This window comes from Coenobita brevimanus, chromosome 40 (genome assembly GCF_032717465.1).
Source record: "Coenobita brevimanus isolate Jiangsu-jjx chromosome 40, ASM3271746v2, whole genome shotgun sequence".
Taxonomy (NCBI): Eukaryota; Metazoa; Arthropoda; class Malacostraca; order Decapoda; family Coenobitidae; genus Coenobita; species Coenobita brevimanus.
In genome coordinates, this window is record NC_136993.1 from 6,754,849 (window position 1) to 6,826,937 (window position 72,089).

General features: G+C 40.4%; 2 protein-coding genes across 2 annotated transcripts in view; both read left to right on the plus strand.

The window, feature by feature from the left end:
- Positions 1 to 5,561: 5,561 nt before the first annotated feature.
- On the plus strand, positions 5,562 to 54,165 carry LOC145397226 (glutamate receptor ionotropic, delta-2-like). Its single transcript, XM_080270423.1, has 11 exons — positions 5,562 to 5,657; positions 6,665 to 6,765; positions 19,655 to 19,798; positions 22,592 to 22,750; positions 26,125 to 26,215; positions 26,856 to 27,150; positions 27,601 to 27,821; positions 31,492 to 31,672; positions 37,763 to 37,862; positions 50,013 to 50,142; positions 54,070 to 54,165. The coding sequence occupies exons 1-11, from the start codon at positions 5,562 to 5,564 to the stop codon at positions 54,163 to 54,165; spliced, it is 1,614 nt and encodes a 537-aa protein (XP_080126549.1).
- Positions 54,166 to 62,407: 8,242 nt separating this feature from the next.
- The window catches only part of LOC145397227 (chondroitinase-AC-like), a 129,151-nt gene continuing 119,469 nt past the window's right edge, over positions 62,408 to 72,089 (plus strand). The window contains exons 1-2 of the mRNA XM_080270424.1: positions 62,408 to 62,501; positions 65,472 to 65,671. Coding sequence (XP_080126550.1) covers positions 62,408 to 62,501; positions 65,472 to 65,671 — 294 coding nt within the window. The remainder of the gene's footprint in view (positions 62,502 to 65,471; positions 65,672 to 72,089) is intronic.

Below are 72,089 nucleotides of genomic sequence, written 5' to 3' on the forward strand. Positions count from 1 at the left end.
ACCTAATAGACAAGGGGACCAAACCCAGGAGTAGCACCCCAAGAGGCTGCCCTATCAGTGGATGCATAACGGTGGGGCAGTTACAGTGCCAAGGCGTGCTTGGAGGGTGTCCCTGTTACAGTCTTGACTGGGTGCCCCGAAGCCATTGCCATGTACAGTACATGGCTAGTGAGCTATGGGTCCTAGGTCCCATGCCTGGACTTGGGACTGTGCAAGTGGGCTGGGTCTGTGGTCTCTCCCTATATTTTATTTTTACCAACATGACAAAAAATGAGAAAAAGAACAGCAAGACTGAAGAAGCTAAGTCACCCACGGGGATAAAAGTGGCACCTTCGAATGTGGACAGTTTGAAGGGTAGAGCAGGAAAAGTAGTTTAGGCTATGAATAGCAGGTTGATGGATGTTGCTTGTGTACAGGAAGTTAGGTATCAGCCTAGATGATTACCAGGAGGGATTGTAGGTATATACTATTTTGGCAAGTGCAGATGGTCATGGTGGTGTGGGTGTACTTGTTGAGAAAAAAATGGGTGGAATATGTCAAGAATATAATGAAGGTGAATAAACGGATCATAGTAGTGAAAGCTTTGTTAGGTAGGCTCACGATTTCATTTGTATCTGCGTATACTCCACAGGCTGGCCTCAATGATGTAGGAAAGATAGATTCTGGGATGACTTCATACGTGTGGTAAGTGGGATGGAGGATAATGAAATTGTAGTTTTGGTAGAAGACTTGAATGTCCATGTAGGTGAAGCAGCTCAGAGATATGAAGGAGTACATGAGGGATGCACATATGGTACAAGGAATGTGGAATGGGAATGGATACTCGGATTTAGGGAGGCAGTGAACATGATTGTGTGCAACACGCATTTCAGAAAGAGAAAGTAGGTTGATTACATATGAGTCTGGGGGAGTTAGTAGCCAGAGTCTGGGGGAGTTAGTAGCCAGATTAATTATTCGTGGTCAGGAGGGCTGATAGGTGGTTCGTAAAGGATGTTAAAGTTACAGGGAGTGAAGAGTGTGTGCAGCAAAACAAATTGCTGATGTGTGACATGGCGCTTAGGGAGCGGGTGGTGAAGAAGGACCCATGTACCTGCGAGGAATATGTGAAAGTTGAAAAAACAAACAATAAGAGATGCCTTCTATTGCGAGATGAGTAGAGTTGTGGCTGAACAGGGACCTAATTTAGTGGGTGGATGGACATGGGGTCCCCCAAGACATAAGATAACCTGATGGTTGGATGAGGGTGACTGAAAGCTGCAGTTCAGGAGAAAGAAGACTTCCAGGAACGAAAAGGGATGGTGACAAGGAGGAGATAGACAAGAGATATACGGGGTAAAATCTGAGTTTCAGAGACTTTTACTGGATAACCTAAAGAATGTTGAAAGGAAGAATATGATGCTTAAGGTGGGAAAATAGATGAAGAAGGAAAACAGGGATATCATTAGTGAGCAGTGTGTGATGAATGATGAAGGAAAGATAGTGGTGAACAGTGAGGATATTAAAGACGCCTGGGGAAAGCATTGTAACTGGTTGCAAAATGAGGAGTTTGACTGGAACAGGGAATGTTTAGAGCCAGTAAAGCCAGTATGTGGCCCATGGCCTTTGACTAACGCTGCTACTGTGAACAAGACAATTGGCAAGATGCAGCTGGGGAAGGCAGCAGGTGTCTGGGTTGACTGCTGAAATGCTCAAGGCCTCAGGAGACACACAAGTGGGGTTAGTTTATACATATGATTATATATGAGTGTGTTGCCCAAGATGACTGAATGAAGAGCGCGATTGTACGGATGTTCAAGGGGAAGGGTGGTACCCTGGAGAGAGGAATTGTGGAGGCATAAAACTTTTAGACCAGATAATGAGGGGAATGAAGAGAGTTCTGTATAAGCAGAGAAAGAGTGAATACTGATGAGATGCTGTTTGGGTTTTTGCAAGACAAAGGGACCACTGATGCCACATTGAATGACACAAAACTTCGGGAATAATATATAGGAAACAAATGGTATCTGTACTTTGCTTTTGTTGATTTGGAGAAGACCTTTGAAAGAATCCCTGGGGAGGTGGTGAAGTGAGCAATAAGGAAGCTTGGGATCGAAGTGTGGCTGGTTAGAGTGGTTATGGCTATTTATGTGGGTGCCCACATCCAGGTGAGAGTGAATAGAGATTTGATTGATGATTTCCCGTGAATGTTGGCTTGCATCAGGGGTCAGTCTTGAGCTTCTTATTGATTATCATTGTGCTTGAAGCCCGCTCACATGATTTCACAAATGGACTCCTGTGGGAGATGCTGTATGCTGATGATTTGGTGCTGAGTGCAGAGAATGAAAGGAAGGTAGAGGAAATATTCAGGAAATGGAGAGATGGTATAGGGCACAAAAGCATGACTGTAAATGCAGAAAAAAACAAAAGTGATAGAATGTAGGGCTGATGACGGTACTTTCAGAGAAGAGGAAGAGTGGCCTAAGTGCGGTTTGTCACAAGGGTGTGGGAAGTAATTCCATTTTGTGCAGTATTTGTCATAAGTGGGTGCATAAGGGATGTTGTGGTATTAGAGGTAGAGTGAAAGATAATGCTGATTTTATGTGTGCAGTTCTCGGAGAGAGCATGCAGAGATTGTCAGACGTGAAAGAATTGATGTTGCTGGTGATTTCTTGAGTATGTGAAAGAGTTTTGTTACTTTGGAGACATGTTATGTGCTGGTGGCGGGGCTGGAGCTAACTCTGTGGTTAGAATAAGTGGTTGGAAGAAGTTCAGGGATCTGTTGTCTCTCTGACATCGAGAAGGCTCTACCTCCGTGCTAAGGGAACTTTGTAAGAGGCATATGTTAGGACTGTAATGCTGTTTGGTAATCAGACCAGGGTAGTAAAGGATGAGGATATTTGTAGGCTGAAAGGCACAGGAATGACAATGAATCAGTGGATGTGTAGTGTGTCCTTCAATGCGAGGCCTGGGGGGGTGGGGGCTAGGTTTATGATGGAAGAGATGAAAGGAAGGATGGGACTGGAGTGTATTGGTGTTGCGATGAGAAAGTGTAGACTGAGATAGTTTGGGCATGTGAGTAGGATGTGGGATAGCAGTTGGGTGCAGAAATTGCGAACTGTGAACTTTGGGGGTAGGGCTGCGAGAGACAGACCGAAAAAGCCTTGGAACGAGGTCGTAGATTGTGACCTCCGGGTTAAGGGACTGAATAGGGAGGCTGCCAGAGATCGAACATCATGGAAAGCCGCCATTAGGTGACCAAGGCCTACTCATACAAGCATGCCGGAGCCTTTATAAACGAAACGAAACAAACTCTTGCTGAACTTCGGTCTGGTTGTATTAAGAATGAAGTAAATGTCTCACTCTCGAAGAACTTAAGTATGCCAGGAACGAAAAAATAAGAATATGAAAGAGAAGAAGAAAATTGCTGATTCCACTCCCTAGAATATACTCAGAAACAAAAATTTAAGCAGACTAACCCAGGGACGGTGAGTTAAAGGCTTAGAAGGGTTACAACTTTACGTCCCACAATAGATATTACAAGTGTTACTGTTATCAGGACAGCTATGCTCATTACCACAAGCATATTATCACTACGATTACTACAACCACCACTAACGACATTACTACCATCATTACCACTATCATACCATGGCCACTATCACCACGACCATCATCACCATACGACTTCCACAATCATCAGCACTACTACAACCACCATACTTACCACTGTCACAACCTCCATTAAATCCAATACCACAGTCATCACAGCAATCACAGTCTCCATCATCACAACTACCACAATCTCAGTCATCATAACTGCCACATCAACCATCATTGGCTCTACCACAACCACCACAATCATCATCCCTGCCTATGCCTCCCCCATCGCTCCTACCACCACCATAATCAAACTACCACTACTACCATTATGACTGTCACCATCACCACAACCAAATTCCCTATCACTTTCACTAATGTCAATTTTATAACTACTTTTGCCAATATCATCATGAGTATTGTAATGACCATCACCACCACTAAAACCTTCATCACAAACACCTATGCATATGCTTTGCAGTTAACGAGTGAACACTGGGTTGTATTATTTGTGCTCTTGAGATTTCGTTAGAGCTGTTCCTTCACGATTTAATTTCCATGGTACCTCTCATTATCCTCATAGGTGTTACTGGTACAAAAAGATTCGATAATAAAGTCATTAACACCTACATGAAATTGGTAAAGTTCATTATGCAAAGGATGACGGTGAGAAAGAGGTGCGAATTGGTGCATCGTACTGTTAAATAGTCACTTAAGGCCGTCACATTGCACTCGTAGGACAGACACATAGACAAACGAATCCACAGGTGGAAACAGACAGGACAAACAGGTATGCAGAAAGACCGTATTACTCCCTTTATGTCTCTGTGGAAGGGAGGAAGTTGCCTAGCCATCGTACATTTAGTATTACTGGGAAAGAATGGGTAGATATGTGGCTTGGTGAGTAGTCAATGAGTGGGTGGGGAAAGAATGTCCATGGGTTAAAGAGGTCCGTTAGGGAATAGGTCCATCTAGTAAATAAGTTCTTGGCTAGAAAAGGTCCACGTGGAATATTTGATCCATGGGGATATAAGTCCATTGTGTAAATGGGCCTAAGTGAAAACATTGGTTCAACTGGGTATAGATCCTTAGGAGAACATAGGTCCAAGGGAAGATTCGGTGTTTGCCCTGGGAAAAGATTGATCCACAGGGGAAATAAGTCTATGGAGAAAATGGATCCAAGGGGAATGATAGATAGATCCTTGGAGGGAGATTCGGTCCAGGGAGAAAACAGGTCCATGGAGGAAAATGTTCATGGCAGAGAATGAGTCCATGTTTGTTCATGGTGGGAAACAGACCATGGTGAAAGTAGGTCCAGAGGGAACTAGGCCACAGCAGACAATAGGTTCATGTTGGAAAGTAGGTCCACGGCAAAAAAAATAGGTCGTTGGTGGAAAATATGGCTACAGTGGAAAATAAGTCCTTGATGAAATTAAGTCCATAGGGAAGATACTGTAGGTCTACGAAAGAAAACAGATCCATGGAGAGACTAGAAGCATGGGGAAAATACTGTAGACCCAAGAGAAAACTAGATCATTGGAAAAAGTAAATCCACAGGGAATAACAGGTTCACGGGAAAAACAGATCCACAGGAAAAATTACGTCCATAAGTAGAAGTTGGTGACAGGGGAAAATAGGTCCAATGGTGACAATTGATTTATGAGGAAAATAATCAGAAGGATGATTGGTCGGTTGGGAAAAATATTTGAAACATGTTTCCATGTTGGAACATTGTTCAGTGCAGGAACAGGTCCCTAGGGATAAATAGATGGGCGAGGGCTTGATCTCTAGGGGGTGTAGCTGGAGGCAGGCTTATTTGTTAGAAATTAGATAAAGAAACAGCTGCTCATCCATGTTGTGAATCTTGCATACAGCGTCATTAAACATTTGTCAGCTATCTTAATACAGTAAGCAGTACAATGACATTATGATTAATGTCAAGTGTAACTCTAGTTACGAAAAGTTTTTCGCAGGTTCTGACCAATATGAACATCTCCCGCCCAGTGGCAGCGCTTGAGGTGGCGACAAACGCTAACATGACTCAGGCTGAGTTTTCACGACTTGTGGGTCAAGTTAAGCAGGTGAGTCTTTAGTTGTTAATATAGAAATTCATTACCACATCTTACGATAATTCCCTGGTTTGGCCATTTGGAAAGAATGGAGAGAGAGCGATTAACTATGGGAGAAGGAAGAGGGGAGGGAGAAGTGGGGATGAGGTGGGGAGATTGAAGCATGTATATGAGACTGGTGTGGGCTGGACAGACAATATTCTGATGGCGAAGGACAGAGTGATATGGATGCTGTTTTTGTTTGCAGGCACCACCTTCGGGGTTAAAGTGTCTTGCTATAGACAGATAGGTAGACAGACTGATAGATGAGTTACCAGACTGTAATTCTTAAGGGGGGGTATAAAATAATCTGTTCACATTCGGAAAATCATAATATGTTAGTACCTGATCAACCTTTGAATAGTGATGACTTACAAGGTCATCTGATGTAAAGATTACTCACGAGTACTTTACTTTTAGCATTGGGAAAGTTCTTTGGACATGTAAGAGTATTGAAAGTATGAATAAAAGTTGCACTTTCTGTGGACATATTAAGTTGTTTTACTCAAGCTAAAACATGACGATTCCTTTAGATGAGGGAAGATCTGAAACTCAAAGGTTTGCTAACAATCTGGAGAAAACTCTGAGTTGCGCCCCCCCCCAAAAAAAAAAAAATAAAATAAAAAATCAGCAAAGTAAAATAAGGATATAGCTTGAATTTAGTAACCCATAGGTGGTTTGGCTATATGAAGATGATGAAGAATGAGACATTGACAGGAAATGTATGTAAGTTTACGTGGTTGAGAGGGCACAGAAGACTGAAAATGAGGTGTAGAGATGGAATGGAGAGTACATGAATGATGGTGGTGACCTAGAGAGATGGCAACCTCTTGGTGGAGGATAGGTCGTGATGGAGACATTATGTCTGTTGTGACCACATCTAGGTTGAGTCTGACTGACTGTGGATAGACAGACAGAAAATTCAAGTGAAATGGGACGGTGACGGTGAAAGCTAATCATTCTATTGGTATTATCTACAGCTGCAGCAAGTATCTCGATGTATGGCGGTGATTGTGTCGAGTGATGACCCAAGTTTCTTGGCTGTCCTCGCCCAGCACTCTCTTAAGGCCCACATGCTACGGTGGCCCACGAGGCTGTTAATCATCACACACGTCCAATTGACCAGGCTGGTTTATCTTCACAAGCTTCTTTCTGTCAGCAATTCTATGATTCTGCAACTTCACAACAACAGTGATGGAGAAAAGTAATTATCTTTACATCATTTTACTGCAGGTTATATAGTTGTACACAATAAGAATTTTTTTTTTAAATCGGTGCAATACTGTTGTGGCATAGGATTATAAGGTATCCACAAAAATGCATTACTTATAAATCGTTTTTTTTTTTTTTTTTTGGATGAGCGTGATTGGCAGTAAGAAGTTCCACAAGCCTTACAGGAGGAAAGTGCATTTATGGCAATAGAAGAATATAATCAGCGATGCCTAATAGAGGGAAAAGGTTTGAAGTGTTGGAGACAGATTTTGTGTTAAGAAACGTTACTAATACAGGAACTTTCTCCATGATATTCTGGTTACAGTGGCTGGAGTCACAGGTTGTTGAGGACAATAATATAAACATTTGAGAAAGATGGAGTATAGAAAATGTGTTTCCTTCTACAGATGAGACGGTAACTTAAAATAGCCATGCTGTTTACTGCTAGACCCTCTGAGAAGTTACTAATTACGAGCCTAAACTAAGTGAACTGTTGTTGTATACATGCCAGTACAACCGAAAGGATGGGGAAGACCAGTATAGGTAGACACGATATTTCCTCACCACTACTGGAAACCAACTGAATTTGTCTCTCATTGTGCCACACCCCACATCTCTCATAATAGCTGGAGGGTGTGGAATAGCACTAGACTTATTTGTTTTTCTTTTTTATTGACAAGAATATATGCTTAAGGCCATAGGAAACTGCAAACAACTATTTAAAAGGCACAAGTATCAGAGATTGAGTTCCCCAGTACGACAAGCAGGCTGCATTGCTGATGCCGGGGATGGCCTGGTTAGCATATGCTGGGCTTGCTTATGCAAGACTATCAATGCTTTAGTAACTCAATAACTATAGCAAAGGCGATTCTCGCCTAATCTCTCGGGAAGTTACGGACAAGTAGAACAGTCAGGAGAGTTACTGGAGAAATTGCTGTCGTTGATGGTGGTGTTTTACCCAGACTACCTGAGCAAGCAGGCCAATCGACTGCAGACAAGCAACTGACCCACTGGATTGTTCCATTGTTTGCCGACACCATTAATGTTGTGTCCGTGCCATAGTCTTGCATGTCCTGTACAATGCTCCATTATGTTTGTTATATTGTATGAGCCAATTCTGCAAGCGGGTCAAGTGTCCCCCGTGATTCCACCCAACCCAAATCCAAACTGGGAACTTAGAAGGGTAGGGTGATATCCTGACCTAAGCCTAGCTACGTGAGCTCGGTCACCTCTAACTCAAGGAAACCTTTGAAAGGTGTACTTCAAGAGCGGGGGCTTGTAGTATATATATATATATATATATATATATATATATATATATATATATATATATATATATATATATATATATATATATATATCATCATCAGCTGTTTTAGTGTCTACTGCAAGACTTGCCTATCCCGACTGAAGTGGGGACGATACAGCCAATGTATCTCTACCAAGTGGCTTAGGCTGTCTGGTGGAGATTGTATGTAGGGTGAGAAGTGCTTGTAAGCGTGATTGTTGTGTTGGAGTGGCTTTGGATGTGTGTGTGGTCTGTGAACCTAGTGTAATTGGCCCATGCAAGCCGAGTGGATGCAAGCATGCTTTATAGTACGCAACACTGATTCAACCACAGCACCCTTTATGTTCGCCAGAGCAGTATGTGGCCGGAAGAACGCTAACAAAATTTATTACCCTGGCAGGGCACGAACCCTCGTTCTCCCATGTACGAAAACGCACACTCTACCATTGTACCACAGATACTCCATATATATATATATATATATATATATATATATATATATATATATATATATATATATATATATATATATATATATATATATATATATATATATATATATATATATATATATATATATATATATATATAGTGTGGAGTATCTGTGGTACAATGGTAGAGTGTGCGTTTTCGTACATGGGAGAACGAGGGTTCGTGCCCTGCCAGGGTAATAAATTTTGTTAGCGTTCTTTCGGCCACATACTGCTCTGGCGAACATATATATATATATATATATATATATATATATAAAATCATCATCCTGAACTCCTTCCTCACTCTAGGGCAGGGTGAGGAGTAGCAACGTCCTAACAGCCCAAATTTGCCCGATCCAATGGGCCACGCTTCTGTTAACTCTCCATTCAAGACCCCAGAATCCTGGTTTTATCTGCTTCGCCAAACACATTCACCACGTTCTGTAGCTTCACATAAACGTATCTGATAGAGTCAGTCCAGTCTCTGTCATGTTCAAAAGATGTACCAAAACCCTGATCATGTGCTTCTTCTCACAATATTCATCCAGCCACCTCTATCTCTTGTCAGTCCCCTAGCCTCACTAATTTCCAAAACTCTCTTCCTCACACACCCATCCATCATATCCCTCCACCTTTTCCTTGGCCTACCTCTCATCCTCCTTCCTTCAAATTCACTCAGATATACCCTTTTCACCACTCTGCTGTTATCCACTCTCTCCACATGACCATACCATCTCAGTACAATCTATTCGATTCTGATGTCCACAGACTTCCTCACTCGACTTCTTTTACTAGTCATGTTACAGTATTTTGTATCCTTTCCGCTCTCTGTACTCTACATACATTCCTCAGCAGTCCCATCTCCACTGCTCTGACTCTTGACTTTTCATTTTCATGCCACACCATAGTCACACAATCATATGTTAAAGTTGGGACTAGCACTTCTTCAGGTAAGCCTCGTGCAGCTGCAACAACCAAGCCTCTATTTCATATCAAGGCCTTTATTGCACCAGCTACGTCGCTTCTTTGTGTCACTCAATTCTCCATTTCATTTGCACGGTTTCCTCTCTTTTCGATTAGTGAACCCAGGTATTTGAGCACTCTCACCAATTCCAGTCTCTCTCTATTCGCTGTAACAACTTCTTCCTCAATAACCATCGCTTTCCTCTTTTCTACATTTACTCTCAAGGCACGACGCTTACAGACATCAGCAAAACTCTGCACTAGTCTACCAAGATCTTTTCTGGTATTTGCAAGTAGTACTGCATCATCAACATACAACAAATTTGAGATATTCCGTCCATCACTATTCATTACCAACGCCATCCCTCTCTCCATCACTCTTGTTTTTACTTCTCTCAAAACCCGATCCATATATAGTTTGTACAGCCATGGGGACATCACAACAACCCTGTCGCACGTCCTCAGTGATCGTGAACCATTCACTTAGACGCCCATTTACCCTTACAAATGCTTCACTACCATCATAAAAACTCTTGACGGCACCTACCAGCTTATCATCTACACCGTACATGCACAAGAAGCCTCCACAATCCTCCTCTGTCTACTTTGCCGCATGCTTTATTCTAAATCCATTAATGCCATTAACACCTTATATTCCTTTTCAGAAGCCTTCTCCAGTATCAGTCTTACTGCAGATATTTGGTTCACACATCCTCTGCCACTCCTAAAGCTACCCTGTTCGTCACTCACTAGGACTGATGATATCTCTCTTACTTTCACTATAATAATTCTTCTATATACCTTCCCTATCACACTCAATAAACTTTTGCCACGATAATTCTTGCACTCACTTCGCTCACCCTTATTTTTGTACAGGGGTACAGTCACAGCTTTTTTCCACGCTACTGGGACAGTTTCAGTCATCCATGCCTTCTTACATATCTCCAAGAAGCACTTCATTCCGCTCTCTCCACTACACTTATTCATCTCTGCATACACTTCATCAGTCCCAGCTGCTTTCCCATTTTGAAACGCTTCACAGCGTTCTTCACCTGTGCGATTGTCACGTTTCCTGGCACTGTATTCCATCTCTGTACTCCCCCCAGACCAATCATGTTTACAGTGGCTCTGCTCTCTCAATTCCCATTCATCACTCTCTCAATTCCCATTCATCAGGCTTTCAAAAAATTCTTTCCATCTGGTTCTTACTTCATCCCCATGGGTTAATAATCTATCATCTACATCCTTCACATCTTCACATTTTTTTCTTCTGTCACTTTACATTTCCGCACCTCTTTCCAGAATAACTTCCTATTTTCAGAGTAGTTTGTATTCATTTACCTTACAAGATCATCATTTGCCTCCTTCATTTTCCTCTTGACTAGTCTCTTTACATGCTTCTACCTCTCAATCTATTCACTTCTTATCTCAATTGAACCCATGTCTTGTAACCACTCTAGCCACTTCTTCCTCTTTTCCTTCACTGCTCTCTTAAACTCTTCATCCCACCATCCCATACCTTTCTTCTTTGTTGTTACTCCTGCCACACCACACACCGCTTTGGCATTCCTAGCTAAGCCAACCCTATATATATTGCACAGGCTGTCCAGATTCATTTTATTCCAATTCACTGATTCTGACTCCTCCTCTATTTTGGTCCTGTATTCATTTGCCATGTCTTTGATGCTCAGATTCTCAACTTTCAGTCTTTCTCCCTGACTGCTCCTCTCTCTCCTGGTCCACCTCACTCCTCTCAGCTTGATCTCGCAAATATGTAAATATACGAGTATATATATATATATATATATATATATATATATATATATATATATATATATATATATATATATATATATATATATATATATTAGCCCCTGTGTACGGTACAACTTTCACGTATGGGAAGGTTCCCCATATACAGCTCTTCTCAGCAAGGTGGAGTCAGAGGCTTTTCGTCTCAATAAATATCCTCCTCTTACAGGCTCCCTTCAACCTCTGTCATTTCGCCGCACTGTTGCACCTTTATCCCTTTTCTATTGCTACTTCTGTGGTCAAAGCCCCTCTGAACTGTCTGCCTGCACCCTCCAGCACCACGGCGGGGCACCCGTCAGCAACAAACTCTCATCCTGTTTGTGTCCAACTCTCTGGTGCAAGAATTAACTGTTACTCCCTGTCCTTCATTTATGCAAGAGATCGACTCTGGAACCGTCTCGCTCGTCCTGTATTTCATTCTGCTTATGTTATCCAGTCTTTCAAACGCAGTGTGTCCAGGCACCTTCAAATGAATGGATCGTGAATTTGGCTGCCTATTATATTTTGTTTGGTTGTTTGTTTCTTTGAGGGAAAAATTTGTGGGCTCCCGGCCTTTGGTTCCTTCTTCCTTGCCTAATATAAAGAGATAAATAACTATAACTATATATATATATATATATATATATATATATATATATATATATATATATATATATATATATATATATATATATATATATATATACCCATCCATCCATCCATCATCCAATCCTACATTGCCCCATGAGGAGCGTAGGAGCCCTGGGCCAGGTAGTTGGTCTCGACATTTAAGATGAGAGTGACCAGCCTCACTCATCCATGAGTGGCATTACGTGAGCAATAAACCCCAACCACCCCTTGGATATAAGCCTTCACCGGCTCAATCCGATTGGAGCACAATAATTACCCACTAAACAACCAGGAGCCAAAATTTGTTTATATGGTTACCACCCAGCGTAGTAAATGGATTCCTGGTGTACAGGAAACCATTTGGCTTGTGACTCAGTGTAGAGTCACCCACAGGCAGAAGGAAGAGGAAAGAATGAAAGAATGAAAGACAGAAGAGGGAGTGTAAAGTCACCCTTAGGCAGAAGGACGAGGAAAGAATGAAGGAAAGAAAGATAGAAGAAGATGGAAGGAAAGAAGGATGGAGGAAAGGACAGGGCAGACACCGGAAAGCAGCACTACATTGAGTGAGTGGATGGTAATGTATATATATATATATATATATATATATATATATATATATATATATATATACATATATATATATATATATATATATATATATATATATATATATATATATATATATATATATATATATATATATATATATATATATATATATATATATATATCATTATCATCATCATCAACAGGAGTCCTTGCAAATTCACTGTTGAACAAAGGCCTCCCCCAGTCTATTTCACAAATTCCTTGACTGAGCCAATCGCTGCCATGATTTGCTTGCAAACTTCTTTGTATCATCTCTCCACCTCCTCTCTGGCTTTGTTCTGTTAAGCTTACAGTCTCTTGAAGTACAGTCAGTCAGCCTCTTGCTTCATCAGTTATTCCATATTCTTGCTATATAACCTGTCCACCTCCATTTCTGTTCATTTATAACTGTCTTATACAAAGTCTTGGACTGTAGTGTGCTCTCTCACCCAAGTTGACCTCTTCCTGTCTCTTATAAATACTCCCAACACAGACCTTTCCATTGCTCTTTGAGAGCACATTAGTTGATTTTCCATCCAATTTGTCAGTTTCCAGGTCTCACAACCGTATGTCATAGCTGGGATTATACATTCCTTATATACTTTCCATATCATGCAAATTGACAAGCTACTTTTCATAATGTCACTATGCTTACCGAAAGCTTTCCATCCAATTGTAATGCGTCTTGTCTTTTTCCTATCATGGTCCTTTGTTAGCATTTCCTCCAAGCAACTGTACTCCTTGACATCAAGAATATCTTCACATACTCTGATGTCGCTCTTTGATGCATCTGGTTTAAATAACTTTAGTTTTACTCTGGTTTACTCTTTAGCTTTACTTTGAAACTTTCTCTGTTTAGGTCATTTAGCATTAAATTTTCATGCAATGTCTGCTGTTTCTGAGATTAGGAGAATGCCATTGCCAAATCTTAAATGGTTTAAATTTTCTCAATCTATGTTTACTCCTTTGTTCTCCTGGTGTAACTTTCTGAAGAAAAAAAAAAGATAAAAAAAGAATCTGGGCATGCTGTAAATAATTTTTGTCAATCTGGACGTACCTGAGGCACTTTTTTCTCAATCATAATTTTTTTTCCGTGTCTTTAGGTAATTATACCGTAGCATTTCCCTCTTTATACATGTTTTTGAACTGTTTTACAATGTCCTCATTCATTCCTTGTTCTTGTAATGAATTTATCATTGCTATGTGCATCATTGAGTGGAAAACCTTTTTATATTTAATAAAATCTAAGCACAATGGTCTATTATATTCTTGTAGTTTTTTCAGTTAGCTGATTCATTGTGTGTTGATGATCAGTAATCTAATACCCACTTCGGCATCATGCTGTTCACAAGGCTGGTTTTCTTCCAAATTAGTTGTAATTTTGTTCGTAAGGACTTAAGTGAAAAGCTTGTAAATAACTGGTATACTAATATGTTCGTGGGTTGATAATTACTAAGATCTTTTGAGTTGCCTTTTTTGTAATACAAAATACCAATTGCATTACACCATGTTTTTTGTAATTTTCTTCTTTATTCTCTGAGTAAGAAAGTGGGCGAACCTGTTTTAGACTTCTGCTCCTGCATCCGACAGTAAATGTGCTACTAAGAAATGTATACTCGTCTGGTGTTACCTCAGGTATATATCCCACTGGATCCCAGGGGTGCTGGGCGAGGTATTGCACTGGGTGGGTACTGAGCGTACCGCCCTCCGCCTATCGGCTCATAGTCGCGAGGCTCATTGGTCCCTACCCGGGGGTTCCCTACTTTATAAAGACTTGAGAAATCCCAGTTCTGTCTAATGTTACGGACACTGGGCTCCAATGGGTTAAAGAAACTGATAGGTTTGCCTGTCATTAACTCATTGGATCCCAGGGGTGCTGGGCGAGGCATGGCACTGGGTGGGTACTGAGCGTACCGCCCTCCGCCTATTAGCTCACAGTCGCGAAGCTCATAGGTCCCTAACCGGGGGTTCCCTACTTTATAAATACCTGAGAGATCCCAGTTCCGTCCAATATTCCGGACGCTGGGCTCCAGTGGGTTAAATCACATGTCAGATGAAAAGTTAGCTATTGGTACTATTGTCTCTGATGCATACGTTTCTTTGTAAACTTCAACACTCTTCATCATCCTATCTGCATTTATTGACTTCACAGTTTTTGTCTATCAGTGAAATAATTTGTTGCTTTCCCAGTCCTACTTTACTTCGGAATTGTTTCAGACTTTTTTTTTTTTTTTTTTTTTTTTTTTTTGGTTTCCTTGATCTGATCCATCTTTCTTTTTTCTTCTCTCCGTCTCTTGTTGATAGGCTTTTAAAATTTCGTTTTTTCTCTTTCATCTTTCTTTATTTTTACTTCCATCTCTTTTCTTCTTTTCATGAGCTAGAGGGTCATTCCTGAATATATGTTTGCATTGGTTGTATTAGCTTTCCCTACTAACTCCATTGATTCTCTTAACTGTTTTGTTAGTCTATCATTTAACTCATCAATGTCACACTCACCATAACTTAAGGCCTGAAACCTGCTAGATCTTTCTAACTGAAGGGCTGCTTTGTTTTCTCTTACTTTTATTGGGCATATCTTGTTTCTTTTTTTTAATCAGCTTCTTTCTCACATTTTTAAACTGACTATGACTCTGCAAACCACCATTCTATGGTCACTTTCTATATTTACTTTGCTGATAACTGTCACGTTTTTTATTGTGTTATTCTTATCGGCTATAATGAAGTCGATTTCATTATTGTTTTTCCATTAGGACTTCTCCAGGTCCATTTTCTCCCTATTCTTTCGTGAAGGAATGTGTTCATTACTCTCTTGTTATATATTTCAGCAAAATTTACTACCGTTTCACCTCTGCCATTCCTTTCTCCCACTTCGAATTTTCCCACACATGCTTTGCATTCTTCGATTTGCCAACTCTTGCCTTGAAGTCTCCCATGTACGTGGGACCTATCTTCGTCCATAATCTAGGAGATGTCGTCATGTTTCTGTTTCTTCATCTGAGGTGTATTTTTTGCATAGTCTAATTACAATTCATGTTACTCTGTCAGATACACAGTTGAATTTAACAGTGTTCTCTGCAAGATTTCTGTTAATTCGAAATCCTACACCATTAACTCTTTCATTTAGCCTTCCTCTATCGTAAAATAGGTGGTTGCTGTATTGGAGCTGAATTGATTTTTCTTGTTTTCTTTTTCTTTTTTTCTTTCTAATTCAGTCATTGAGTTTTCAAGCTTGTGATCTCTGCAAGGCTACATACATTGTATAGTAAATGTAGATCTTGATGGATTTCAGTTTGATATGTAAATGACTCTCTGCTGGCAACTAACTTGACGGTCTCATGTGTTGCGAAGAAGGAACTGTTCTCTGGTGTAGGACTGGAAAGTGAATAAATTAATGCTGCAGGAAGGACTAACCCATCTCTACAACACACGAAATCACGCGCAGAGATGGAGAGAAGCGTTATATATGGACTACCCTGAATGAATAATATGCTGAATGTGACTGTATAATTCTTTGGATAACTATATTGTCTCAGTTTAGTGGTGATCGCGTGTCTATGTGAATTCAGTGAATAGTTCATGCTATCAAGAAATCACTTACATTTGTACTCTAATCATAATCATTTTACTAAATGCAAGGGCACAACAATGCCCAACCAAATTATCACAGGGGTAAACCAGCTTTGCTGACCGGCCCTTCTAAAGATGTTGCTGGAATGCACTGTGCGGTTGATCCTCGTGCGGTTTGGTGCGGTGAGGAGCGTTCCCTTCTCCCCTAAGAGGCTATGATATGGATATATGTGTGTGTGTGGATGAGCAGTTTGGTGAGTGTGTGGTCCTGTCTAGGCTACCTCCCTAGGGCGAAAAAGCCTAGGTATATGTACGCGAATGTATGTAGTTTTTCGACTACAGGCACCAACCAGAAGGAGGCAGGGAGGGAGAGAGAATGAGTTGAAGGTTCTTTCCTGTACACAGCATCTATACTATAAAATAAGAAGCGGTGCCAGGGCACAGCAAACCCGTCCCCGGCAGCCATTTTAGTGCTGGCGTATATACACAACAGGATATCTAGTCAAGGACGTCACATCAAATTTGGAGTAAATCCTGTGAAAATTGACGATTTTATGCCCATTTGAAAATTTAGGCCCGACCCGCCTGATATTGACCCCCCTACTGCTAACTGGGGGGTGATCCCCCGGATGTAATAAGGCATATTATAGGATGCAGATTTGAAATATGAACCTTTATGTTTTGGTTTCATGTCGATATGACAAATTTGAAAAGAGTTATGCCGAAGAAAACGATTTTTTACCCTTTTATTCTTTTTAAATTTGGGGGGCCTACAGCCTGGGCCTTGACCCAGTTTAGCACCAAATTTAATCAGGTGATTAGAAAGTCATGGCCGATTATCCTGTACTTTTAATCAAAATCACTCAAGTATTTTTCGCTTGAAGTTTTTAACACCCCTCCGGGGTGGGGGCGGGTAACCAGATTTGTTACCCCCCCTCCTCCTCTCTGGGTGGAAATGTGCAAGTTCTTTTATGGAAGTTGTGGCTGAGTGGGTAGGATGTTGGGCAGATTAGTCGGATCGTCAGGGTGAATGAGATTGGTTAGCAAGGTCGGGTAGGCAGGGTAAATGGGACAGAGGGCAGTAAGTTTGGCTTGGTGGATGGGTAGGAGGGCAGGGTGAATGAGCTGCATTTGGTGTGGGTGAGGTGGTGTGGAAGGGCACCATGTTTGGGAATGTGTGGGATGGGGCGGAGTGGTGTGGGTGTGAGTGGGTGGGTGTGGAACGGGGTGGGGTGGATAGGTGAGCAGGCAGGGTTGGTGGATGGGTGAGATGAGCAGTAGGAAAAATGTATTCATGGGGCTGAGGTCCTTGAGCTGAAATGCCGATGGTAGGAACAGGTCTATGTTAGAGAGAAATTAATGTGGGAATATAGATTCATAGGAATTTAAGTCCTTTGGAAGCTGAATCATGTAGAAGCGTGGTTCCAAAAGGTGAAAATGGGTCCATGGGGAAATGGGTTCATTGTTGTGAATACGACCATGTGCAAAGTCGGTGTTTCGTCAGTGAGTGAATATACAGTAATTCCACAGGCAAAATAAGGTCAAAGGGGGATCATAGATGATGGGAACGTGGTCTTAATGGTACTGATTCATGAAGCGAAATTAGTCAGTGAGAAAAATCAGCTTGTGTTGGAAAGCGGGTCCAAAATAGGTCCATGAGAAAATGGTTTGATAAAATTGGTTCTTGAGCGAAAATATGGGCATGTTAAGAAAGTTCATGGGGGAAAACAGTGCGATGTGGAAAAAATCTCCGCGAGCAAAAACTGGGTCATGGTGAAAGTAGGTCGAAAGATAAAACTGGTCAATTGGAAGAATGTATCCATTAAAAAAATATGTGTATTCATTTGGAAAAATATTTCCAGAAAAAGAAAATAGATCCATGGTGAAAATAAGATAACTGCTAGACATAGATGCAAGGGCAAAAGTAATTCCATGGAGGCAGTTTGTCAATGTATGAATAGGTGAGCTGACACGTGTGGGGTGTAGCAAAAGACTGATAAATATGCGATTACTAATTAACCATCCCGTATGCAGCCATCAGATCTCCTGGCGTCGTCAAATACACTCGTGCTACTATCAGAACCACTACTTGTACTGGTGCTGCTGCCGACAGAACCAAACAAAAAACCACGGCTACCACCACCATCGCCATCACCCCCACAACACTTCCACTATCACTCCCATCACTAACACTACCGCAGCTACCACTATCACCATCACCAGAACCACTACTACCACCGCCACTACCACAACTAACAATACCACCATTACCACAACCAACACTACCAACACTACCTACTAACACTACCACCATTACCATAACACTACCACCACAGCCAACATCGGTATCAGAACCACTACCATCTCCACTAACACCAGTATCACCGCCACCACATCTACCACCACAACAACTGCCACCACTACTACTACCACCACCACTACTAGCCATTCCCTCTGCACAGGCAAACATCTACACCATGGGTCGGTAACTTTTGGTGGACTGCGGGCCGGAACTGCTCTGTCATTCAGCTGGTAGGCCAGATGTTTTTATCGCGCCAACTTATCGCATCAGCTTTAATAAACGCATATCTTTAAAATAATCATTAGTTATTGAATATATCGCATACATGTTATCGTTTATCGCACAAGCCAAAATCGCACTGGATCATAATTTTTGCACATCTGGCCCTGCTGGATCGCTGAGCGCTGGGTGCAGCACGTCATAGCCTCCTAATCTGAGCTCAAGTCTGGTCGAATACACACTTTTTCGACCAAACTAATTCTGTATAGTGTTTTCCATACCGATTAACAGCCAGTAAGACTTACTGGTTTTTCATTTACTAAATTAAACACGGGAATATTTTTGTGAATTTTTGGATCTTAATGGCGCGCCGGTCAGATTAGGTTCATCGGCCGGGTTAGGCCTGCGGGCAGTAGGTTGTCGATCCCTGTTCTACACTGACACACCCCTCCTCTCTCCCTGTCGCTTAAAAATGCTCCGAAACCCGCACAGTGGAGTTCGTGTTCACACCTCAAATAGAGAGGACTGGCAATGCTAAATCAGGCTTTACTGATCTACCAGAAGACCCGCCGACATGTCGTAAAAATACCCCCGCTAATACCAATACACCAGTCCTGTATGAGACAGCCCTAGCATGTATTCAGTATGGACGGTGGGTGTTAGCACCGAAGTGGTGACATGTAGAGGTGTATGGTATGTAGGAGGACTGCTGGGCCTTGATAGCAGGCTGTGAAGCCTATGCCCAGAGTCGGACACACACACACACAAAAAAAAAAAAAAGTGAAAAACATGGAGGTGAATCCACCTGTACATTCCACAGATCTTTGTGAAAATGAGCTACACTGTAACAATATCAGATTAAAATGAAATTTGGGAAGTAACAACCCTCTTTGTCCTATTTAACAGCTTGTCTTATAATACCGATACTTCTTTACAGGAAAAGGAATAAAATAAGCAACTTGTACCTACACCTGCCTTACTCCAGCTCAGACAGTCAACCATTACGTCTTGGTTACTGGTCACCATCAGAGGGCATGACACTCACCTCAGACCTCCCTCTGTTTCCTGACAAATTCTCTGTGTAAGTAGAGGTGGTGCACTGAAGAACATGTGCAGCTCAAGTTAGAAAAATCCAAGTTATGCTGGATAATCAGACTATACTCGCGTTACTCTAATTGGCCTAAAATTACTATTTCTTAATTCTGAAAAATGAATTGTGGCAAAAAATTAACACAATATTACGTCTCTAGTCACGAAGAAGCTCAGTGTCAAATATGTAGGATCGTATTGTGTTTTTCTACTACTGTGTTACGTGAAATAGGCGGCAAAAGGATGAAAATTAGAGACAAACTGGAGTAAAAAGTGTACTGTATAGTGCCTAAATTGATTTCCCCAGTCTTTCCATTTGGGGCTATAACTGGAGACTTGGATAAACCATCGACTGTTGCAGGTTGTGTTGAAGAGAAATTTTGAAACTTAATATATTTTTGTATGCCTTAATGAACTCCATGTATACGGAATCCTTTCCTTCTGTGTAAAATGTGGTTCACTCTTGGATTGGTAAAGCCTGTGCTATTTCATTTTGACGTGCACACATTTATCAGTATACGTACAAGCAGTATCTCTGAATGAGGTATGTACTGTATATGCAACTATACGTGCATAATTTTAAAACCAGTAGGTTCAGATAACCCAGTCCACTGCCAAGTATCAAAATGCGTATAACTCTTGATACACACATTTCCAAGCACATTGATCTACGCACTTGTGTCTTTCATTTGTTCTTTTGCTTTTTCATTCTCGAGACATCGCATTGTCATTCACATATACTTATCATTGTAGTACGGTACATCTTCTTTTAGGCCTAATGCACAGTTCCTAGCTACATACCCAAATATAGTTTCCACCTACTCGTCGTTTCCGATGTAACTTACTACATATTTATCTTGGATATCAGTATTCCATATCGTACCCAGTGTCTGCACCATACGTATATTCCTTGGCAAGTACTGTACATTCCCACTATGCTATCCGCCCACTCCGCGAATCCAGAGTCGGTGTTGTTTATCAGATATGTGCACGCGCACGTGCATTTACACAAAATAAACAGTTACTATTCTATTGTGTTTATGAACAAGAGGTTAGAGGTTAACACCACAAGGAGCAGTAAGAATCAGGTCTAGTAAGGTTAAATTAATTAGTTTTAGTCCGACTCAGACTTGACTTGGTTGAAAGATTAAAGGTATGGCCAAAAAAAAAAAAAAAAAAAGGATTTTACTTCGGGAACAATGAGCCAAAGGCGAAACTTCGTTCAGTGTGTTTGAATGTGGACAAAATAACAAAAACATTTTCGGAGTAATATGGAAGAAAATAAATAGACGAACCGAATATCTTTTTGATAACGATAGGTATAAGGTCACGATCACAAATTTGTTGCCAGGATTTAGAGATTGGAAAGGGCCATAAATTAAGTTTCGATTCAAAATTACACGGCATGGCAAAAGGTTCAGTCTTTTAACTAGGATATGTTTAATTCGAACTGGATCACGCTTTACGAAAGAGTTTAATGTTATGCGAGGTTATGTGAAGATGGTGTACGTTCCCGCCTATCACTGGTGTTAATGTGTGAAAGTCTTTCCACACTATCGATGGCTCGTTATTCGTCAGTTTCGAAGCCTTGTAAAGAAACACGCAATAAACAGTGGATCAGAGGGAGAAATGGTGCCTTATTTCAACACATCTAATGATCTACACGATAACTTACCCACCATTTTCCATTACCACACTATAACAACACAGGTGTCCATTGATAGTATGGAAAGGCCTTGATGTTATTTTAATTCCACACTTAAGTATCGATACCATACATTAATGTGGGTTCAGAACAGTGATTCCGTCAGTTCCCTTGCAGCCACTCCTAGTTTTCCTGTTTCATATCTGGAGAGAAATTGTGAATGAATAAGTGATGACGCAGCCCTGAGGGGATATTCTCCCGCATTTGGTCTGACCAGCTATTTCAGGTCAGGTGCGGGTAAGGGGATGAGTCTGTTATGATGTGGCAGGGGTAAACCAGCTCTGCTGTCGGGCCCTGCTGCGGATGTCACTGATTGCATTGCGCAGTTGACCCTTGTGCGGTGTGGTGGGGTGAGGATCTGTCCGTTCTCCCCTTTGGAGCTAAGAAGCGAATGAATGTGTTTGAATGGATGAGTAAATGGGGAGTGTGTCGTCCTGTCTCGGCTACCTCCCTTTCCTTGGGGGAAGCAGCCTAGGTATATAGATAGATAGATAGAGATATCTGGATTCTATTGGTCGAATCTTCTTTCCTCGTTATTACTCTACTTGCCGCCTCCACATTTCACATATTCATCCTACCACACTGAACTAAGTTTCTTGACCCTTTTCAGTCAGATACTTCCTTTTTCATCAGCACAGTACATATCCTCAGTATTCAACCGCTGAACTTTCATCTACCTTTACACTCCGGCATTCTGTCTACAATACTGTAGGTTAGATTAATAGTTTCACGTGAAGCTTCGTGCATGTACTTGAGGAACTGTAATAATATGAACCTTGTTGTCACACACCAGATCAATGAATATTCAGTTAAACTGTGAAATTTGATTTACAGGAAAATCAAAGGCTAAGTGGCTGAAATCATATTTTGTATATATATTTTATCTTCAGAATTTTACTCATCCTTTCAACAACTGCAGGCTCCCATGACTCAGCTGAATAAATTCATCTGACATTAGCTGGAACAGGAAGCTAGATTTGACCGAATATGAGACGGCAATCCTGTGTTGTACGTGTTTTTGCATGTCATTCAACTCTCACATTATCATAGCAGATTCAGACACATTTCTATTTTTCAAAGGTTTTCATCGGCACCAACCTTAGTTGTGGCTATTGAGTTGGTGCCTCTCCACAAAATCTTCTGGACGGAGGATCTTGATGCTCCTGGAGGTCGGCGCCTTCAGTACGTTGGTCCATCAAATGACTTAGTTCAGTACCTCGCCAAGGGCATGAACTTCACGTAAGCTTTTCTTTTCTTTCTCCTTCTGTGCTTCATCAAGGAATGATAGTTAACTGCTTTTGTATAGTTACGCAATTAGTAATATATTCTTAGTGCTAATAAACGATTATATTCAGGTTAAGAGAGCGCCCAAACAGTTTTTATTGAGGTTGTTATGGTTCCAGACTCTGAAACATGACCCTGGTGGACTGCAAGCTTAAATTGCCAGCTTCCTCCAGCACACCATTCTATTCTTGGAAGTTGAAGAAGTGGCTGAGGGAAGTTTGTATAATTAGACAACTGAACCACTTGGTTACATAGGTTTCACTATGTGAATGTGTTCTCTTCAACACCATATAAAGAGTGAAGGGGTAATGAAGGCAACACTCAATTGTTTTTACATCGAAAAGCATCTTCTGTGCTGACTATATTCATATATAGACGATAAGAAGAAACTTAAAATAATCGTCACTGGATGCGAATAATAAATAGCTTGGCACAAGTGATTTTAGTTGTTGCTGCTACCGATAGACGATTTAATTCAGCTTATGGAAAGCTTCTCATACCTAAAGGGGTTAAAGGAGTTTATTTCCAAATCCTTAACTACAAAGCTCTGGTAATTTCAATATTATTTTATTTATAAAAAAAAATGAAAAAATGCGTTCTTTGAGTGAAGCAACTATTTCTTTGAATCCGGACGTCTTTTTAGCTTATTCCTTCTACCACATACCAAACTATTCAGCTGTTTTTATTTTCAATTTATTTTTCCAACTACCAGTCGAATTATTCACTTTTTATTGCTTCTACTAGTAATCGAATTAGTTTCTAAAATTTATTCTTTCAAGTAGAAATCAAAATATTCAACTCTTTTCTTTCTACTACTAAATGAATGACTGAAAAAAAAAACTTATTCATTATGTGACCAGTCGAACTAACTGACTTTTTAAAACTATTTCGTTCTACCAGCCGAAGTACTCAGCTCTGGAAAACTTCGAGAAATGAAGTTAGTGAGAGCTACTTGGAACTCCTCCAGCTCAAGAAATCTCTCCACAGCTGAATAAAATCACCCGCAGACAGCGAGAAAGTCATCGTATCAAAGGGGTTTAGTTAGCTGTGTAGTCATTTTTATGTATATTACAAAAAAAATGGACGTTATAGGACCTAACATAACCGCGAAAAGTCATGGATTATTTTTTTTTTCTTCGTCAAAGCCAGGACAGAGGAATGTCAGAATTAGAACCGAATTATATGGCTTTCATGGTTAGGTAGTCTTATTAGGTTTAGTCTGTATATTATCGAAAGAGAAGGCAGTACAGCTAAGCAGGAGGGAAAGTTGTGGCGAAACATTTTCTGTTTCTCTGCCGGTCATCCATTTTTTGTTGTTGTTGTCTGGTAAAGAGCCCAGGGCGCGAGTTTTTATTTCGGGTGCACTTTGACATCCAGTCATATTGGCAGTTTGGGAGCAAGTTCATCGAAAAATGATTCGGCAACATCTCGCTTTCGCACGAGAATAGAAGAAACATTTTGACTAATCAAACCAAGAAATAATCAGAAATGCCATGTTTGGACATTAAACCAACCTATACCTAACCAGCTTAGGCCTAACCCAGCGTTAAACAATTATGATACATTATTTTGATAGCAGGGATAACGAAGGTGCGACATGCCTAATCTTTTCTCGAGGTACTTGATATGGCGTTGCCAATTTGAGTAGATGACCAAGTATACCAGTAAGAAAAGTGCATTCAATGTGAAGGTGACCGGCCTGGCTCGTCCCTGAATGTCATTATTTGAGTAGTAACTCCAGTCACCGTGGAATATAAACGGTGTAAACCGTCACTGACCCCATCCGGTTGCAGCGGCCGTAGCCTAATACACCACCTGGTATTATTTGGAGATATGGTTACTAAATGTAGAATATGATATCTTGGGTGGCAGGAAATCATCTAGCTTGTCACTCGGTGTAGAGTCACTTGTCAGCAGCAGAATATCATGTAAAGAATTTCGGCGTGTGGATAATATTTCCATACTAACAACAATTCACCCCTTACGGGAATCAGGCGTCTGGTCATAGATAGGCAGCAAATATTTCACGTAATCAGAATACTTTCATTTTGTCCTGTTTATTTCACCATGGAACTATAACAATCGTTTCAATACGGTAACACCTCTTAGTTTATTCTTGTTACGGTACATCAAGCCTTGGGAAAAGGCTTATAGCATTGATGGGGTTAATGAAGACAATATCCAACTCCAACAGTCCGAAAAGCTTCCTGTAATCAGGAAAATTTCGTCAGGTAGTGGAAGTAACAAAAATTGCTGAACTGGAAGTGTTAATATTTATGCTGGAATGGAGTCAAAATAGCCGACATATTTTCAAACCAATTTTCATTTCATCAGAACACCATCGCCTTTTTTAAAGTAATGTTAAGCTGTTTTGACTTTCTTAAAATAATTTCCTTCCTGCTATTAATTGAAATGGTTTTGGTGCTAAACTCTTACGCCGTGTAATCCATTCAGCATGGTGACGGCGCAAGTATTATAATGATTTTCACTACTAGTCTAATGTATCTAGATATGGGAAGTCTCTTTGGTGTTCTGGAGTTACTGACGGCTACATCCAACCCCTTCATCCGGAAACATCGCTTCAATGGTAGGAAAAACAAAGTCTGTAAAAAACATAAAGACACAGAAAAAGTCACTAGACTGAAAAAAATAAATACTTGTAAATCAGCCACAGCTTTCACTGCTTGATTCATATTATAATGAACTTATGATGTGTGCCACATATCTGAAGATGGCTCTTTATTCCTAGATAAAATTTTATCAAATCTTTTCTGAAAACCTTTAATATATCATATTTTCTGGGCTGTAAAAGTTTTCAGTTGTTTTCAAGGGTACGGAGGAGAATGTAGACATCGGTCAGAAATGACTGACATATCGAGATGCACAGAAAAATGATGATAACAGCTGATACATTTCTATTTTACAAGAAACGTTTTGAAGTGACTGGGCTACATGTTCTCTCCATAAACCCCATCACTGCGAAGGGGTCCCCTGTGTGTAAAAACTTAATTTTACCTTGAACATATTGAAAAGACTGGCCTCGGACTTAGTGTTAATGAATGAACTAACACATTTAATGCGATGTACCCTTTGTTAATTTAAATTTGGTAAAACTGGAAAAAAAAAATACCAAGTTGACGATCACCCAATCTCGATTTCACCGAGAGGTAAACTGCAAAAATGAATTTAATGTACCAACAGTGAAGTTTGGTTTACCGTGCAGAAACATGTTCAGAGAGAAGCATACCTCAAAGTGGTTAAGTCGTGTTCAAACTTTTCAGTATGTGGACATCTTTTTTCCATTCGACCATAAATGTCTTTCTCTGCAGGTACAGATACGTATTGTCACCTGACAGGGCCTTTGGCACAAAGAAAGCTGACGGATCGTGGACGGGCATGGTGGGCATGTTCGTCAGGGAGGTAAGGCAGTGTGAAAGGACAGACAAGAAGGCGGGGTGGGAGACAGAATGAAGAGATATGGAAGGCATGAGGCAAACACTGGGCAAAAGATAGGTAAGTCAGTGAGTGGAGGGAGCCGGAGAGGCAAGCAGAACAGAGGGTAGGCAAGAGAAGGAAGTACGCAGATTGGCAGGATAGGGGAGGGACAGGGATGGGCCAGGAGACAGAGTGAGAAAGAAGGCAGATTGGAATATAGGCAAGGTGGGAGGCAAAGGAAAGTTGGATGGCGTGCAAGGTGGAAGGCAAGCAAGCAAGGTAGGGAGGCAGACAGGGTAGAAAGCATGCAGGATAGGAGGGAAGCAGCACCAGGTGCAATTCGGTTGAGCAGACAGGAAAGGCTGAAGGCAGGAAGGGTGGAGAGAGATCGTGGGGAGGTGGCTGAGGTTGGAAACAGGTGAAGGTCAAGACCACGAAAGAGGAAGAAAGGATATGAGCCAAGATGGTTGGAAGGGCAGGCACGGAAGAAGGCATGCAGAAAGAGAAGCAGGAAGTTTTGCAAAAATTCTGGATGAAAACTCTGCATGTAATTAATTTGCATGTAAATATCTGACTTTTCTGTTCAGATTTATTACTTACGTTATGTTCCATTTCATTCTTCCAGGAAGCAGATTTCGGTGCAGTTCTGTTCATCCTATCGTGGTCGCGAGCGTCTGCGTGCGACTACACCTTCGTGCTATGGACAGGTAACATGAGAGTGGTCAGCGGGCTGGCGCTGCCTGAGATAGACTCCTGGGCCTTCCTGTATCCCTTGGCACCCATGGTGTGGATACTTATATTGGCAGCACTCATGGCGATCTTGATAGTCATGTCACTCCTCTACGTCCTCGTGCCGGACTTAGATTCAAAGAATTACGAATTTGCGACTAGCACCATGATCCGCATACTCATGCAACAGTGTAAGCAAAAATATTTCTAACATGATTTAGATAAGTGAAGAAAAAAGCATACTAAACGTTCATTCAGTCAACATTTTGCGAATGCACTGAACACCGCCAGTAAGTAAAGAATTAATAATTTGATAAATTGACGTTTTATATATTTTACTCCAGTTAACACCACATGATATTTTATTCACTTTATGGAGGATTAGATATACACGTACCATTCTTATCCAATTTACTAACCGTGCTTGCCCTTAAACTCAAAAAATCGTCTGGAAGTAGGAAGAACACAGAAATAAAAGGCAAAACTGTGTCAAATTTGTTTTAAAAAATTTTTTCCTACAGATTTTTTTATATCCACAAAAATTGTTCAAGGTGGAAATTCAGCGGGATCATAAATATATGATGTATGTTTTTGAAATATGAATGGATGGTATGCTCTTCATCTGTGTTCACGATATTTAGCCACAGAAATTATTGCCTATGACTGGTGGTGGGAACGTGTGGCGGTGGGTGTGTGGATGCTGACGATGTTGGTGCTGACACGGAGCTACGCCGGCAACCTCATGTCCCTCCTGGCCGTCAGACACATTCCTCAGCCATACCAGACTCTCAGGGACGTGCTGGATGACCCCGCCATCATCATGATCTGGCAAAAAAGCACTGCTAATGAGCAGTATCTTAAGGTAGGTAATGATTATTAACAATGTTTTTTTTTTTTTTATTCCATAACCACTGGAAGAGTATCTGTTTATTAAAACAATATTAACAGAGAAGTGGAGGAAAAACAATGAGTACCTGAAAAATCAACATCAGATTATCATACTACTGCAATGTCAGTAAACACTTTTACAGTCATGTCACAATGCTATTGTAGGTCATGTAGATGTGACTGTAGTGCAGGTGGGTGAAGGAAATACTGAAGCTGGAGGAGTGGTTTGGTAAACAAGCAGAAGACAGGACGTGTGTGCTGGGCGGCCCTCAGGACCCCCCAGGTCCTGTCCTCCCTCTTATTAAGAAAACCCTCACCCCACCGACCGTAATGTATGGTCCGGCCTCCACTATAGGTGAAGGAAGTCTCAAAACGAACGAAACGAACGAGTGGTTTGGTGGATACGGGAAGGGTGGTAGCATGGAGTTTCTACACAACAGGTTTCCTTGCACAGCAGGATATCGCAGGGAGGATTAATTAACCGTAAGACCCCACGGACTAGGGCTGTTACCGATACGAGTCGCTGAACCGATATACTGTAGAGTCGATATATATTTTTTTTCAATATCGATATTTACGCCGATATCGGAATATCGGATACGGACAGAAAAAGCGTTAAAATGACTTAAAATTTAAGTTTTTTTTTTTTTTTCTTTCCCCGATTCTATGTGAAATAATGTTATCTTGACATTGAAGACTAAAAGCAGCGAGTTGAGAGTGGGGTATACTGTGTACTGGCTGTGTGTAAGTGTGGTGGCCATGTGGATTTAGGAACGTAAATAGTGTATACACGCTTCGAATCAAGCGCGAACTGCCCTCACTTATTGGTTATTATGTTCTTTATTTAGTCATAATATTTACAGTCTCTCTTCTCACTGTAGTCTAAATAAAGAAGTGATTTACTGCATATAATAAGAAAGAAGGCAGCAGATAGGGACAATAGGATGACAGTAACCATGAGACAGGGGGATGAATGACAAATGGCAACTTCATTGAAACTCAGCTTGTAGAGTGAAGCAGTCCTTTAGGTGTTGGAAAAACGTTACATATTGATCGTGCTATTACATCTTTACAAAACTATACATCTAAGGATTCCAATTTGGTAGTCGTGTGTGTGGTGTATAATATTATATGATGCATATATATATATATATATATATATATATATATATATATATATATATATATATATATATATATATATATAGCTGTCGAGATAGATAAATACATGTACACATCTATAGAGAAATAGACATAGACTGATAGATAGATATAGATATCGGTAGATAGATACAGATAATATAGATAGATATACTGTATACACAAAGGAAAGTCGATAAACAGAAGAGTGTGAGCGTCTTCTGATGATGTGTATGTTTGGGCAATAGTGTGTAACTTACTAATGTACCTAAATGATGCGCAGATTCAGGTGTACCACCAGAGAGGATATTTAGCATGGCGGAAGACACTGCGACCCAAAAGCGTCACTCACATCAACAAGAGAACCTTTGATGCTAGGCTTTTCAAAGTAAATACCATGTACTTGACTGAAGACTGTCTTAAAATCTAGAAAAAACATAACATTGTTAGTGTGTGTAATATGCGCCGCTGCACAATATGGTTGGTAGACAATGAACTTAGCCATTCATGCCATCTTTCACAGAAAGCGGTTTTAATCATGATATATATGAGGAACAATGTTTGATAACTGGTGTGTTAAATCCAGTCCCTGGGATCAAGGCTGGTGTATTTTTTTCCCACTATGCACGTACTCTTGGCTGGTCTGGCCTGAGTTGGTTAATGATGAAAATGTTACGTAAGTGTATATATAAATATTGTTTCATATTAAGGCTACTGGTCGGCCGGCCAAGATTTTGCGTACGGTACTTTTAGGTATAAATGTTCTGTTTTATTATTTGGGTAATGACCAGAAGTTTACATACATCATGCATTTCATGTAGCGTTAACTACCAAGATGTAGAAGCTGAATGTTATGTATGTACTATTTGTCTAGTGATTATGACTGCATAATTTTAGGGAAGCACAAAAGTTACGGTATGTGTTTTATGTTTCCTATTATTTGCCCAGTGGCAAAGACGTTACTTATGAGTTTTTATGTTTTAATAACATTTTAAAATATAAAGGTGTAATACATTCATCATTTTATAGCTTTAAAAAAAAAAAAAAAAACGATATAAAAAAGCTAAAGGATTTCATATGTTTTAAATTCATATCTCAATATATTTTTAGTACCAGTATTTTTTCACGAGCGCCAAGCAAAATTCAATTTTTAAGTAACGACCAAATTTAGCACTAAATCCCTTCAACTCAAAGGCAGCGAAAAAAGTAGTGTCCATTATTTTACTGTATACATTTTACCGAAGATTAATAGGAAATATGAAAAGAAACATAATTTCTGCTCACAACTCTAAACATTAAGCCTAAGTCATACGAAAGATGTAACACCACCAATCTGCATGTGTGTACCGTGTGACTCAGGTTCATACCACTCTGCCAAAACTCCTTGACAAAAAACTGTTGACTAGATGTGTTGAGCTTCATTCTAACCAAAGTGATATGGCCAAAATATTCCCTATGTTTTAGTTCATGCACTTTACAATTTAAAAGTTAATAGAATGTGGGATACGGCTGTATCTTTGAAAATAATCATTACAACGTTTATTCATACCTAGAATGGTGGAAAAATAAATGCTAGAGTCTAATGTTATTAGATAAACAATTAATTTTTCATCGTTATCCAACCGATTCCAATTATCGGACAATTTTTCCCATCCGAAACTGTACAGATATCAATCGGCTTTTGCATGCCGATTTACAGCACTATTAGTGACAGAAGACAGCTGGAGTGTAGCTGACAACCGACCTCTGATACCGAGCTCTTAAAGAACGTTAGCAGAAGGATTGTTGGTGTCCCTAGGTGTACAGGCTCTTTGACATCCAAAATTGCTTCTCGTGTTGCCCTGACGTGGACGGGCTCATTAAACAACAGGAATTACATGTAGAATTTCTGAAACCACTTCAGATTCAGGCTTCCTTTCAAAATTTTAATATTACCATCAAATGACCATCCTATTACAGTCAAAAGTCTTCATCATAATGAAAAAAAAAAAAAAAAAAAAAGGTCCGGCATATTAAACGGGAGAAAACAAAGATGCATGCAAGCCCCAATGTTTGGCGATAAAACGTGAAGCATATGATGATAATAAACAATACCAGAATTCTGTATGTTGCTGAGTGAAATCTGTAATTTTTTAATATGGCTGACCACAACCTCCAACTGCAAATGTAGAAGATATACCACAAAATATCGGAAGCTTCCGTATGCTATCGTGGGATCAGTGTTAACATCGTGATCCCGTAAACGTTTAAAATGCTTCATCCTGGATCATTAATGGGATTATATTCATCATCGATGGGAACAGGAACGATGGAAACAATGAAAATTATATTTACTCCTTCCAGCTGAAAATGTCTTTCTTCAGTTAATATATTGTTGAGGAGACAAAATTTTACAAACTTATTGGTCAGAAGGTCCAAAGTCTTTGAGATTTACACTATTATCATCTGATAGCAGTATGGTTCGAAATAAAAAGGGAAAATAAATGTCGAGTCTTTCCTACCAGTCAGTGAAGGAAGGCATCTACCTGGAGGTGGCTAAGCTGGAGGAGGCGAGTCGTCTGCAGTTTCACACACAACCACAGTTCCCCGACAGCCTCAACACGCTCGTCAGGTCTGGCACACACGTCCTGGTTGATGTGGAGTACAGCATAAGAAACATGTTGGCTGCTGATTTCTCAAGGACAGGTAATTTGGACACACACACACACACACACACACACACACACACACACACACACACACACACACTCAGAAATGGTCTTATTTACGCGACTTATAATGTGGGTTATAGGCCACTGGGTCTGCAAGATTGGAGCCTAAAATGGTCCTTTAAAACATTTTGCAGATGTGGAGTGGACATTTGGAAACTGAAGGATAATATGACGAAATGGAAAACACAATTGTAATTCATCGCCCTCATTAATTTCATCGTCGTCATTACCACAAACACAATCATTATCATTAAGTGCTTCGCTATGATTATTTATAAATTTTATTCTTGCTATCTTCAGACGATTTCATTCAGCTGAGGACAGATTTTTAGAACTGGAGGTGTTAGATAATAGCTTTCATTCTCCCGTTCACTGCCAGAGCTTCATCCTGAACTGAATAAAATAAATCTGCTGGTAGTCTAAATTATGTTAAAAAAAGACGTCACACACACACACACACACACACACACACACACACACACACACACAAAGAAGAAATAAATAAGAAGAATTAAATAACCTTCATGAACTGAGCAATAAATGGCAAATGGAATTTAATGTGGACAATTGTCATGAAATAAAGTTTGGCAAAAGTGGAAAAAGACCAGATTGGGATTATAAATTAGGAAGATCAAGCCTACACATATCAGAAAGGGAGAAGGACCTAGGAATTATCAATAACAGACTATCTCCTGCTGACCACATCAGTGAGAAGGTACGTAACATGTATACACTGCTTGCAAATAAGAGAACAGCATTCACATACATAAATTAAGACATGATGAGAAAGATAATAAAATCATTCATCAGACCAACCCTGGAGTATGCATCTGTAGTCTGGAATGCTCATCTAAAAAAACACATAGGTAAGATTGAAAACGTACAAAGGGCCGCTACAAGATGGGTACCAAGCTTAAGGGATCTAAGCTACGAAGAGAGAGTAGAAAAACTGAATCTACTAACACTACAGGAGAGGAGGAAAAGAGGAGACATGATTATGCGCTATTAATGCATCTCAGAGAAAGAGAAAATAGACATAAATCAATATATAGCCCATGGGGAAGCATCAGCAAGAGGACACTGCAAAAAGCTACATAAAAAGAGAGGCGATAAAGAAGTAAGGAAATTCAGCTTCCCAAATAAGGCAGTAGATCAGTGGAACGCACTACTGAATGAAATAGTGTGTGCCAAAACTATTCATGAATTTAAGGATATGTATGATAAAAATGATAAAATACACGGGACAGTGCGAGCTTGACTCATTCTTGTAAAGACACAATTAGGTAAGAACAATTAGGTAAGGTAAGAACACACACACACACACACACACGCACACACACACACACACACACACACACACACACACACACACACACACACACACACACACACTTATCTGTCAGATACTTTCATTGTTTCCAAAAGATTATATGAGCAATCCAAGAGCATAATTAACAGGAAATAGTATGATATAATTTAATTCAGAAAAAAGTTTTTGCAGATATACATAGCATTTAGGAAATCCAAGATTATCCGAAAGTAAGTAAAAAGTAACGTAGCGAAAAATCTATCAAGACATCAACAACAACAACAACAATAATAATGATAATAATAATAATAATTATAATAATAACAACAATAATAATAATAATAATAATAATAATAATTATATTAAACAACAATAATAATAATAATAATAATTATAATTATAATAATAACAACAACAATAATAATAATAATAATAATAATAATAATAATAATAATAATAATAATAACAACAACAACAACAACAACAACAACTAATAATAATAATAATAATAATGATCACAATTATCAATTAATCGATCAACCAAGGAAGGGCAAACGTTGTGGAGCGCGTATCTTCACTCACCTTCTGACTCCACCCACGCGGGTCCATCTGTACAATCCTTCAGGCAGTGACTCTTCTCCATTTAGGTACCTCCCGACAGGAGTGATCAACCTGCTCCAGCCATGAGATACGTGACCTTCCCCTTGGCCTCCTCCATCCTAGGTTAACTCGTTCAGAAATCACTCTGTGAACAGGATCAGTCTCAGGAAAACGGGCCATGTGCCCATAAAGCTGGAGTTGGCATTGACGTAGTACGTGGGCACGGAGTAGTCACTCATTACGCACTCAATTGTACCAGCGATATCCCATGATCCTGCAAAGACACTTAGTACCAAAGGAGTCAATTCGGTGCTTCAGGTCACTGTTTAGTGTCTATGTCTCACAGCCATAAAGTAAGACAGGGAGCACCAGCGACCTGAAGATGTGAACTTTCGTCCTTCTACACAAATAACGAGTGCCAAATGCTTGAACTGAGTATGCTACCAAGATAAGTGAATCTTTCCAAGACTTCTATATCCTCACCACATGCTTGGATGGACTGAACTGCTTCATCCAGCAAGCCACCAAATGCCTGGACCTAGGTCTTGGCCCAAGAGCCCTTTATTTCCAGTGGCTTTGCATTCTCGTGAAATTCCTCAAGGGCACTCAGTAGTTTCTCCAGCGACTCCACTAGGATAACTGCATCATCAACAGAGTCAGAGTCAGTAACCCTGAAATTGCCAGTTGATACCCCACAGTAGCTTCAACTCATAGCCTGATCCAGTACCCAATCCATATATGTGTTGAAAAGTGTGGGAGCAGGGACACATCCCTGTCTTACACCAGAACTTACTGGGAAAAAGTCAGATTTCCCGCCCCCCCCCCCACCACAACACTTGACAGCACTCTAAGTGTCTGAGTGCAAACCAGCAATCAGTCAAATTATCCCTGCGGGGATCCCATGGAGTAGCAGGAGTTCCCATAGTACCTCGTGATTTAGACAGACAAATGCCTTCTTGAGATCCACAGAGGCTGCAAGTAGACTTTGTCAAAACTCAAGACAGTGTTCCACAAGAACTCAAAGAGCTAGGATACGGTCAACATTAGACTTCTTGGCCGTGAATCTGGATTGCTCAGGTATCTGAAACTTCAGCAAATGGTCCAGGATACCCAGGAGAATAACGTGAGGAAGAACTTTGTCTGACACAATGAGCACTGTATTACCATGGTAGTTACTGCAGTCACTTTGGTCGCCGTTTCCTTCCCAGATAGAGGGTGACCAAACCCTTTAACCAGTCACGGGGAATGTTACCAGTCTTCCCAATGGCTTCTATGACTGCCTATAACCCCCTGATTATGGCTTCACCCCTGGCTTTGATCAATTCTGCTGTGATGTCACAAACACCGGCTGCTCTACCACTTTTCACCAAGCCACTGCGTTCTTGATTTCATCTAGAGATGACACGGCTTCTTCAATTGGTGGGACGGCAGTCAATGGCTGTACACCAGCCAACATACCTCTCCTTTTCCCTTTTCAGTAAAACTCATGCCCGTCGAAACAGAAGTCTGTGCTGTTCCAGATCCCTAGCCAGTCCGGCAGCACGACTCTCCTCAGTTGTTGTCAGTGTCTCCCACGAGATGAATCCTCTCCTTGATCTTGGGTGGTCTCCAGTACACTCATCAGCTGCTGCCTGGGTAGCACGCTTAAAGGTATCTCTTCATTCAACAGGATCCTCAACATGGCTGAGCACTTCAAATCGAATTAAGACTGCCACAGCTTACTCATATACACACTTCTCATCTCTTAGCTTCTCCAGATGGAACCTTTTTGGTGGCATCTTGAGAACCTCTCAGTTTTGATTTGTAGCCTTAGAGTAGCAACAACAAGTCTGTGATCAGTAGCAAAGAACTCTGCACTCCTAAAAACCCTGCAACTCTGAAGGATCCTCCACCAAGTACTAACAAGAATATTATGAATCTCCTTAGCAACCCCTCCAGTATTGGAATATCAAGTCCAGCGGTGATGATTTGGCCACTGGAACCGGGATCCAACAATTCTTAACTTACGGGATTTTGCGAAATCCAGAAGGGAAGAACTATTGGCGTTCCAAATTCCAAAGCCATGGGGACCTACACAATCCCTGAAGCCCTCCCTGTCAGTGCCAGTAACAGCATTAACCCGCCCCGTCCCGACCACTTTTTGACCACTGGTACCCCCCAATCCCGACCATATTTCGACCCTTTTTTTTTTTTGCTAAAACTTTCGCTTTTGGTGAGAAACATCGAAAATTCATAGAGAAATCGCTCACCTGAGGTTCAAAATACTCATTACAGGTAGGAGAGCCTCCTTACCTTACTGGGTTTTCTATCAGGCTGGCACCAAAGAAAACGAGTTCTATGGGAGGATAACTATTTCACACCACTCATAAACGGTATTTATTTATTTATGTTACGAATTTATATGTAGTACAAGAGTATATTGGTTTTCAAGCAGTAATATAGGCATTATAAGCATTGTTTCACTCACTAATACCTGACCTTTTTTTGCCACATTACCTGATCATCATTTCTAACTGTTTCTTCCTCTAATGCTATGTAAAGTTTGTCCTCCACATTGTCATTGATTGGGGAATCACTCTGGCCCTGAATTTCATACCGTGGCATGACATGGCTATACTGGCCAGGTCACTGATAACAGGTGACTTGCTGAGAAAAGGGCATGCAGGGGGGGGGAGGAGGTCATGCTGGGTAAGGCATTGTCTCTGCCTGGCATCTTGTTGAGGAAGGTGTCCCGTGTATACGTACCAAAAATGACTCACGAAAATTGAAAATTGTGGAAATTATGAACCTTGCAATTGCAGGACGTTGAAGTACGTCCTCGGGATTAGCTGTGTCAAAATGTGAGGACGTGGAAGTACGTCCTCGGGACGGCACGGGTTAAAGCTACCCAAGAGCAGAAGCATATCCTGCGAGGGACAGTGTTCCACAACAGAATAAAGTTTTATAATAATAATAATAATAATAATAATAATAACAATAATAATAACAATAATAATAGTAAGAAGAAGAAAAAGAAGAAGAAATAGAATTCTGAAGCTGCTGATTCAATATTCACAGAACTCCACATTCCAAATGATAATGTCACATTTAATATTAGAATTTCAAAAACAGTCCGGAATTGTTAATGAGATAATTTATGGTGTACAGTATTAAGAGTGGTTTTGGTAAATGGTGCATTATTAATAATATATCGTAAACTAAATGTGCAGAGGTAAGTTTCATAATTAGTTTTCTAACCAAACTCATTATACCGGTATGTGAGAATCTGGGTACAAAATTCGTCAAAAATATTGTTATAATTGTAGACCTAATATTAAGGAACTTTTGGTATCACTCAAAATTTTTAATGAATTTTGATCTATGACCTTCAGATCAGTATTAAGGTCATTCATACTATGCAAATCATGTTCACTCATGACCCACTACCGACTCTGGTCAAAATTGGCCAAAAACTCTCCGATTTATCACTTTCAGGCATGAGGCAGCCATTTTGATTTTCCTCAATATCTCAAAAAAGTATTTGTTGGCTCTTGTTATCAATACCCAGGTGCACTAGTATACTCTTTGTTGATGACTACGTACTGGAACATTTGCAAAACAACTTATTCAGCAGTTTTTGCTGTGCACGAACAAAAATTCAGAAAATAAAAAAAGAGAGCGAGAATGCTAGGAACAAAAAAATGTCAAAATAAGCCTGCAACCAAGGTACATCACTCCTGATAATTTAGTCGCTGTCTCGAATGGTCTTGGAGAGCCGGCCTTCTAGATCTTCCCCTCCTCCCAAAAGAAATAATTTCTACAATATCAATAAGAACTCCGCAGAATGTGGAGTTTTTACTACTACTACTACTACTACTACTAATAATAATAATAATAATAATAACCCTTCTTTAGCTGTGAATGCACCGTGATTGGTGAATGCACAAAAGCAATGTATGAAAGAAGAGGGAGGTATCAGCAGTTTATGCAGCGAAACGATCACACCAGCATTCACTCTCCAAGCAAGGATTCCAGTTATTAGTTTTTCTTCTCAAACAGCGCCAGTTATCAAAATAAATTATTCCATTCATTTATTGCTTCATAAAATACATCCACTGGACAACAGCAATTAGAAAACAATCTTAGCATGTTAACTTAATATATGTAACCTTGTAGGTCAGTGCAGCTTCTACCTGTCAAGAGAGAAGTTTCTTCCCTTTTATTTTGTGCTTCTGAGTAAGAAGACCAGCCCTCTCATCCACGCGCTTAACAAAAGGTAATTCATATATATATATATATATATATATATATATATATATATATGTGTGTGTGTGTGTGTGTGTGTGTGTGTGTGTGTGTGTGTGTGTGTGTGTGTAGTAGTAGTAGTAGTAGTGGTAGTAGTAGTAGTAGTAGCAGTAGTAGATAGATATATACTGACAGTGTGTTAGCCGTTTCCTGGGTAGAGACCAATAATCATGCATATTGGCATTGCCTGGGGACCATGGGGAACCACTCCCCTGTGGGACACGACCCCCATGGTCTTGTTTTACATATATATATATATATATATATATATATATATATATATATATATATATATATATATATATATATATATATATATATATATATATCAGTGTGTGTGTGTGTGTGTGTGTGTGTGTGTGACCACATGACGAATTGAGGTGTGATGTTAAGGAAAGATCGCTTCAGGGAAGAATTGGAGAAACTGGTATCTTATTCTAAAGGGTACTGTGGATAAGGAGGTTATAAGGAGATGAAAAGGACTGTACATGAAACAGTAATGTCCGACACTACTAGTAACATAAGGATGGTGTCAGGGCAGAGTTAAAATGTTTTTCTACCCTACAAGCCACAGAATTTACTTTTTGATAACGGCTGTGGACATAAGAATAAATAGTATTAAAATAAATAGTATAAATAAATAGTATTAAAATAAATATATTACCATTCTGACATAAGGAAAAGTAAAGGAATGAGTGAGATGCGGAATTAACCAAAAAAAAAAAAAAAACATCCATCATATTAATATTCTACAGAGCTTTGGCTGTTTATGTGGTCACAATAAACATACCTTCTGGCTGAAGAACTACAGCTGCCTCATGACGCTTGATTCCTATGACTTCATGGAGTGAGAGATGCTTAATATCAGCTTAACAGTGAAAAGCAAGTTGAAAAGAATCATGCTGAACATGTGTCTGCTGAGAGCAAAAATGCCTGATTGTGTAGGTGGCACAAGTGTTGAAAGAGTACGAATGGGTTGCCTTATTACACAGGTGTACAGTTAATAAACTGTTTTGACTATTTCGTGTAATTTTTAAATATTTTTAGGCGTTAAATTAAAAAAAAATGAAAACCTTTATTCTCCATCATTTATTTTTTCACAAAAAAACTTTTTTTTAGTTTTCAGTTACATATATTTTTTATCACTTTACACTACATAATTATAACGTTCTCCCTACGTGTCGAGTGGGGTTGGTGGAGGATTAGTACCCCTCCCTGTAAAACAAATAACTCTAAGCCGTTGGCCACCCCGTTTGGGATACATGGCGTCTGGCAATGAATGAATGAATGAATGAATGAATTATATATGGACATTTTATTACAATGATAATATGTTTGCATATTGTATTTTCTATTATTAACATCCATGTGTAAAACAACACGGTGATTTTATTTGATAATAAGCCAGAATATAGTTGGAACAGCACAGTGATGAGTCATACTAGTGCTGGAGTGCAGCAAACATATCTCAGTGTGACTCAGTTAACTAGTGCACATGTAAATTACTTTCAGTGGAGTGTTTATTTATTTTTTGTCACAGCGATATTCATTGAAAATAGTGGTGACTTATTAAAGAAGTAGGGACATTTCTTTCTTTCTTTTTTAGATTAATATTTTGTTGTACTGTTAATGATCCTATTATGGTGTCTAAAGGTTGTGTGAAGTCATGAACAGTTCTGATCTTTTGCTACATTTGTGGAAAATTTACAGTGAAAAAACAGAGACAGAACGTAACAAATTTTGTTTAAATAGCTTTTTATGCCCACGCTGGAATAATATATGGTCACCAGGGCAAAAAGTGGGCCCGTCACTTGTGTCCGCGCTGTTTGTGTCGAGGAACTAAGATAATGGACAAAAGGTAAAGAGAAGTCTCATGCTTTTGAAATTCCTATGATATGGAAAAAAACCCAAAATCGTAGCAACGACTGTTATTTTTCTTCCTACAAAATTCAAGGATACAACAAAAAGAATCGGAAAGAATTTTTTTTTTCCTAATCTTCCACCAGCAATTAGACCTGTACCACATAGACCTGATCTTCCAATCCGTACTCCACCTGAGAGTCTTGTTTATGTAGAGACTCACTCAGAGGAAGAAAGTGCTGTAGTAGACCAGTGTTGTCCAAGCTTTATTGTCTGTTGTACCCCTTGTTACCTTCTTTAATCATTCAGTATCCCCCGTGACTGATTACACTCAATATTTGGAGGGACAGTGCAAATTATATTAAAATTTTGCATAATCTGAATGCTGGATAAAAAATTATTATTCAGTATACTAAAGGAAAAAGACTAACAAAATAACATAAAATTTCTTGAAATGTGCTTGCAGTTCAATGCAAAGTGTGGGGTTGATGTTCACTGATTATTTTTGCCATTCTGGGCGGTAGAGAGGCTACTGCAGTGATCAGGCTTTGTTCTAGGTTTACTTTTAGTTTGTTTCTCTGTTTTGGCTTGATAATGCTCATCTAAAAGAAAGATGCTTCAAAAAGGTATGTAGAACTAAAGAACAGAAGGCTTTCCAAAAGCCTTCTTTCCTAAGTCAGGGTGGTCCTTTATACAGCTAGAAAACAGTTTGAGGTTTAAGCTTTCAAATAGCAGTTTGAGGCCACGGTCTGAACACACTTCTAACAGTGCTTCCTGAAGGCAAATGGGAAGCTCTCCTTCATATTGTTTTCAGATAGGAGGAATGGATTTCTAACCCAATCCAGTTGCACATATCTCTCATATATGTCAGGAAAGTAAGATTTAAAAACACAGATAAGATGGGCCACATGTTCCACAATAACTGATTTCACAGTCTCTCTCTCACCACTGTTACTGGAAAAATAAGCATCTGACAGTGGAAAACACAAAATCTCCCCCTGAGCTTACCTCCTTCCACAACTCTGTTTTCTTGTGAAAACCACCAATTTTTTCACGTAAGTTGAGAATGTTTGTATCATTGTCCTGCAGAGACAAATTTAAGTCATTCATTTTGCTAAAAATGTCTGCAAGATAATTATGCCACTTGTGCAAGCCAAGTAGTGTTTTCAGAGAAAAAAATGTGACAAAAGAAGATCCATCTTCTGATAGAAAGGAGCCTACCTCATCTCGCAACTCTAACAACCCTGCGAGTACCCTCCCTCTTGACAGCCAATGCACCTCTGTGTGCAGTAATAGCTCTGTGTGCTTAGACTCTATGTTTTCGCACAGTCTGTGAAACAGGTAAGCATTAAGTGGCCTTGACTTCATAGAGTTGATTACTTTGATGCCATCATTCAATATTCCATGATACTCTGAACTCATTTTAGGGGGTGCTAATGTTTCTCTGTGAATTATGCAATGAGTCCACTCCATATTAGGATTTTCTTTCTTAATCTATGCAACGAGTCCCTTCACTTTCCCGGTCATGGTTGCAGCATCGTCTGTACACAACTAAGCCCTTCTTCAGAAAAGAACTGATTAATGACACTGAAAATTGCTATTCTCCAGTTGTGTTTTCTTCTCATTTTTTTGCAAAAAAAAAAAAAAAAAAAAGTCCATGATCATTTACATCATCTTCATCAATGCATCCCACAAATGAGACAAGTTGAGCCTGTCCACTGACGTCAGTCAATTCGCCAAGTTGAAGTGAAAAACTTGATCAGTAATATATGTACTCATTTCATTTACACTTCGAGAAACAGTTTGGTGTGACAAAGGAACAGCCTTTAGTTGATCAGCTGCCCTTTTTTCAGCCATCACAACTGCAGCTGGCAATATGAGTTCTGCAACTATATTAAATGGCTTTTTAGCTTTAGCAACTTGTAAACATACAGCTAAAGATGCTTCCAGAGCTTTTCTTGATGTTGTGAAGACTTCCTTAATTGTTGTCTGGGAGCACTTAAAATCTGAAAGTTGTCTTTAAAAAAAAAAAAAAAAAAAAAAAAAAACTCCGCCGGTTTGCCAAAATGACACTGATGTTTTGTGCTAAGGTGATGTTGAAGGTGAGCTGGTTTCATACTACTGTTGGCCAACATCTCCCCAGAAGAAGCACAAAGCATCCAGAGGATCAGAATTCACAGAAACAAATCCAAAAGGCACATAATCTTCCTTGTATTGCCGAAATTTAGGTATCTCTGTTTTCTTTTTCTTCACAGCTGCTTGACTTCCTTCACTTGCGTTGCTGTTGCGGCTGCTATAGCAATCACATTTTAACCATCTATCCATATTTATTTGCTGTTAAAGGAATAACCGTGTCTGTAAGCTTACATGTAAATTTGAAAAAGTCAGAGATGTTCTCACTTTCACTCCTCAGACGAAACTGAGCAAGAGTGATCGAGCGAGTTCAACACTGTTCCCGTACACGTCATGTCCCGTTTCCTCTCCCTTCCTCCTACTCCCATCTCCACTTTTTTTTTTTCTTTTTTTTACTGTGTTCTCTTGTCATTCACTTAAGTTGGAAACTGTGTAAGTGTTGCGGTTATTAAATTTTTCTATATTCTTAAGCAATCATCCATGCACACTTACACATGCTCATTAATGTTATTGATCCAAGATGTCATATGACCTATCTATCATACACTTAAAAAAAATATATATATCTTCTCATGTACCCCTTTGAACAATGCTTCATACCCCCAAGGGTACACATATCTCAGTTTGGACAACACTGCATTAAACGATGAAGAATTTGTCCCAGCGTTCAAGCACTTGGCCGCAGCTATTCTCTCGGATGAACTTGATGATTCAGAAAGATACCTCGGTCTCCTCAAATATGCGGCAGAGCTCATGGGGTCCCGACTGAAAGATAAAAACATACTACATCCAGACACAACTTTCTCTTGGTACCAAAATACGGAAAAATAGTTTGCACCATATTTCAAGAAAGATGGATCCTAGGTATATTTCACTGATGTAAGTGCCCTAGTGCCGAAACTTGGCAGAGATTATAATGCAGAAAAATGGAGACTATTAATAGATTCATCTAAAAGAAGCCTGAAAGGGGTACTTCTTCATGATGACAATAAATATGCATCAATACCTGTTGTTCTATGCATTCAAAAGACACATACCCGAATTTTGCAAATCTCGAGAAAATCAGTTACAATGAACACGTTGGTTCATATATGGAAACCTGAAAGTTTTGTGTATCCTCCTGGGTCAGCAGTCAGGGTATACAAAATTCCCATGTTTTCTCCGTAAGTGGGACAGCAGAGCCAAGGATTTACATTGCGTTCAGAAGTAATTGCCAAACAGAAAAAAATCTACAGCTTGGTGCTAATAGCATCATCAGACCTAGCTTGGTGAGTCCAGATAAAGCGCTGCTACCACCACTTCATATTAAGCTTAGATTAATCAAGCAGTTTTTCGAAGTCCAGTTAATCCGCCGCATGCAGGCTATTTTTAGCCGTCTGGGTCACCCCAATGCCGGCCATTTTTTGACCTTTTTTTTTTTTGCTAAAATGATAGATTTTGATGTGGAAACAACGAATTTTGCCATTAAAATGCTCACCGAGGCTCGAAAATGAATTTTATTTAGTCCTGCATACTCGTGTACAGGTATAGCCGCTCTCTCACGCTCACCACATACGTGAGAGAAAGCCGATTTCTATGAAAGGTATACTCAGGTATTTATGCTGGGAAAGTATAGCAATGTTCAGTACACTTTTCTGATCACTTATTACTTCAGCATCTATCACAATTTGCATGTCTTTCTCACTGTAAATGCATTATCTTACACTTACTTGATGATATGAACAACCTGACTTCATTACGTACAGTTCTGGCACTTACAAGAAGGTATTTACAACTTGACATCTCTATATAGTCCTTACACTTACAAGAAAGTATTTACAACTTACACTTACATGAATATATTTACAAAATGCCTTCACTATGCACAGCACTGGGTGAGGCACACAGGCAGAGTGAGGCAGAGCGAGCGTGAGGGGGGGAGCAAGTGAGTGCATGGCCTTGACAGTCTGGGGGATGATAGAGGAACAGTTACCTTACATGCCTGCCAATTTTTACTGGCGAATCTTGAAAAATGCGGTCACAGTGAAGTTTTTTATTTTAGACCGCTTTAAAATGGCACTGGCACGCGGCGGGTTAAAAGTTGGAGCATGTTTTATGTATTGTACCAAAAATTCTCTGGTTTGCCTGAAGCTAAATTGAAAGAAGGAGTATTTACTGGATCTGATATTAGAAAACTGATTTCTGATGCAGAATTTGATGGTGCGATGAATGACGTGGAATGAGAGGCGTGGTTATCATTCAAAGAAATAATTTCTAAGTTTTTAGGTAACAATAAGGGACCAAATTCCAGATAACTGTGAGAAAATTGTTGGTCGAATTTAAAGAGTTGCTTTGCAACATAAGTCTCAACATTCACTTTTTGGATTTGCATTTGGAATTTTCCTCCCCTGCCCCCCCCCCCCACAATCTTGGAGAGGTGAGTGAAGAACAGGGTGAAAGATTCCATCGGGATACCAAGGACATGGAAAGAAGGTACCAAGGACTTTGGGATGTCAACATTCACTTTTTGGATTTGCATTTGGAATTTCCCTCCCCCCCCCAACCTTGGAGCTGTGAGTGAAGAACATGGTGAAAGATTCCATCAGGATATCAAGGACATGGAAAGAAGGTACCAAGGACTTTTAGATGTCAGTATGATGGCAGCACAAGAAACCTCGGTTGACAGCAGTTATTTTATTTTCAACCATTTTCATGTTATAGCCCTCTGAAAATCCGTGATCTTGAGTCTGACCTTTCAAGGTCACTCAAGGTCAAAGGTCATGGTGCCAAGTGAAAGCCCATATGAGACTTCCTATATACTGAGGTAAGTAAATAACTCTTACTTTCAACCATACCCGGGTTATAGCCCCCCCAATATCCGTGACATTGAGTCTGACCTTTCAAGGTCACTCAAGGTCAAAGGTCATGGTGCCAAGTGAAAGCCCATGTGAGACTTCCTATATATTGAGGTAAGTAAATAACTCTTACTTTCAACCATACCCGGGTTATAGCCCCCCCCAATATCCGTGACATTGAGTCTGACCTTTCAAGGTCACTTAAGGTCAAAGGTCACGACACCAATAAAAAAACAATATGGGACTTCCTATACAGTATGTTGATAATAGTAAATATTTCATCATCTTCAACCAGTTTCGAGTTGTAGCCCCCTGAATAACCGTGACCTTGAGTCAAGATAATTTTAAGGTCAAATTCCATGGTACCAATGAAATGCCGATATGGGACTTCCTATAAGTTGACAATAGTAAATATCTAACTGCAACTAGTTTCGGATTATATAGCCCCCTGAATATCAGTGACCTTGACCTTTCAGGGCCACTCAATGTCAAAGGTCTTGGTGCCAAGTGAAAGTCCACATGGGAGTTCTTGTATGATGATAATAGTAAATATCTCCATCTCACAACCTGTTTCAAGTTAAACCCATCTGAAAATCCGTGACCTTGATATTGAACTTTCAGGGTCACTCGATTACCTCAGAAATTTAATCATTTCCTTTTGGAACCGGTGCTCACATGGGAAAGTTTCATGCAATTTCATGCAGCCGTTTTTTTGTAATGTAGGTAACAAACAAATACAAAAACAAACTCTGCTACAAACAATACCTCTACTGAGAATTTACAAATACTAGAAAAGCTATATGCGAGTCATGGAATATATAGTGTTGTTTCCTCCATGTATATATTTTAAAAATTACACTGACTAAATATTTTTGTTTTCAGTTAATTTAGAACAATATTGCATAGATCGATTGAAATTAATAATTTGCTAAATTATAACAAAAATTCTCTTGAGTTTTGTATTAAATGTGATGTGATGGAAACATTGTAAATGCATTTTTTACTGTGTTCATTATTGCAAAATAAATAAATAAATAAATAACTACTCAGAAATAAAACAAATTTTAATGGATTACTTTTGCAGGCCAGTGTTATGTAACTGATGTTTTGGAATAAAACTGAGAGGATCTGTGAAGATTAGGGTAAGAGGTCTATCCCGGTTGGAAAATTTGAAAAACTAAAGAGATGGAAATGAAAACAACGGGCGACAGAAAATGTGGTATTGTTAATTAAATGGCAGTAGTTGGACTTTGTTAAGAGTGTATAATTAATGGAATATTGATCGTTTAGGAAAAAACTCGTGTCTTTTTAATACTTGATAGCTCTAAGTTCTTGCATTCATTTCCCATACACCATTTTATGACTTCTAATGTTGTCCATATATATATATATATATATATATATATATATATATATATATATATATATGTACAGTGGGTTCGCACAGTGCGTGTCAACGCAGTGTGCGATTCGCCTTGTGCATGAGTGACCAAAAATCATAACCAAAAACCCTTTAATGCGCGAGTTTACCGCACAGAACGCGAGGCAAAGGCAAGGAATGGCTCAAAAATGCCATTTTCTACTAGTGCGCGATCACCCCTCACAGAGCACATCACGTGTCGTCATGCTGATGCACAGAAATTCCCGGGCATTCTACTGCGCAGCTTGGGGTACAAAGGAGCAGGCGCGCCATAACAGTCCCGGCTCGGGCACTGTGCGGATCTGCTCTCTACAGCTAACCTGTTGTGTACAACGTGTGGTGTTTTTTGTGCTGCCTGTACTTCGCTGCACCATGGCTCCAACCCCAAGAGTAAAGAAACTTCTGACGCACGCCACCAAGTTAATTAAGATGAAGGAGGAGGGTCAAGGAAACACGGCTATCGGGAGAACCCTGAGACTGGCTGAATCTACAGTGAGAATTGTGTGGAAGAACTGTGAAGCCATAAAGGCTGTAGTGAAGACGTATGGTGCCTCTGACCTAGACGGCCGTTCGTGGGTGGGAAATCGTGCTATGATATTAATGGAGCGTTATCTTGCCACCTTCATAATGCAGAAAGAAAAGGAGTGTTCCACTCAATGGAAGATTTATTTGGAACCAAGCCCAGCTCTTTTACAAGGCTGCATCTCGAAGGTTAAAAGTGGAAAAACCGTTCAGGGCATCGGTTGGATGGCTGGACCGTTTTCTCAAGCGCAAGGAACTCCGTTACATGAAATTGTCTGGTGAACGTGCCTCTGCCGATGAGCTGGCCACGAGAGACTAACCTGCAATATTTTAAACGATTATTGAAGAGGGACAGTACACCAAGGACCAGATCTACAACATCGATGAAACGTCCTTATATTACAAGGCCATGCCAAAATCAACTTACATTGCTAAAATACAGAAACAAGCCCCTGGTCGCAAGCTCCTGAAGTGTAAGATGACGGTAATGTTCACTGTAAACCTGTCTGGGAGCCACGAGATGAGGCCAGTTGTTGTACACACAGCGTCACATCCAAGGTGCTACAAAAACCTAACGAACATGGATGCAAGTGGCGTGTATTGGTATAAGTCTGTAAATGGTTGGATGACCGGGAACATTATGGCAGACTGATTAACGAGGCGGTGTGTCACTGATGCGAGAGCCAAGTGTCGGGAACTGGGCATTCCATTTAAGATGCTCCTTGTGCTTGATAATGCACCAAGTCACCCTCCATACCTGGAAGATCTTCACAAGGATTGTCGTGTTGTGTTTCTGCCGCCCCGCACAACGTCACTAATGCGGCCACTCGATCAAGAACTAATCGCCACAGTGAAGCATTTCTACCATAGGGAAGTGTACGACTACCTACGCAGGAAGACCGACACACAAGAGGAGCTTCATGCCCTACAAGAAGATCACGACGAAGACCTTGCTGAGGCATCTGCTCCCGTTCCATCTCCACCAGCACCTCTATCCCGAGCTACCACAGATGCCATGACTGATGAGGCATTTTGGCGTAACTTTACGGTGAAGGACGCAGTTGAATTTCTCCTTCAAGCCTGGCACCAGATTACACCTGCAACGGTGAACCATGCGTGGCGAATGCTCGTGCCTCACCTGTGCATCACCCAGGAGACAGCCATTCAACCACTGGCCGATGCTGAGGCAGCAACAATGACAGCAGCACAAGCTGTACCAGGTTTCGAGGACGTTACATTGGCGGACATACAAGAAGCGCACACTGCTACTGAGGAACAGCCTCCCGAGGAAGTGTTGCAACGGATAGATGAGGCTGACGCAGAGCCCGATGCCAGACAGAGTCCAGTTGAGCAGCCTAGCGTGATGGAAGGCAGGACTGAGCTGTGTATGTCAAATATTAGCAAGATCCTTGCTGCCGTGGATAAGCTCAAGGAAGAGGTGAAGGCACAGGAAGTGAGCAACCTAAGAACGGAGGAACTTCTGGTTGGTATCGACAAACTCTTCCGTTTCTACACTGACAGGCACAGGGAAGAAATAAACAGGAGAAGACAGATGCTCATAACAAGCTACACACAGCGGGCTCAAGTTGGTGAAATAGCGGAACCATCGACATCGTCTGCTCCTGATCCCGTTGAGGATGAAGAGGATGCAATGTCAGGAGTGTCAGCATTGGACTTTGAAGGGTTTATGGTCGAAGTGAGTGACTTGGATGCTCCTGGGGAAGGTGATCAAGAGGAGTCTGTGGAGGGAAGTGTTGGTGCGGTGGTAGGTGCGATGGGGAGTGCGGTGCTGTAAGTGTTGCCGCGCCTCGGAACCCCTGTTATTTAAGGTCATCAGGCCTGTTGTCTACTGTTGTTAAGGTGACTATCCATATTTTTGTTATTGTAGCTATAGCTTTAGTACAATGTCTGAAACATATGACCTTTATTATGTCTCTAAGGGCCAAAAAATGTCCGGGTATGAGGGGGTACCACCCATATGTAATTATTCCCATAAGATTATGTATTCCTAGTATGCGAATTCCCTTTGTGCGAGCTCGTGCACCGCCCAATGTCTCGCGCACTATGCGAGCCCACTATATATATATATATATATATATATATATATATATATATATATATATACAGTATGTATGTATATGTTGCCAGAGGTCTTAGTCCCTTAAGGGGTTGCCACGACCAAATAGCCTCCACGTCGCCCTATCCCTCGCCATTTCGCTGCCTTCCTTCCAGTTCACACACCCATCTCTCATATAACTGTATTTATTTCTTCTGCTGTTGCTTTTTTTTTTTTGAGCAGAGGTGAGAGTGGTGATTTATTTCCTAGTGCGAAATAAAGTGATGGTGATGATGACGATGATGATGTGACAGGAAGCATCAGGAGAAACAGAATCAGGTAGTCCGGCCACGGCGAGGGGATGGGGAGTGAAAGACTAACTAGAAGTGTGTGATGATGGTGATTGATAGAAAGCACCAGGAGGAAGACACAGAGGCGACTCGGCCATATGGAGAGGATGGAGAGCGAGACCAACCAGAAGTGCATGTGAGTGAGGTGGAAGGAGAAGGAGATCGAGGAGGGACGGGGTAGAGAGGTATATGAGAGAGGGGAGAGGGGAGCTGAAAGATAGATGAATAGATACAGACAGACAGATAGACAGAGATAGAAAAATAGATAGATAGACAGATGATGATGTGATATTTTGAAAAGTAATGACATTTAAGTAAGATCCATGGGCCGTGAAGGTGGAGGGTCAGTCTGTTGTTTGATAACCCCACTGAAATGAGTGGTTCTCAAAACAAGCGTCTAGAAGCAGCAGAAATACACTAATACGTCATTCTATCATGTGTTTTATTATGCTGTATAAACATTTTTTTTTCTTTACATAGCAAATGCATGTACAGTAAGCAACAATAATCGTGTCGTGAAATTTGGTGAAAACATAAGCTAACGGGCTAAGCGTCTGGTACATTCCGCCGTTTGTCATACGGACGGTTCATAATGTTTCACGAGTTACGTTTAATCTTCGGACAAAACCGCGACACGACTACTGTTGCTCACTGTACACCGGACAAAATAAGTACTGTAAATGCTTTTTACTGTCACAGCAAAGGAAGTTTATGTAATTTGCCCTTTAAGTCAGCAAATAACAAAAATTTAACTGTGCTTGCCAGTACACCTTAAGGCTGAGCTATATTTACTGAGCTGTCACGGTGTTACTTAGGCATACCGACAATTCCCAGGTAAATAAACCCAACTGTGCTTTTTCCAAATTCCGTCGTATCCAGTTATTCGGATATTGAATATGTCGAACATTAAAAAATAGGTACTTTTGTATAATCATTCCATCTTCAGAATCCTAGCGTTAACTGAGTCGGGTCTCTTCGGATACCTGATGATGGAGAGTGTCCCAAACTATACACAGTGTGTCAGCTTACCCAAGAAAGTTCTCGTCAACACTTCCTTATCACTGACCAACCTCTGGGTAGGTATAAATTATAAGTCATAGGCTGCATGCATAACTTTCCTTTATCTATTGGGATCAGTATGGTTAAATGCTTTTCAGCAAAATTACATGAAATGTTCAGGTTAGGTACATACTTTACAGCTTTGAGTGGCTGTGTCTTCAGTCAGAACATATACAGAAATGACCATACACAGATACGCATAAAGTAAATGGAAAGCAAATACAGTAGCCTAACATTATTTCGCCAAAATGCCAAACTCTACCGTCTTAAGAACACTGTATGCGATTGGTGATGCACACTGTATTAGGAGAGAGGCGTACAGCTTAGAAATATCATAACATTGGAAACCATGTAAAAATATGTTTATACAGTTTTGGCCTATGACTCGTTGCCTCTTTTATAGCAATGTCTATGTGATGAGAGAAACGCGCTTTTTTCAGCACATTGTAACCATTCCTACACCAGGGCAATTCAGAATGACCCTCGTACAGTTGGAAATTCGTGTCGTGTGTGTGATGCATATGAAAATAAGTTCATTAATTTAGATGAAAAAGTTTTCCTAGAGTACTTACTATCTATCTATCTATTGCCAGACGCCTCAATCCCGTTTGGGGTGGCCACAAACAAATCGCCTCCAAGTCGCCCTGTCCCCCGCCATTTAACTGCCCTGCTCCCAACTCACACACCCCTCTCTCATATACCTCTCCACCCCATCCCTCCATCTCATCCTCGGCCTCCCCCACCCTCTTCCCCCCTCCACCTCACTCACATACACTCTCTTCGTCAGTCTTTCACCCTCCATCCTCTCCACATGGCCAAACCACCTCAGTGTGTTCCTCATAACGCTTCCTATCACATCCACATCCACACCACAACGCTCCTTTATATCCTCATTCGTCAGCCTGTCTCTCCATGTGACTCCACAGGCTCCTCTTAAATAACTCATTTCCACTGCTCTCACTCTTGACTTGTGTCCTTCCAACAATGTCCAAGCTTCACTTCCATACGTTAGAGTTGGTATCACAATACTGTCATGTAGTAACTTTTTCACTTCCATGCTCACTTCCCTGTTTCTTATCACTGCTTTCAAAGAACCAGCAACCTTTCTTCCCTGCTGTACCCTTTCAAGCACTTCACCCTCCAAACCTCCATCCTTACTCATCACAATTCCCAAGTACTAAAACGTACTCACATTTTCCAATTCCTCACCATCCAACCTCGCTGTACATTCACTGACTTCACCTCTCTCAAAGACCATCACTTTACTCTTCCCTACATTCACCTTTAGATTCCGTTTCTTACACACTCTCCCAAACTCATCCACCAAGCCTTGCAGCTCCCCTTCGTCTTCACTCAACAACACAGTATCATCTGCAAACAACAGTACAGGGAGTTTCCAAACACTATCCTCTCTCACCAGGGCCACTCAAACATCCACTACCCTACCTTGTACCTCTTTTATTACCCCATCCATGTACAGATTGAACAACCATGGAGACATGACACATCCCTGTTTCAACCCAACTTTCAAAGAGAAAAATTCACTTAGTTCACCATCCACACGCACTGCAGTCTTCGCACCATCGTACATACTCTTCACAGCATTCAACAACTTCCCATCTACTCCATATATTCTTAACACTTTCCACAATCCTTGTCTATCCACCCTGTCATATGCTTTCTCCAAATCCATGAAAGCCACATACAACTTCTTTCCCTTCTCTAGAAACTTTTCCACTAAAGATCTAAGACTGAATATCTGATCTACACAACCTCTTCCCTTCCTAATGCCTTCCTGTTCTTCTCCAACTAATTTCTCTGTTCTTTCTCCAACTCTGTCAATAAGTATCCTACCATACACTTTTCCTATTATACTAAGAAGACAAATGACCCTATGATTACCACACACTTCTTTTTCCCCTTTTCCTTTGTACAAGGGAATAATTATACCTGACTTCCAATCCTCCGGGACTCTACCTTCCTCCCAGGCCAATCTGCACATCTTCCACATCCATTCTACTACTATCTCTCCCCCATGCTTCATCATTTCACCACACACTCCATCAATTCCTGGGGCTTTCCCCGATTTAACTTACTTACTGTTGTGCATTAAAAAGTGCATGTAGCATTCTGAATAACTTTTTAGGACCAAGTAAAAAGTGTGTAACGTGACAAGCCTTTAACTCCATCAGTCCAGTTCTTTCTTCGTTATTTTTCTTTATATCCAGACAATCTTCTTCATTCTGTTTTAGAATGTTCGAAGGGAACGGGTTACAGATAGGCTTAATTTATGCCTTTGTATATATAGGTCCTAATCTGAAAAAAATTGCCTGGAATCAGTCAGAATAAAATATGTCATGCTTATCTTGTTCCTTTTTGGTTGAAACACACACACACACACACACACACACACACACACACACACACACACACACACGCACACACACACAAATATTTTTACTGATGATGAAAAAATACAAATGAAAATTACTAACACAGACTATTGTAAAGAGCTATAAGAAAAGTTAAACTTCATGAATGGAGTAATACATGGCAAATGGAACTCAATGTGGACAAGTGTCATATAATCAAGTTTGGTTAAAGTGGAAAAAGACCAGATTGAAATCATAAGTTACGAAGTAAAACCCTACACATATCAGAAAGAGAGAAGGACGTAGGTGTGATTATCAATAACAGACTATCTCCGGCTAACCACATCAGTGAGAAGGTCCGGAACATGCATACACTGCTTCCAGATATGACAGTAGCATTCACATACATAAATGAAGACATGCTGAGAAACATATTAACATCATGCATCAGACCAACCCTGGAGTATGCATCAGTAGTCTGGAATCCTCATCTCAAGAAACACATATGCCTAGATAAGATTGCAAATGTTCAAAGGGCCGCTACAAGATGGGTACCAAGCTTAAGGGATCTAAGCTACGAAGACTGACTAGATAAACTGAATCTGCCAACACTACAGGAGAGAAGGAAAACAAGAGACATGATTATGCTATATAAATGCATATAAGGGAAGGAGACAATAGACATAAATGAGTATATAACCAATGGGGATGCATCAGCAAGAGGACAATGCAAAAAATCTGCATAAAAAGAGAGACGATAAAGACGTAAAGATATTTAGTTTCCCATATAGGGCAATTGATCAGTGTAATGCACTACTGAATGAAATAGTGTGTGCCAAAACAATTCATAAACTTCAGGATTTGTATGATAAAAATGGTTTAATACACGGGACAGTACTTGACTCATTCCTGTAAAAATACAATTAGGTAAGAACAATTATATAAGAACACACACACACACACACACACACACACACACACACACACACACACACACACACACACACACACACACACACACACACACACACACACACACACACACACACACACCAGAATTACCTTATTATCTTGCATATGCTTCTTCACTGTTGTTCTTGTTGTTGAGTAGCCCCGCCCTGTCATACCGAGCAGAACTATAAACCGCAGGCATGAATCTTCCCACGTAGGAATATCCTATGCAATGAACCGATGTTTAGCGCTTCGCTGCGGCCCTGCATAGGGTAGGTATGGAGAAGTTTAGATCCTGGATGGAAGCCGCATTTGCGTCTCTCAATCTAGGTAACAACAGCACCACAGTAGGCTCCACCTCGCCCTGTTCTTTGGTTATATGGTTACTACCCAGCGCTGTAAAATATTTCCTGGGTTACAGGAAACCAAGATCGTCACGCAATGTACAGCCCCTTGGAGTGGAAAGAAGAGTAATATAAAGTGACACAAGGGATGGTAGAAGTAGGGGGACAGTAAGGAGACACAGGAAAAGAATGATAAGGGTAAAGAAGAAGTAGGCAGCACTATTACATCAAGCTGTAATAAATAAAATATGTAAGATGATATATTTCTGTGTTTCAGGGTATGTTCGTCATGGTGAGTGTGGGCCATTTTTCTGCCACTGTTATCTTTTGTCTGGAGCTTCTCATCTCTCACTTCTGGTCTCGCTCAGACTGAAGGGCAGACATCTATACTGGCATCGAGTTGGTGGTCTGAATCACCTTAGACCATTAATAACCACAGACATAGAAACCATAACAAAAGATAGTCGTATCAGAGGCCTTTGTAAAGACTTCATGACTGAAGTGAAACGTCTAGCAATATTTATGCCAAAAATTACTATTTGGTGGATGTCCACAGCATCACAAAAATATTTATAGTAAAATTGTTGCAAAATACCAATTAAGGAGTTTTATTCATTTCACTGATTTGGAAACTTTTTGTAAGATTACCAAGTGAAATGATGATCAATCAGTATGCAACAGCTTTAAGGTAGTAAATGTTCTGATCACTTAAATGACATTTAATCAAAAACCGCACAAATACATGTAACTTGGAAATCTTAAAAAAAACTTATGGAGTTACTGGGCACGGCATTTGTATTTATTCCTTTCTCTTCCTTTCTCAATAAGTATCTTGCTATAAAATTATGACATGTTGACGATATATATCTGACCCACTACGCGAGGTAAGGAATTTTTTTTTTTCCTCGCAACAGCTTTGAAATTGAAATATTTGGGAGTAACTCATATTTATAATATTACTTTATGTGTTTATCGTTTTCACTATAAGATCCTTTTTCTTCAGGTGAAAAATACCTTCTATTTGGGGGGTTTAAATCCAGCCTTGGAGTCGCCGGGATGGGGGGGGGGGAGGTGGCCACATAAAAGCTCCAACCATCGGCTCCTCTCCCGGTGACAGCCGAGAGATGTGCTTGGAACCACTGTCTGACTCACTCCTTCATTTCTGCAACATTTGCAGCCTTTCTCCCTAATTTTCTCTATACTGAACACCACCTCTCTTCCTCTAAACCTCAACTTTTCTTTATTACTGAGACCCAACTGTCTGAAGCAACTGATAGCAAACTCTTCTTTTTATCTTCCTATTTCTCTATAATTATTCAGTTCAAAATGTAACGTGGCTGTTGTGTATATATGCACAACAACTTATTTTGCTCTCATTTTCCTGGACTTGATTCTTGTAAGTTCTCTACTCTGAGGCATCGGTTTTCATGTCATTCTTTGACTGAATATATCTGTGCTGTTTACTTATCTGCTAATTCTGCTGATTATGAAAAATTCTTTGACTATCTTACCTCTAAGATGGAACATATGCTATCATTTTTTTTCTCTCTCTCTGAAATCTCCTTTTTAGGTGATTTCAGTGTTTACTACACCCTTTGGCTCTCCTCTCCTTTCACTAGTTCATCTGGTGAACATGCCTACATCTTTTCTATCCTTAATGACCTAAAGCAGTTGTACAGCACTCCACCTGTATCCCTGACCACCTTGGAGAGAAATCCAACATACCTGACCTTTTCCATACAACTAATATTTCTGTTCATGCTGTAAATCTATTCTCTCCGATGGGCTCCACAGATCACAACCTTATCACCTTAACCTGTCCTATCACTGCAGTAAGACATGTGAAGCTTCCCATGAAATGGCATCTTTGGCACTTTGGAACTGCTGACCGGGGGGTTCTCAGCCAGTACTTCTTTGATTTTTCCCCTAGACTGAATACTACTTACATGGCCAACAACCACCTGAGTGTGCATCGTACTTTACAGAGGCAGTTCTCTCGGGCATGGAAGCATATTTTCCTTTCTCTTATCCTGTGACTAATGCAAAAAAAAAAAAAAGTTAATTAATGCCTGTTTTGATGTTGTCCACAACAAGGAGAAGGTTTTAAAAAGGTACAAGAGTCAACCCATCCCTGAATCTCATTTCTTTTATGTTTCTGCTCGGCATCGTGCTAAGTCTGTCCTTCACTCTTCGAAAAATATTCCAATCATACTAAATGCTCTGAACTCTCCTACTAGAATTCTTATCGCTCCTTCTGGCATCCTGCCAAAAACCTTTCTAACAAATTTACTTCACCATCCATATCTCCACATTTCCACTCTGAAGACTCTATACCTGTTTCTTTTACCGATAAAACAGAACTATTCACTCAGACTTTCTTTTCCAATTCCACCTTAGATGATTCGGGCACTCTTCCTCCATCACATGAATCCTCTGATTTTCTCAATGATGATATTAAAACGTCTTCAGTTGATGTGTGTTCTGCCATCACTGGCCTCAGTACTAACAAGGAAGATGGGCTTGATGGGAACCCTCCTGTTGTCCTTATGAACTGTGCTTCTGAGCTCAAACCCACCCTAGGCAAACTCTTTCGCCTTTTTCTGTCAACTTGCACTTTTCCTTGTTGCTGGAAATTTGCTCTCATTCAGCTTGTCCCAAAGAAGGATGACCAATCCCCGCCCTCTAACTGTTGGACCAACTACTTTAACATCCTGTATTTTTAATTGCTAAAATCTTAAAAAAAAAAAAAAAAAAAAAAAATAAGCTCCTTTTCTTTCATAACCTTTCAGATCGTCAGTATGGCTTCTGCCAGGGATGCTTCACTGGCGATCTTCTTACCTTTCTTTCAGACTCCTGTCATCCTTCTTTCTGGACTCTGGCGAATGCTTTGCCATTGCACTTGACATCTCAAGAGGCTTTCGATGGAGTCTGGCATAATCCTTAATTTCCACACTGTCCTCTTAAGGTTTCTGTCTTTCTATCTGTGTCTTCAGCTCTAGCTTCCTTTCTGGTCGTTCTATACCTGCAGTTGGTTACGGCCTCCATTCTTCTCCTAGGGGAATAAATTGTGGTGTTCCTCTTGGCTGTGTCCTGTCACCAACTCTATTCCTTTTTTTTTTTTTTTTTTTTCATCAATGACCTTCTATGCTGTATATCTAACCACTCATACCATGATGACTCCACCCTTCACCTTTCCATCAGCCTCCCACAGCATCCATCTCATCAGATACTTCAACAAACAAGAGATGAGATTATGGCATACTTAATGTCTGACTTGGTTCATATATCTGACTGGGTAAAAGTAATCTTATTGTTCTGAATGCATTAAAAACTCACTTCTTACATCTTTCGATCTATCACATTCTACCACAGGAAAATCTAGCTTTATACAATAATCAACTCAATCCTGCTTCATCTTTGAACATATTTGGGGTTTCATTCTCTCGGGATGCATCTTAACTGTCTTGTAAAATGTGCCTCCAAGAGATTTGGTGTGCTATGCTGACTCCAAGACTTCTTTACTGAGCACAGTTCTTGACTGCGGGTTTTATTCGCCCTTATGTAGAGTACAACCCTTACACGGCTTTTCTGAACAATGTGGAGCCAATATTTTTCGTCTCATTAACTCTCCTCCACTTACTGGTTCCCAACATACTTGCATACTTATCTCTTTTCTATTGCTACTTGAATGGACACTGCCCCCCTGAACTTGCATCCCTCCACCACTACAGCGGGCACATTGCACCCATCTAGAAGCAAATACTCATCATTATTCTTTCTAAATCTAATGCAAGAGTTAACCATTACTCCCAGTCCTTCATGTATGCAATTGGGCCACTTTGGAACTGTCTTCCTCTGTCTTTATTTCCTATTGCCAATGAGATCCAGTCTTTTAACCCCTACACCGCGGGCTTGTTTACCAATGACTTGCGTGTGCCGCGGGGTTATTTGGGCTCCGACAGACTCTCAAAAAATATTTGCCAAAAATCAGTTATTAGTCCTAGAATAATAAAATTACATATGCTTATGGCACATACCTTCAGCTTTCTCCTGGAATGATTGTTGAGCCTTCGTCGGTTACCGTAGGACTTGTGGAGACCTCTGAAGTAGGGTAACGAAGTCTCCACTTTACACTTCCCGACAACCCATAATATTACCACAGCCAGATACAAACACTATAAACACTATTCTACAATTTTCAAGTAGTTTGGGATCCATACTCAAAAAAAAAAAACACTGTGAAAGCAATGGAAATTACGAGCGCGTCTGATCGTCGCACTGGCACTAGTTCGCTCTTGGTAGTCTGTCATTTATTATTCATAAAACCCCTCACACTTTATATTTCTATTACTATATAACACTTATATATATATCTACAGTCTTTATCCATAAGTTTCCTTCAGTAGTATTAGTTTATTGTTACTGTAGGGATTCAATTTCTTTCAGTAAAATACGTAGCATTCACTTTCTCGTCCTGTATACTGGCATTGAGAGTGAATGTCACTTTCATCTTCACTCTCATAACTCATAGCATTCAAACATGCTAGAGTGAAACTTTCACTTTCATTACTCCTAGGGTATATACTCGTATTCTTATAATACTACTCATTTACATTTCTATTTACGTTCTCTATTTTATTTACGTTATTTACATTTCTATTTTATTTACACTGTGTTGTGCACTGTCACTTGAAATAACTTATAAAACTATTTTCCATTGTTCACGTATATTTACATTCATTACTTTCACTTGCTGTTTACACATTGTTTACACATTATTTACAATTCCACTTACTGTTTTACTCAATAGAAAGATCGTAGTCACTCTTTTATCAATTGTCAGCCCTTTACCTCTTTCCACACGAGGTTTAGTAGGGGGTAAAGGTCACAGGGCCATTTGCATGGGGGTGAAAAAAGGCCTTGAAGTCAGCAAGAAGAAACATACGTACTCTCGGTTCGGAAGATGAGAGTGAACTGATAACGGAGGACCAGCGTGGAGGCCTGCTAGGGGTTATTCAGAGTTACCAATATTACTTATTGAAACAGCTAAGTCTAGCACTGATATGATTGGCAGGAAATCTAGACAATACATTATAAATTTGGTAGTTCCAGGTGAATGTAAATATCACTTAGGCTTCTCCCTTCCCTCCTTACATGTATATTTATTACGAAAATAGATTAGAGGCCTACTTAGGAGATATATATTCAGAGCTACCAATGTTATATCTTGAAACAGCTTTGTCTAGCACTGATATGATCGGCAGGAAATCTAGACAATACATTATAAATTAGGTAGTTCCAGGTGAATGTAAATATCACTTAGGCTTCTCCCTTCCCTCCTTACGTGTACATTTATTACGAAAATAGATTATACGGCATATTTCAAGGGGAAAAAAACAGCGAAAATTAGCGAACGAGTGCACGTGAGGTGTTGTCAGGTGATAATTAGCCAATTCCAGGTGTATGGCACTCTCACTTACCTTATTTCTTTCTTGTATATATTATTTGGTATAAGAATAGGACATAGGGCTTATTTCAATGGATGAAATCAGTGAAAAATTCCAGGGAAGATTTACTTAGCGTAGCACGGCCGGGCAGGCGAGAGGATAGGGTAATGGAGGGGGGGTAGGGAGGGGAGTCAAGAACGGGGAGAAATGGCTAAATTGTCAACAATGGATGGGAGTACAGATGAGATTAGGAGTGCTGACTAGTGTTGGACATTGGCAGTACTGATAGATGATACAAGCCCCCACTTGGAAGCCCGGGTGAATTCAAAATAACACAGAATCACAAAAGCGACGCCCCGCGGTATGATCCCTTGCTCCCAAACGTCACGAAAGTGACGCCCCGCGGTTAAGGGGTTAAACGCAGTGTATACTGGCATCTCGAAATGAATGGATATTGTATTTGGTTCCCAATTGTGCTGTTTTTGTCTTTTCTTGGAACAATTAGTAGGTTTCTAGCCCTTGGCTCATTCTCTTTTGCATAAAAAAAAGATAACTTAAAGGAAATGTGGGAAATATTCATATCCACTGAATGAAAGAATATACCGAGAATTACTTGAGTAAAGAGTCATATTATAAACCAACCTGGATATCGGGGAATATTGAAGAAATCATTGGTCACTAGAAAAAACCCTAATAAATAAAGTGATAAATATACAGGATATCACATTGATAGTGCCTAATATTATAAATTACAGTGACAACGTACAGAAATAATCTGGAAAAATACTTGAAATTACGCGGAAAAAACTCGTACACAAAGTCAAACATGAATGATTTTGTCATTGTGTATTGAGTAAGAACAAGGTTAAAGATAACGTCAGCCCCCTAATAAACTACTTTAGTAAGACAATCTCGTTCATTTTTACGAAACAACAGCAACAATATTCAATTACTCCTTTCACAGCGCATTCTCAATGGAAAGTGCATAAACATTCGCGTCCCACACTTAGTATTCTCATGACCAGGATACAAATAAATTATCAGTCAATGTAACGACATGGAGGATTAAATTATATTCAGAAAATCGACTCAGGCAAATCATCTGGCTCATAAAAGTTATCACCTTGCACTCTGCATGAATGTTAAAGTTGGCTTTTCCTATTAAAAATATGCAATAAATTATTAACTGAAAGAAAAGTACCAAACTGATGGAAGCTTGATAATGTATCACCTATCATAAACCCTCAAACTTCCGCAATATTTTGACTTGGACCACTTACATCCACGTCAAATTTCCACAATCGCCTTTTATCATTACATCATACCTCAGCTGATATTAGGCATAGAACATTCAATAAACAACCAAAAGACTTGTCAATCCTTCGTCTTTCCACTGCAAATAACCACTGAAGGCCAGGCGCTGGTGTTAAGGAAAGAAAAGGCGATGAATGGGGGTAAGTTTTCGTAGCGCTTAGTGGCTGTGTCCTGAGGCATCCTCACATCCATGGCTATGGCGCTCTGTCTTGCTGACCATTTCTCTGCTACTGTCACTTCTCAAGGCTCACTGTGCTCAAGGTGTGTGGGAGAGAGGCAAAAAGAGGTTATAACTTCCCTGTAGCTGCACTTGCAACATAAAAACTTGTCAACCTAAAATGCATATAACACTCATAACAGCATTGCTTATAACTAATATTCACTGGATTAGTTTCACTTATCAAAAGCTTACTTCTCTAATTTCAGACTCTAATATAAATATACAAGTCACTTCCTTACGTTTCTACATTCTATTTACACACGCTATTTATGCACACTATATACACATACTATTAAATATACTATTTACAGAGCCTCACACACCTGTGCTCAGTAGGTTGCCAGCCAATGATAATCGGAAAGGCACACGTGTGGCAAAGGTGAAGCTGGATAGAGCGGTGATTGAGGGTGGCACGTAGCCTGACTCATGTGGTAAATATCTCTCCCTTGACTTTCGCCCTCCCCAGCTCCACGTGACTCGCACGGCAAATATTTTCCTCTCGACTTTCACCCTCCCTATCTTCATCCTTACCCTCAGACTCTTCGGATGACTCTCCTGACTCACTGGAAGGGTAGGGAGATGTATGGACGGCTGTAAGGTTGTTAGGGTCACTCTCCACGGGTGGCATGAGGCGCGAGAGCGATGGGGAAACGAAATTGGACAAGTTCGAATTGTAGCTCATCATCCACATGCTAGCACTGTACACAGATGTCTAAAGATGGCAACTCACACCCACCCCAGTACCTTGGAGTGTGTGGTGGTGTAAAGGGGAAAAAGGGGGGGGGGACTTCAAACACCAGGACTGAAGCACGGTCAGATTGACCCAACACCTGGGGTTCTCCAAGGATCCCACACACGTCGAACCGATTCGACACCCGCAACAACATGTAAAAAAATAATAATAATAAAAATGAGTGCCTGTGCTAAATTTGCCTAATGTCAGTACTCTCTACAATTTTGAAAAAAAAATGCCAGAGAAAAAATTTCCTTATTCCTTAACAAACGTATTCATATATCAGATAATCAGCAAGGGTTTCATATTAATGGATCATTAGTTACATATTTGCTTGAATTTGTACAAACCTATACCATAACTGGGATGCAAAAATGCCTGTCGATGTCATCTACTTAGATTTCCAGACATCCTTTAATAGTGTTCCCATCTAATAATATTTTTAAAAAGCCCATGGTCTCTCTAACACATCAAGTTCATGGACCGGAGATTGTTAAACCAACTGCAACCTGCGTGCAGTAATAAATGGGACAGACAGGGTAGAAGTAACAAGCTGAGTTCCTTGTTATTTATTATATATCAGTGACCTAGAAAATGGAGTCGTTTCTACGGCAGTGAAAACTTGCTGAGAACACGAAGGTTTGAGGCACAGTAATTATGAAAGCAGACCCTGAATCTATGCTAGCATAAAAAGACCTGGATAAGTTAATAAATTGGGTTTCAAAATGGGAGATGCAATTTAAGATAGATAAATGTAAGATAATGCATTTTTGCGACAAAATATTTAAATATGAGTAACCAACTTTCAGTACCCCATAGCCGGAAGGAAACAATGAGAAAGCTTTAGGAGTTATTATCAGAAACATTCTCAAAAATTCAAAACAGTAACTAGGCAAACATAATGCTGAACTTCGTCGCACGGAACTTCGATCATAAAACACCCGATGTTATCTCTAAGTTTCATGCATCATTCACCAAACCACACCCAGAATACAGTAAGTAGCACTGGTCCACAGATCTTACTACGGACTGTCGTACTCGAGAGGGTGCAGTGCATAGCCACAAAAATGGCCTAGTCGCTGCAAATTTTACACTACGAAAAGCGACCAAAATGAGTATAGGTAACTTTTCTTTAAAAAAGGAGACTCACTGGAGATCTAACAAGTGTTTAAAATTCTTAATCTATTCAAGGTTGTTAGATACGAATATTTGTTCAAAACACAGAATGATATTGTACAGACTGGAAATATGAAATGAAACTCAAATGAAAGACAAGCAACATTAATGTACGGAAAATTGCATTAATATTTCGAACTGGAATAACCCAATAAGCTATCAGCAACCGTAGCTAGTGCAAAAACCATTCACACTTTAAAAATTTTGCCGGATAAATATTTTCAAACAACAGGCTATAACTGAGACTTATTTCTGGGTTGAAGAGTATGATGACAACAATGACACGTTTGCTTAATACCGCAAAAATCGGGCGATTTTGTATGCTCTTTCTTGTACCCGAACTATAGATCATAGATCAGTTAGTGCACAGTTCTTCCTCTTCTGCCTCTCCTGAAGAATTTTCCAAGCTTTTCTTACTAAGAAGCATATCGTTTTTACCTGCTGGGTGAAACTGATACTGTAATTGCTGGGGAGACCCTCTTTTCCAAAGTTTTTCTTGCACACATCAGCATGATCTTAACATAAGTAGCCATTTTTTCAGGCAGACGTGCTTGTCATGAGCCAATAGGCCTCCTGTTTATCTTTACTTCCCATTTACTTTTTTGTACACTGAGTCATCTTCAGTCTCCTCTGTGTCGTACGTAATACTCAACACCAAAACAATCTTATAGCATTCACAACTGGGGTATCCTGATCAATGGTTTACTCCATTCGCTTTACTTGTTGTCTCTTAGCGATCAGTGACATGGATTCATCCTTCCATGGACAACTTCATTTCAATTCGCTTGTTTCCATACATGCCTCTCTCCCTCCGTGCTGTTAGACCTGTGTAACTCCAATTCTTCATATCATCCTTGCACCATCACCTTGAACTCCAGTTACCTGTCATTTTCTATGCGATTATTTATGAAGTATTTACAGTTGGTTTTCAGAAAGTGAGTACCACTGTTACTTAAATCCATCCGAACATTGTCTATGTTAACAACTTAGGCTGCCTCAAATAACAGCGATACACGGCCTTAGTATGTAATAGGAATATCTAATTCCATGCATTCCGCTGAATCTGGCATGCAATGATCTGTAATGAGTTATACTTTTTGTCATGTATAAAAGCATCTTTAAATTTTATTTACAGCACTGTCTTTTAAACTGCCATGTCGGTAATGGAAATTAGCCTCATTATGTACTTGGTTAATAATGTACCAAGTGCAACAAAGTGTGTAAACATTCCCATGAAAATCCTACGAAACTCATCGTTTTCTTCAAAACTTCTGGGTAAGTATAAAAATATATATATATTTTTAAATTTTAATGTGATTCTAAACATATAATGCAATTCTGTTATAAAATTGATGTTTTGTGTGAAGATAAAAATAGTGATTATACAAGAGAAATCAAGAGATGAAGTACTCTCAAAGGAAGTTTTAAGATATTGAGTAAAGTTGCCCTGGTATCCGAGATGAATTCAGGTATATGCAGTTGAATGTTCTTCTGTACACCTTTACTTGTTTGTGCCTTCTTGAGTTTTCCTTGACGGCACATACAGATCCTCTCTCTCTCAAACACAACCATTGCATCATATGACAGGTATTTCCATAAGTATGTTCTTACCCATTACTACCTATGTTTTCCACACATCTAATTGTGCCTGAAACATGGGTAGTCATGGGTAACTTCTTTAGTAAGAGAAAAAGGTCTATATCCCGGCCCTAGGATCAATTTTAGTGAGCATAATGTCACCACCTCCCAGTGAACAAAGGTGGAGCTCCACAGACCGTTCAGTGTCAAATGGAAATGCGACATGGGAGTAAATATGAGATTGGATTATAATTTAGATACATTGTTTGATTCTTGGATTAAATCCGGTGAATCTGATGTTTGCAATATTTCTTCAGGTTTTGCTTATCTATGCAGTAAATACTAAATCTGTAGAAATCAAAATTCTTAAGTCAAACAGCTCCTAAAACACATCTTAACTGACCTGAAAGATGGTACAATCATTCATGATCCAAAAATCACATCCTGAATGTATATAATACGGCTGACCACTCATGTGAGACGTGTGCAAGCCGGACACTACAATACATAGGAGCAAGCTAACGTTAGCCCTTTGTTGGGCAAGAGACTACATCACAGCACTTCAGTGCTCTTGGAAAATGGCGTCCCTACACCATAGGATGTGCATCATCTGACTAGCACTGCCTTTCCCACCAGTCAGCAATCATCTGGCGTCTAAGTCATAGGCGACGTCATAGCATAGAGTGGGATTCCATTGGCTGGGAGACCCCAAAGAACCAGTCTCTTGATGTCGTCAGAGATGGTTGTGCGACGTGAATATTTCCAGCATTATGCTACCTCGTATCTAATACAATGCTGGTAAGTAAATTATATTCACATGGTGTGCACTTCAATGATGGTACAAATTGTTTGTACTGTAAGTGAATGTTCAGTCATATATGTAACAGTGCCGAAATAAGGTGCGTAAAAATAGGATTGATCTGGTCCAATGGCGGTGTTGCAGGACGCAAACAAATACCATATTTGGTCAATTAGCCCTCTCTACGGGAGTTCATGAAGGAATTTTTCTGTTCATCTTTCCCGTTATTAGGTGCATTTTCTGTCGATGAAAATGTACAGTATGATGAATGACACTTTCTGACTAAAAAAAAAGTGTATGATGAGTGACAAATATACGGCTCGTTCTATGGGAAGACCAGGCACCACGAGGAGGATGTCATCTTCCCACAGGAATTAGTGATGGTAAGTGGATGATGATGTGGTCAACCCAGATTTTGAGCCTCCGCTATTTGATGACGGCAGCATAGACCCTCATGACTCCTATGAGGAATTTGCACCATCTGCCAAGCGCAGGGATACCTGCAAGAGGAGCAGAACATATGTCTCAAGCAAATCAGTGATGCAGGTGGTTCAGCATGGAGAAAAGGAGCAGCAGAAGGAGGAACCAGTTGAAGTCCGACATACCAAACAAGTGCCATGCAACTGGAAGTAATAGGACAAATCCAGTCCACCACTACCAATCTGTATCACAACTATCCAAAATTTATTGCCCCATTCTTCCAGTACAAATAGATATTTTTCTCCAAAGGGGTAGTTGACCACATAGTCTACCAAACAAAACATGAAACGCAGAGGGACATCATCACAGCATTTACAACAAATGCTGATGAGTTAACGAACTTCATCTCAGTTGTAATTTACTTGGGTGTTGTTTCGCTTCCATCATTGGACGGCCACTGGGCTACAAGGACAAGAATCCAGCAAGTTGCAGTTCTAAGTCATCCAAATGGTTTCCACTCTTGAGAACAATCCACTTCAATGACAACTCATAGATCACCGGTACAGTGGATAGGTTCTTCAAGATCATTGCATATTCAGAGTGTAATGCACACCTGTGCCTCAACCAAAGCCGAAGTTGCTTCAGGAAGTACCACACCTAAATGTATGTGGGGCATCCCTGTGGTGTTAGGGAAAGTGTGACATTAATTTTCTGGGAAAACACCTTGTATTTTTGTACCTTTTTAATATCTTGGTAATAAACGAATATGCAGTGTTTCACTCTGTGTATAGATGTCCCGCATTATCAACATTCTTGATATCCTTATAATGTTACTTTGACTACCATTAAAAGGTGAGGCATTATATATGATTAACAACTGCAATGCAGATATGCAAAACACTGAAAAACACACCGAAGAAAAGTCTTAGAACTGTCTATACTTTTAGGATACATGATCATAAATGTGAAGTTCGTGGTATTTGTATGCGTGCCCGATAAAGGGTCACCAGCTCCTGGTCTTCAGTGATTATCTGCAATGGAAGGACAATGAACTGGCGAGTCTTTTGGTTGTTTCTTGAATGTTCTGTATTAAATATTAGCTTAGATATGACGTCTTTAAAACAGGCAATCTTGCGAGTTTCACCCTCGTGTGAACGCAGGTGCAAAATATAGCCCAGGTTTAAGGGCTAAGGGTTAAAAGCTGTCCCTATTAAAAACCTTAAGATATGAAGAGGTGATGAATATTGGTAACTTCTGGCGGAGCACAGTGGCCTTGTCCCGAGACATGCTCACTCCTTGGCTAAGGTGCGCTGGCTATCCTATAGTTTCCCCGCCGCTGTTACTTCTCCAGGCACACTGTGCACATTGCTGTGTGGGGAAGAGGCCTAAAAAGCTGTAAGCTTCATTGTAGGTGCACTTAAAACTTAAAACACCATCCTAAAACTAACACATATCATAAATTTGCACATAACTAATTTTCTTCAGATTAGTTTCACTTATCATACGGCTTACTTCCCTAATTCTATACACTAATACAAATATACAGATCAGTTTCTTTTATTTTTATTTTCTTGACTATACTTTTCAATAACCATATTTCTGTTTCACTTACCATTATTTCATGTAATTTAACTAAGGCACTTTTTACACACAGTATTTACGCACACTGTTAAATACACTATTTACAAAGCTCAGCACACGTGTGCTTAGAAGGTCATGAGCCAGTGGCAATCGTAAAAGCACACATGGCAGGGGCGACGCATGGCGCAGTGGCGATTGAGGGCAGCACCTAAGGCTGGCTTGCGTGGTGAATGTTTCTCTCTCGACTTTTGCCCTCCCCAGCTCCATGTGGCTTGCTCGGCAGATATTTTCCTCTTGACTTTCTTTTTCTCCACATTCCTCCCCACCCTTAGAGTCCTTAGATGACTCCCCAGGTTGGGATGCAGGGTCGTCAGGGTCACTCCACAGGTGGCCTCGGGCGTGAGCACGACGGAGAAATGAAATTGAAAAGTTGGAAATACAGCCCATTGTCCACATGCCAGCATTGTAAACGGATGACCAAACTTGGTAACTCACAACCACCCCAGTACCTGGGAGAGGAAGGTGGTAAAGAAAAAAAAATTGTTTGAGCGATGGGAAAGTACTGTCGGATCGGTCCCTGAACCCTGCACATTTCGGGCCAATCCAAACACCCGAGGCACACTAGCTGCTTTGACCAATAGTACCTAACCAAACATGTTTAAATTCTTGCCCCACAAAGTTCAGTCATTACAATAAGCTTTGAAAAAAAAAAAGATGGTCTGTAGATGGTACAGGGATGGAAGGAGAGGAAGTTGAAGAGATGTTTTTGAAGCCAGTGAATGGGAGGCATCCAGGCTATGGCGAAGCAGTGTTGCAAGTGACCACCATGCCATGTGAGAGAGAGAAGTTTGGGAGATGACTTCCATTCCTGTCAACAAAAATCAAGTTATTCACAAATTTAAGTGAAACACTTTATGCACTGCTTAGAGACTATGAATGTAACCTACGAGAACATCACTTACTGCTAAACATTCTCCACGAGCGTAATCGTAATCAAGGTGATAACACATCGTACATACTTATTTCCTAACATTTATTACTCTTTTGGCACCCACAAGGTTATTGTCGGCAGAATATAACAGGGAAAAGCTTTACATTCCAGGTGAAGGCTGGGTAGGGCATGGAAAGGCCAGGCATGGCAGCACTACACTTACTGCTAAACAAGCCACATGAGTTGCTGTCGGGGTGACACCACAGTGCTTTCCTTGAAAATTTTGGATTATTTCGCTAATACGTCACTTCTTGTTATCATTTTCTACTACGGCGCCACTTATAACATACTGAAGTAGCATAATTATGTAGAAATGCCCCATGAGGAGTAACAAATTAATTATGTAACAGAAATGCCCCATGAGGAGTAACAAATTAATTATGTAACATATGATGACACCAAGATAGCAGTTTATTTACTTTATATCTCTTTCACTATTAATGAACGTAGTTCGTTTTCTTTCACTACCAGTATGTATCGTTGGTCATACAATCACACTTACTTTGAAGAAGCATAATTAAGCAGAGATACCACACGAGAGAAAAAACATATGACAACACCAAAACAGTCTTTTACTTATATCCTACCACCAGTTTTCAACATAATTCATTTCTTATATCTGTCAGTACATGTCTGTGCTCGTATAACCATAGCAAACCAGAGTAGCTTTAGCGAGCGTCTTTCTTACATTTGATAGCAGGCAACGGACTGCTATGTCACCGGTTCCAACATGATTTTGCACTTACAGTATTTATGTAATCTTCTGAAGTGTTAGTGTGTCCGTGAGAGACAGCAGATTAGGGTGAAAATATTCAAGGCATGGAAGAGAATGCCATGGTAGGGTAAGGAAAGAAAAAGCATGGCTGGGAAAGGCAGGATAGGGTAGGGAAAGATAGGGAAGAGTAGGGAGAAACAGGGTAGGGTAAGGAGATTTAGGGTTCCGTAGGAAAAGCCAAAGTATGGCAGAGAAAGGAAGAGTAGGGTATGGAAATGCAGTGAGTTGTAGGGTAATACAGTGTAGGGTAGGGAAAGGCACGGTATAGTAGAGAAACCTAGAGTAGGACAGGGAAAGGCTGTGAAGAATATGGAGATGCAGGCTTGGATAGGGAGGTGCAGGTAGGGAAAGGTACCGTAAATCATGATAGTGAACGGCAGGGTAAGGCAGGGATAGGAAAGGTGGGTAGGAAAAGAAATGGCAGGCAGAGAAGGGAAACGCAGGGTAGGGTAAGGCAGGGAGAGTAGAGAGATGCATGGTAGAGCAGGGAGATGCTGGGAGGGATGAGGAGAAGCAGGGATGGGTAGGAAATGCCAAAGCATGGAGAGGAAATACAAGACAGAGTAGGGTACAGCAGGGTAGAGTACTGAGATGCAGGATAGGGTAGGAAAGGGCAGGGTAGAATAGGCAGATGCGGGGTTGGGTAAGGAGATGCAGATATGGAAAGACAAAGCATGCCAGGGGCAGACAGGGCAGGGTTGGGAAAGGCATGGTAGGGTAGGGAAAGGTAGGGTAGGGTAAAAAAGAAAGGCAAGGTAGGTAGGGATTGGTAGGATAGGGAAGGAAAAGGCAAGGTGGAGTAGAGAGAAGCAGAGTAAGGTAATGATATTTAGAGTTGGATAGGAAAGGCCAAATCATGGCAGAGATACGAAGATTAGGGTAAGGAGAAACAGGGTAGAATAGGGAGATGCACGGTAGGTTAGAGAAAGGCAGGGTAGGGTAGGGACAGGAAGGGTAGGGTAAGGAAAGGAAGGGTACAGTAGGGAAATGCATAGTAGAGTAGGGTAGGGACAGGCAGGGTAGGGTAGGGAAAGCTAGGGTACAGCAGGGAAATACATAGTAGAGCATGGAGATGCAGGTAGGGTAAGGAGATGAAGGGCTGGATAAGAAAAGCCAAGGCATGGGAGGGAAAAAGGTAGGGTAGGGTAGGGAAATACAGGGTAGAATAGAGGGAGGCAGGATTAAGTATGAAGAAACAGGTAGGGAAAGATTAAGCACGTAAGGGAAAGGTAGGGTAGCCAGGAAAATGCAGGGTAGGGTAGAGAAAGGCAGGGTAGAGTTGGGTGGTGCAAGGTAGGGTAAAAAGATGATGGATTGGGTGGAAAAAAAACAAAGCATGACACGGAAAGGCAAGGCAAGGCAAGGCAGATTTGGGAGATGCAGGCTAGATTAGGGAAATGCAATGTAAGGTAGGGAAAGGCAGGGTAGAGTAGGGAGATGGAGGGTAACGTATGGTAGGAAAGGCAGGATAGAATGGGGAGATGCAGGGTACAATAAGGAGAGAGAGGGTAGTTTAGGGTATGACCAGGCATAGAAGGGAAAGGTAGGGTAGGGAAGAGAAGAGCAAGTCAGTGTGTACAGAGGTACTGTAGGATCATGCCGCCAGTTATATCAATTTCCCCCTTACTCTCACCTTCTCTCCTTGCTAATGTTGTCATGATTGTCAATCGGCGATATGTGGAGCCATTCAGGTGGCTGGGCTTGCATCCCTCCTGTTGGGCGGAAGTTTGTGGTGTATTTTTTTTTTTTTTTCAGAGAAACAAAGCATTATCTTGGCCCTATGAAGGCCATGGCAGACTGACTGCTGTAATACCTTCTGCAGCCTGACAGGGATTCACCTGACCCACTTAGCATGCATCATCATGAACCAGGCAGATATTATGTCGAGCAAAAATATGAAAACGTCTACTGGAAGATCCATTGCAGCCGCACTTACATTTCCTTCTGGAAGGTCCATTGCAGTCTAAGGGTCAATAAAGTTGTATATCCCATTGGATCTCAGGGGTGCTGGGCGAGGCATTGCACTGGGAGGGTACTAAGCGTACCGCCCTCCGCCTATCAGCTCATAGTCGCGAAGCTCATTGGTCCCTGCTTGGGGGTTCCCTACCTTATGAGAACTTGAAAAATCCCAGTTCTGTCCAATATTCGGGACACTGGGCTCCAATGGGATATATCACCCTCTTAGCGGGTACGTATTGTTCATGTATAAGTCTGCTGGTGTGTCTGTCTGCAGGCCTAGTTGTCAATACTGTATTTTGGAGGTCCAGTTACTGAAAGGCCTAAATATCTTATGCTTCGTAGGGTGGCATCAGTTACCCATACCTAAGTCAAGCTTCATTATAATGATGTCTGGTCAGTGAAGTGACAAAAATCTAACTCCAGTTTGGTTTTAGCCTCGACATGGTGTGCAGAGAGAGAGAGAGAGAGAGAGAGAGAGAGAGAGAGATTTTGCACATGTACCATGTACTCTAAACTTACTAATTTTATCATGAATTCTGGCATTCTACACACACCTTTTATGTTATTGGTTTGTTAGTGAATAACATGTTATCAATAAAGTGAAAAAAGAAAACAGATGTATTTTTACCCCACATTCAGTGCACTGTCCTGTACAAGTTAGAAACGAGATAAGGTAAAAAAGTAACTGAGGTTTGGCTTTATTATATATTTCAATTTAATAACCAGTTGAAAAATTAAATTATCATCCTCATGAATGCATAGGGCAGTGAAGCACACGGACAAAAGATCCAGTAAACTAAAAGCCGCTTACTGTATAGTCACTGATTTTGCCGAGACGCCAGCCAATGAATCCTATCCTCCTCTGCACATGTGGTGGTTCCTTTTGTGAGTGCACGAATCATGAACCCCCTGCACCACGATGATATATTTTTATATTCGAGTCCTGCTACCACCAGACAATTCTATTCAATGTATTGCAGATCTCCGGCTGTGAATGATTAAATGAAGACTGTATACAACTCCATATTCAAAAGTCTCCTCGCTGTTGAATAAAATTGTCTAGTGGTAATAGTGATATAATTTAGAGGGCTCCAAGGAACTGAATGCTTTAACCTGAGAAATTTACAACAGTATCCATGGAATATACATCGTGGTCCCTATGTTTGTTGCTTGCTGGAATCAAAAGAGTCAGCAAGCATGTTGGTCAGTTCCGTATGTTTGTTTGTCTGTCTGTTTGTTTGTCTGCTCTTTATAGGTGACAATTCTGAGCCCATCGCTCTGAAAAACAAAAATCAGATGATATA

Coding starts and splice junctions, on each gene's coding strand:
- LOC145397226 (XM_080270423.1), top strand. CDS start 5,562: ATGAACATCTCCCGCCCAGTGGCAGCGCTTGAGGTGGCGACAAACGCT. Junction 37,863..50,012: donor ATCCACGCGCTTAACAAAAG/GTAATTCATATA, acceptor TTCCATCTTCAG/AATCCTAGCGTTAACTGAGT. Junction 50,143..54,069: donor TATCACTGACCAACCTCTGG/GTAGGTATAAAT, acceptor TCTGTGTTTCAG/GGTATGTTCGTCATGGTGAG.